Raw genomic sequence first — 72,089 nt, forward strand, 5'->3', positions numbered from 1 at the left:
TGGAATGTGTATCATTTCCTGTGTTCTGTTAACCCTGAGCCTAGAACTACAGGTTTGTGATTGGTGACATTTGGAACTGAGAATGACTAAGGGTTCTGCTCTTTGCCTCTGTTCCTTCCTCTGTAACAGCTACAAAGGACTGTGCAAGTAGGCAGTAGATGTGACAGAACATTTATTTTCTTGAAATATTTTCCATTTTCTGATCTTCCCTGTGAAAGTCAGATGGGCGTTCCACTCCAAGGCAAGTGATCTCAAAGAGATCTTCACTCTGTGCACCAGCAGTTCTATGGAATAAGAGATGATAATTGCTTAATAGAAAAAATTATGAAGATATAGTTGTATCTGACAACCAACAGATTAGCAAAAATGTCAAAATCAATAAAAGGTAACTGTTGGAAGTGTAAAACAACAGAAGGAACCTTCTACCACATGTGGTGGTCATGCAGCATAATTTAAAATTATTGGGAAATGATTTAAAAAAACATTTTGTTAAAAACCCAGAAGCACTACTGCTGGGGTTAATAACAACAGAAGTTTCCAATAAAGAAAGAAAGTTGTTTTTGTATGCCACAATGGCTGCCCGCATATTATTAGCACAAAAATGGAAAAATGATAAAGTGCCAATGAAAGAAGTCTGGCATATTAAACTGTTAGAATATGTGGAGTTAGCAGGGATGAGCACTGGAATAAAACCAAAATGATGAAAGATGTAAAGAAGACCAGATACTATTTACAGAATATATGGGAAAGTATAAGGCCACATGAACCAGAAATACTGTCTGCGGACAAACATCAGCTCCCTCAGCCAGTAAAGCGAGATGAGCGCCACAACCCCAGAGTCCTTCGCAGCTGGACTTAACTGTCAGGGGTCCTTTACCTTTTACATGTGGAAAATGCTGCCTAAATATGGACACATGAAATCCAGGTGTAAATGACCCCCGGTATGTAATGGAAATACTACCCTACTTTCTTCAACAGGCCACCATCCCAGAAATGGTGTATTTCAGCTCAGTTGTTGACCACTTGTTCATCTTTGGAGAAGGCTTAGGAACAGGTAAGTGCTCAGATGATGTGCTGTGCTCTTTAGATGATGCAAAAGATATGAATACAATAGATATTCCCCCCAAAAGGTGAAAAGATGGTATTCATTTCTCTGAATCATTTCTCTCTACTTAGGTCCTATTCCAACTGTAATTGTGATGGAGTTGTTTCTTCAGTCATCTCGGTCATCAGCCCTTGTGATTGCAGGAATAGTGCATTGGTTAACGAGCTATCTTGCAGACATGACAACCATTTATGTGGAGGTGAGTGATTTTGAATGTCAGTTTAATAAGGACGCATCGTTTCAGTCATGAAACTAAGCTCAACCCCTTCCCACACCATTATTGTCCCCCTCCAAACCCACAAGTGAAGCCATGTCCTTAGAGTGATTTTGATTTATCCACCATTATTCCTTCCCCTTCCCCAACCGTCAGTGTGTTTTGTAAAGCTGAATGTTAGATTGTTTCAGAAATATACAGCATACGTTTGTCACCTGGGTTCGGTGTAGTGATGGGAAAACTTTGCCCTTCCAGATGTTGCTGGGTTGTAAATTCTAACATCTCTCCATAATGGCCATCCTTGCTAGGGCTTATGGGAGTTGGAACCCTCTGGCTTCTAGGTGGCCATGGCTTCTACATTTAGTAGGTAGGCTTGGGGTTCAAATGCCCAGTTGGTCATGAAGCCCATGAACAACCCATGTCTTTGGGCAAATCACTCGTGCTCTCAGGTGATAACCCACATCTCACTGACAGAGCACATGGTTTGCATGCAGAAGGTCCCAGAATGAACGCCTGACACCTCCATGGAAGCCCTCAAAAGACCTCGAAAGACCTGCTGGGCAGCATAGACAATAGCAAGTTAGATGGACAAGTAGTCTGTCTCTGTAGAAGGCAGTGTTATGTGTTCTTAACTGTGATTGGTTTTGTCTCGCCACAAGGAAGAGAGACACCAGTCATTATTCCTTACAACAGAGGAATGGTGGCAGCAACAGCTGTAACATGCACATCCTGGAGACCAGATCTGCACACACACCCTGCACACCATGCCACCTCTACAATGACCTTTTGGTGAAAAGGAGGTGCTGCTGGTTTCCTGATGTAGATCTTTATTTCACCACCACCCTGTTCCTGATACAGATCTCACCCCTTCTTCCCCAGTGGGATGTGCATGCGGTTCTGTGGTTCGCCTCAGGTGCTGAAATGTCATGGGCCAGCCCTGGTAATAAGGGTAGCGGTCACTCAATAATTAGCAAGCAGCACAACAGTAGGGAGGACTCTGCATAGCCTCCTCCCCTACCTCCAAGACCAATAGTTCCTTCCAAGGCAAGAAAGACTTAGCTAGGTTTTTGGGTGGACTGGCAAGGTTCTGGGACAAGTGGTAGCAGCAGGAAGGTCCCAACACTCAATGTGCAAGACAACATGAAGCAAAACTGAGGCGGGCCAATATGGGGCAGAAATGCCGGGAGCTGGTTCACAATCTATCCCTCATCCTGAACTGCCATCTGGCACAAATATGGCAGCAAGGGTAAGAGGATGACTGGTCTTGATCTCCTTGTGGGGAAAAGTCAAGGAGAATATTTGTACAACAGACAAATAAAAAGATTCTGATTCTTTCCTCCCCTCTCCTTTTCTTTCATCTCTAGGCATATATTGGAGCCTTCATTTTCCTTCTTTTCTGGCCTATCTCTGTAGCCACAATTTTTTATATCTTCCGGTATGTCCCAGAAACGAAAAACAGGACCTTTGTGGGTATCAGGAGACGCACAGCATTGAAAAAGGCCGTGAAGATCCACATCCAGAAGCAGGCGGCAAAGTAGAAACTCAGGAAGCACCCCTTTGGGCAGATTGTTTGTTTGTCTATTAAATAGATTTTTAAGACTAATGGAAGGATTCCAAAAGAGTAGTTACTGATATCCTTCAACTCTTTATGCCCAGCTGGCTAAATTTCAATAGTAGCAACTTCCCTCCTGGGCTGAAGACAAGACCTTCTTTTCTCATCCCACTCCACCCCAGTTTCCTGGCTTTTCTGTGAAAGCGGGAATATTTCAAGAAAGCAACAGACCTACACCTCATCGGTTGCTACCCTTCTAGACCTCTGCAGTTGTTTGTGAATATTGCGTGGCTGATATTTGGGCTGGCATGAACTAGATGCACCTCTTGAACTGGCTGCAGCTCAGTGGTTTTATTTATTTGTTACTGATATGCAGCAATGACAGCTTGGGAAACAGAGGCCTGTTAAGTCTGAGTCGATTCCTGTAAGGAGAGATGGAGAAGTGTGTAACTCATGCTGGGGATAACTTCTCAGGAATGACCCTCCTGAAATTATTGGACTAATGCATATCTGCTGAACTCAGCATAGTCAAAATTCATGGGAGATGGGAGTTGGGGGTCCAACAGTATTTGAAGGACCAGTTCCCTCATGGAAGGCTTAACTCAGGCTTAACTCCCTATTTATGAAACCTCAGTACTAAGCTGACACTGCCTGCCTTTTGACCTAATTGGATTGCTGCTCATGTCCTAAGTAAAGGTAAAGGTAAAGGTACCCCTGCCCGTACGGGCCAGTCTTGACAGACTCTAGGGTTGTGCGCTCATCTCACTCTAGAGGCCGGGAGCCAGCACTGTCCGCAGACACTTCCGGGTCACGTGGCCAGCGTGACGAAGCTGCTCCGGCGAACTGGCACCAGAGCAGCACATGGAAACGCCGTTTACCTTCCCACTATAAAGCGGTACCTATTAATCTACTTGCACTTAAGAGTGCTTTCGAACTGCTAGGTGGGCAGGAGCTGGGACCGAATGACGGGAGCTCACCCCGCCGTGGGGATTCGAACCGCCGACCATGCGATCGGCAAGTCCTAGGCGCTGAGGTTTTACCCACAGCGCCACCCGCGTCTGAAGTAAATATCACAGTCTGAATATAAACCACTTACAAGGACTATCAGTCGTCTCATGAGTGTGGAGAACCAGCCCTTTGACTTCTGTCTGCAAGTGGTTTGCATTCAATCCACTTACACAGAGACTTCTGAAAGGATTGTTCTCTCCATCAATCGGCTGATGGGACCAGAAGCCATCTCCTGAGAGCCAGTGTGGTGTAGTGGTTAGAGTGTTGGACTACGACCTGGGAGACTGCAGGGTTCAAATCCCCACTCAGACGGGAAGCTCACTGGGTGACATTGGGCCAGTCACCATCTCTCAACCTAACCAACCTCAAAGGGTTGTAAGGATGACATGGTGAAGAACAGAACCATGTGCACCACCTTTAGCTCCTTGGAAGAAAAGGGTTGTATATAAAAGTAATAAACACAAATATAATGCTCAAAGTAGCAATTCATCCAGGAATACCAGGAAGGAAGGAAGGAAGGAGGGAGGGAGGGAGGGAGGGAGGGAGGGAAGGAAGCCCTCCCCTTTCAAAGCAAGCTGTTGGTGCCAATTTTCTGGTTGGTATTGGCAGCCCCACTGTCATAATGGTGCCAGGTGAGAAACAGATAGGGCACCCATACACCTGTCAATCTGGGCCCAGGACTAGTTCCCTATCCTTGAAGTACAGCTTCCAATCAGGAACTGATTTTACCAGGGCTATCCTTTTTCTCCAATCACAGTGCTGTGATTCCTATCTAATGCTTATACTAAAAGGGAGATATGGGCAGATGTCTTGGACCACAAGTGTCTGTGTCTATGTCAAGGCAACTGTAAACGGAAAGCTGTAGTTGTGTGTGTGTCAAACTCTCCATCTGCTTGGGACTGGAATGAGAACATTGCAGATCCTTCCTTGAATTCAGAGCAGCACGTGGCACTCATCAGTGTGCTCCTCCTGGCAAAAATTATTGGAAAGAGGTGCAAGTCTTGCAGATATATTTTCTGCCTGATCAAGGGTTCTTCAGAAACATTACATTTGCTAGTGCTTAATTGCCTTCAAGGGACGGAATGGTGCACTCTCCATATCTGAAGAAGAAAGCGTAGTTTCTTTTTCAGTGCAAGAAAAAGGGGCAGGTCATTCAGCCATGAAAGAAGGTAGGACGGAACCAAGATATTTTGAAATTGCAAAACAACAATTGTCTCAAATAAAGAGATACCGTACTCAAAGCTTGCCAAGTTGTTCTGTCCCTGGAGTCATAAAATACCCCATTTACTACTCTCCAGAAATAAAAACACAATAATCATGCATTAAACAACTAACAATGTTATGCCCTCTCAAGTCTTCAAATTCTTTCAATTTAAACTCTCCTCCCTCTTCTCTTAATAAATTTCTTAATAAAGTTGCTGTCTAATAAAGTTGCCTTGCCCCGTGATGGTTTTTATGATTAAGTGGTTTTACCTACCATTCATTTTGCAACTTTATTTCACATGGATTAGAAGCTATGGTGTTCAGGAGCACATAAACGGGTGGAAATACTTCATCAGTTAATTATTTAATATATGTATCATTTCATCCTGATACTTTATCAGTGCCCATGTTTCCTTCTGCAAATTGGCAAAACATGGCACAAAATAATATTGGTCCAACTGAATGTACAATACATTCAGTTTATACTTCTGCTTGTCTGCTGGGGCAACACAGAGCAGCCCCAGCAGCTGGATCTAGTCTTCAGGCAGCTCCTTCATCTCCTCTGCTTTTTCATATTCAGTATGCATCATTTTATGACTTTGAACCACAGCTGTGGAGCTTTTTACCATCTTCCCATTGTCCAAGATTACTTCAGTCTCACGCAGGCTGTTATTTCTGCAACACTTGCAGCCGGGGACAGAGTTCAAGGACAGTCAATATCATGCCTGGCTTGTTCCATGCCGCTAATCTCAAAAATAAAAGATGTCACCTTCTACCTTTTCAAGTAGAGATAGCACTGCCACTGGCCCTGGAAATCTGGTGAAAATCTGAATGGAGTCATCTGGCCAAGTCCTGCCCCCAAATGACTGCATTCAGCTGTGAAAGGAGAAAAATACAGTTCACATACATAAAGGTTAAAGCATGGCACCCAAGGTGCTACAAACTGAGTTTCTCCCTCAGAGAAGCATTATTGCTTATCAAGTATCTTTTTCTAGAGAGAGAAAAAGCACTGCAAAGGCCCATTTATACAGCTGGGGAAACCTGTTGGAACAAAACTGCCTTCAGTTGTTTTCCGAAAATGCAGATAGCAGGTGCCTGTTGTATCTCAACAGGGATGCTATTCCACAAAGTGGGGCTGCCATGCTTAAAGCCCTCATCCAAGTAAATGCAGAGCAGTAGATGACAATCTGGGACACGGGTGGCGCTGTGGGTTAAACCACAGAGCCTAGGACTTGCCGATCAGAAGGTCGGCGGTTTGAATCCCCGCGATGGGGTGAGCTCCCGTTGCTCCTATGTAGGGAAGTTGTTTTAAAAAAAGGTTTAATGTTTTATTATGTTTTTATGTATGTTGGAAGCTGCCCAAAGTACTTGGGCCAGCCCAGTAAGATGTGTGGGATATAAATAGTAAAATTATCATTATGGAATGGGGCGTCCCTATTTTCATCAGAGAAATGTTGGAGGATATGCTTTAATGCCTAAATATGCATCCATTATGGGACGTGGGTGGCACTGTGGATTAAAACACAGAGTCTAGGACTTGCCGATCAGGAGGTCAGCAGTTCAAATCCCAGTGACAGGGTGAGTTCCTGTTGCTTGGTCTCTGCTTCTGCCACCCTAGCAGTTCGAAAACACGTAAAAATGCAAGTAGATAAATAGATACCGCTCCGGCGGGAAGGTAAACAGCATTTCCATGCGCTGCTCTGGTTCTCCAGAAGCGGCTTAGTCATGCTGGTCACATGACCCGGAAGCTGTACACCGGCTCCCTTGGCCAATAAAGTGAGATGAGTGCTGCAACCTCAGAGTCAGTAACGACTGGACCTAATGGTCAGGGGTCCCTTTACCTTTACCTAGATGGAAATCTAATTGACCAGAATGGGCTCATATGCATCTCTGTACCCAGATCCAATGTGATTGTGGGTAGAAATGCTGATGAACTGCCCAAATAATTATTATTTTCAGATACAGTGGTACTTTGGTTCTCAAACTTAATCTTTTCCGGAAGTCCATTCCAAAACGAAAGCGTTCCAAAACCCAGGCACGCTTTCCCATAGAAAGTAATGCAGAATAGATTAATCTGTTCCAGACTTTTAAAAACAACCCCAAAAACAGCAATTTAAGATGAATTTTACAATCTAACAAGACCACTGATACATAAAATGAAAGCAATAATCAATGTACTGTACTATAAAATAAATATGACACTATTGTAGATGATAAAAAATTAAAATTATTATTATTTTCTTACCTGCACTGATGATAGTCATTGTTTGGATGGGGGGCTTTTATCCATTTCCGCAGTCACACAATCAATCAATCAATAGCTGAACTGGGTTCCACACAGTCACAAAAACAAATGAACCCAAAAAGCCTCAAAAACAAAAAAGCAAAATAAATAGCAAAAAGAAAAGCACCAAACTTAATCTGTACTGGAAGTCCATTTGACTTCCAAAATGTTTGAAAACCAAGGCATAGCTTCTGATTGGTGAAGATTCATTCTGGACTGGACTATTAAGCTGTCTCTAGGGGTCCATATGAAATCTGAACGGAATCTGAATTGGAACTTTTACATAAGTCTGGTGCATCCTTAATTCCATGGATGAGGCTCCACACTTGTCTTTGGTTGTTGTTGTTTTTAGCTCAGTGGAAGAACATGAGGTTTGCATGGACAAGGTCCTGGATTCATTCCCAGGCATTGTAAGTTATGAAAAGTTTGCCTCAGAGCCCTAAAACCTTGGGATACTGCCATTCCGCAACCTCCATCAGAGGACTGTCACTCCCCTGTTCAAAAAAAGAGGGCCCATTTGTGGGTGATGGAATATCTCAGAGTGTTTGGAACCATTTCTCAGACAAACCACCACTTCAGAAGAGCTTATAGAGGAAAGATCAGGCCTCAAGGAAGTGTTGAAATCAGTTACTGTTAACACCCTTCAGATTTGAATCCTTATGCAACACATGTGTGTGTGTTTTCTTTGCAAATGTCTCTGGGTTGTTTCTTCTAACGGCTGTCCTTGTGGGCGGTTTCCTTTGGGACAGTTTGTTCTCTCCCCCCGTCCCCTTCTCCCGAGCAAGCACCCTGCCAACCAAACAGGGAGCATTTGAATGACTTCATTGTGGCAGCGCTCCAGGAACAGAAGAAGCTACACATGTTTGCACTGCACACTTAATGATCCCATCCAATTTTTTTTGGATTACTATTTCTATTTAAGGGCTGGGACTGGATGAGATAAAATTGCCTCTTTTTCAATACCTTTGTGACCTCAGAAGGGAGTAGGTTAGGGACATGTGCATTGTAGCTCGTGCTAGTTCTACTCTGAGTAGCATTGAATGCAACACCATCCTAGTGTGTCTTTTCCCCTTTGATGGTTGCCTTGAAAGTACACGCAGGTCTCCATTACCTCTGTGCCCCGTTAGCCCCAAACTTAAGTCTCTGGCACTGGACCATAAAGAAGGCTGATCACAGAAGAATTGATGCTTTTGAATTATGGTGCTGGAGGAGACTCTTAAGAGACTGCAAGAAGATCCAACCTCTCCATTCTGAAGGAAATCAGCCCTGAGTGCTCACTGGAAGGACAGACCGTGAAGCTGAGGCTCCAATACTTTGGCCACCTCATGAGAAGAGAAGACTCCCTGGAAAAGACCCTGATGTTGGGAAAGATGGAGGGCACAAGGAGAAGGGGATGACAGAGGATGAGATGGTTGGACAGTGTTCTCGAAGCTAAGAGCATGAGTTTGACCAAACTGCGGGAGGCAGTGGAAGACAGGAGTGCCTCGCGTGCTTTGGTCCATGGGGTCACGAAGAGTTGGACACGACTAAACGACTAAACAAGAACAACAACAAAGTCTCTGGCATGTTAAACCAGGGACTTTACTGATCTTCTTTTCACCTAGCTAAGTGGCAATCTGGTTCAGAGGAGGTGCATGGGAACAGCCCAGGCAATTGCTATGTGGGATCCCAGAGTGATGCCTTAAGAGCTCTCCTCTTCATCCTCTGGGACTTCATCCATGTGGGCTCTTCTCTTCATCCTCTGGGGCTTTGTGAGGGCTGCAGCTGACTCCTGGTTCTCCTTGCTGACAGAGGGCAGACCACTGGACCCACTTCCCTTGGAAGTGGAAGAAAGCTCTTGCCACTGCTCTTGCTCCTCAGTGGTTTCTTCTCACCTTCTTCCTCCTCCTCATGTTGCTTCCTCCACCATCACCCCACCTGGAACCCTTTTCAGTGGGGCTCTCCATGTTGCTAAGAGGGGCCATGCCCTACCTCTAGTACTCCTCTCCTTCCACTCCACTCTTTCTGCTTCGGATGCAAGCAAGAGCTGGGAGGTGTCCCATGGTTGAAATTTGAGGCCCCCAAACACAGCAATATCTTGTTTAAATTGCAGGACTGGACTGAACACTCACTTGTTCTGGTGGGGAGTGAAGAAGAGGAGGAGGAGGAGGAGGAGGAGGAGGAGGAGGAGTTTGGATTTGATATCCCGCTTTATCACTACCCTAAGGAGTCTCAAAGCAGTTAACATTCTCCTTTCCCTTCCTCCCCTACAACAAACACTCTGTGAGGTGAGTGGGGCTGAGAGACTTCAAGGAAGTGTGACTAGCCCAAGGTCACCCAGCAGCTGCATGTGGAGGAGCGGGGAAGCAAACCCGGTTCACCAGATTACGAGTCTACCACTCTTAACCACTACACCACACTGGCTCTCAGTAAATTGTGATGTCAGAGCCCAACTTACTTTGTGAAAAAACTATTGCATGGAGAATGTGTTTCTTTCCCAGCACATGCCTGTAGCTGTTCCCCCATCTATTACAGATTTTTCCTCCTTCACTATGTGATCCCAGCCAGCATGCCCAACTGGGCGGATTTTTACATTTTCAAGGAAATGTCCAGGTTTGGGAGATTTTGGGGGGCTCGGACGGTTTGGGCTCAGACTTGGACTGCTCTGCACACCGCTGCTGCTGCCAGTCCTAGTTGGGGAAAGAGGCTCCTTGGCTTCCCTCGTTCGGGCTGGCAGCAGCTTGGGTTGTCCTCTTTTTTGCTCTTCAAGATATGGCAATCCTATTAATGCCATTCACAGCAGTTATGTAGGAGGCTTGTGATGCTTCTCATATATTAAAAATTCACAAAACATTTTGGCTGTTGCCTTTGAGATGCTGTTGCCAAAACAACTGTTATAGCTCTTTGAGGATAGACTACTCAGAAGCTACTATCCTCCAGGCTCAGCCTATGTGGTATTAATATGTCTAGTATGTCCCATTTTTTTTGAATTATGGTGCTGGAGGAGACTCTTGAGAGTCCCATGGACTGCAAGAAGATAAAATCTATCCATTCTGAAGGAAATCAGCCCTGAGTGCTCACTGGAAGGACAGATCCTGAAGCTGAGGCTCCAAATACTTTAGCCACCTCATGAGAAGAGAAGACTCCTTGGAAAAGACCCTGATGTTGGGAAAGATTGAAGGCACAAGGAGAAGGGGACAACAGGGGATGAGATGGTTGGACAGTGTTCTTGAAGCTACCAGCATGAGTTTGACCAAGCTGCGGGAGGCAGTGGAAGACAGGGGTGCCTGGCGTGCTCTGGTCCATGGGGTCATGAAGAGTTGGATACTAAACGACTAAACAACAACATGTCCCACGTTGCCCATCTAGCCCAGCTACATGTTCTTACAGAAGCAAACTGTGAAAACCTGGCAAGCAGGTCCTGAGTGCAAGAGCGCTCTGCCTTCCTGGTGTTTCCTGCAGCTGGTATTCAGCAGTGTACTGCTATCACCATCATCAACAACAACCACAACTCTCCATCCAAGACATATGGTAATCTGCCCCACAAGTAATGGACTTGTGTGTGCTTTTGCATGAACGTCAGATTTTGTGGGGACAGGGAACATGTGTAACTAGTGCAGTTCTGTTTGAGGAGCCAAAGTTTGGAGTTTGGAGTTGGGGTTTGAAGATGGAAAAGCATAAGGCCTGAGTTGGAGAAAGGTAAACGAGTAATGATTGTTCAGTGCTTTCCCCAGCTCTGAGAGTGCTGTTGAGCTCATGTCCTGATTGCAGCCTTCTCAAATGTTGGCCACTACAAAATCAATGTGCTGGACTAGATGGGCCCTTGATCCATCAGGGCTCTTTTAATGTGCCATAACCAGGCTGAATCCACCAACGAGCCCACTCCATGAAGGCTTTCAGTCTGGGCCCAAGTCTTCAGTTCTAGACCACGGACAGCACTAGTGGAAACATACTTTACGGTGAAGTATGCATGGAAAATTTGTACTTTAGGAAAGTTTGCACAATTTAAATGATTCCAAAGAAACTGCAGCAGAATATATTGCAATTGTTGATTGACTGATACTGCATTTTGATTGTATCCCATGCTGTCATGCTGGAGAAATAATCATGGAGAGAAATAGGAAGCGTAAGATTCTTCAGTGCAGTTGGGGAAAAACCTGTTATTTAGTCCTGATTATGTCTGTTTCCTTTCCTCACTAAAATCATCATTGTCTCTTAGCAATTCAGAACTGACCTGTAAGGTTGTCTCCTCAATATGGAATAGCTACGTATGTTGATGTTACTGTAAATCCTAATGCATCCCTTTTACATTAGACCATTCTCCCACTAGGTGAAAGAAGGCAGTTTCTTCCACATGTGGTGGACTTGTGACATAGGGGAAACGTATTGGGAAAACATATATAACGAATTAAAGAAGATTTTTAAGTATACGTTTTTGAAAAAACCAGAGTCATTCCTGTTGGGAATGGTGGGAGAAGACATTGGCAAGAATGACCAGAAACTGTTCTTATACACAACAACGGCAGTGAGGTTATTGCTGGCTCAGGTATGGAAACAGCAAAAATTGCCTATAATAGAAGAATGGCAGTACAAGGTTATGGAGTATGCAGAAATAGCCAAATTAACAGCAAAAATTTGACATCAGGGGGATGAAACATATCAAAAAGAATGGGGAAATTTATGTTATATATAGAGAAGATGATGTGAAATAGGGAAACCAGTAGAATTAAAATAATATCTCATAATGGGAAAATACAAGAAATTTACTTGATAATAATATCAAACTGAATTAAAAATGTATATTAGGATTATTATTGAACAATATTTGTAAATGAATATAGACAGACAGCAAGAATTTGTATATATAGAAAGATTTATTTGTTTACGGACATTTAATGGAAAAAATGAAGAAGAACAATCTTGTGGAAAATGGACAAAGACAATGCGAAAAGTCAAAGAGGACATAAAAAAGCCAGAAGAAGGGAGGAGGGAAGTCAGCTCGGGAGAGCAAGAACAAATGTGAAATATAATGTACGTGTATGTACAGTATGTAACTAAAAATTCAATAAAGATCATCTGGGGTGGGGGGAGACCATTCTCCCACTGGCTATCCATGCAATCATTTTATTAACAGAAATATTTGTCAGCTGCTCTCTTCCTTTTCTCCTCCCACAACCCCACTTTCTCAGAGATTTCACCTCAAATGGACTGTGAAGAATCCAGATATTTGCTTTACCAACTAAAAGAGAGAAACACACCTTTCCTTCTTTTATATTCTATGTTATACTAGCAGTCTCAAACTCAGTATTGCTCAGAAATTAAAAGGAGCAAAAAATAAATAAAAGGTCAGTGTAGTTTCAAAATCAGTGGTTAAAATCAGTGCAGTTTTTAAAGGTTCAGTCTGTCATCTTTATTCAAAAAGGTGCCCAATTGTATCCAAACACAGACAAAAGTCTCTTTCTGATCTCTGGAAATGTTATGCCCCACCCCATTCCGCCCCTATTCTGCCTTCTTCCGGGTCCAAAAGAAACCGTGCGTTGATGATCATGCATCAATTGGATGTACCTAAAATGATTGGTGCCTGTACAAACTAAAAATATGTGTCTTACATTACCAAGAGTTCATTTTTCCAGTTCAATACAGTGGTACCTTGAGTTACAGATGCTTCAGGTTACAGGCTCCGCTAACCCAGAAATAGTACCTCGGGTTAAGAACTTTGCTTCAGGATGAGAACAGAAATTGCGCGGCGGCAGCGGGAGGCCCCATTAGCTAAAGTGGTGCTTCAGGTTAAGAACAGTTTCAGGTTAAGAACGGACCTCCAGAATGATTTAAGTTCTTAACCCGAGGTACCACTGTAACTTACAAATGAAGAATACCACTCTACATACTGATTTGGAACGGAAAGGCATTCCCAGAGTTGTGCATATATGCTCAACCATAAGCTCAATCCATCTCATTTCTCTGGGTAAACATTGCATTTAAATTGTATACTATTTGCATGCACTTTCTCCTGTAACATATGTGGATGTGCACACAGTGGATACTTGCAGAGAAAGGTGTTTTGGAGATAAGAGGCTATCGGTGATAGCTTCTGAGAATGGAAAGAGCTAGCATGGACACAAAGAGGGGATGGCCATTTCCCATTGTCTCAGACTGGCAAAATCACAAGTTCTTCCAGTATTGTGTAAAGCCTAAAGGTAATTGCCCAACACTGCTTTTTTTTTAAAAAAAAAAAAAGCTCTCATTTGTATTTTTAAGCTCTCACAGCGGGCTACAGAGGAGGTGGTTAGGGTACAGGTATAAGCCAAAACACATACACACAAACATACAAACACACCACAATCCAGTGCATGAGCTCATACTTAATGAGGTACCTAATGGAGCTCCATGGACTATGGTCAATTTGCTCCAGATCAGGGTAATCAGTTACTTATTAAATGGATGTGCCCCAAAATAAATTGGTAATCTATTAAATGGATCATATAAATATTAAGAGTTCCACTTTCTTACAGATCTGGTTCATATTAAGTTTTCAATCATTCATGTCTTCCGTGGTGTCCATTTATTATAAAGTAGTCACACTAATCTTCTATGTAATTAATTTTCTAGTTCCTTTGCTAGATAAAATTAGGGTTGGTTTTTTTAAAAAGGAAATTTTGACTTTTGTGCCATTAGATATGAGAGAGAGACAAAGAGAGCGCACACACTTATGGTACATGAACCTGGATGTAGAATTTTGAACGCTGCATCCATTTCTCTAGTCATTTTCATAGGAAGAAAAAAAATTCTATGAGAGGTATGGGTAGAAAAGGTAACGTTACATACGCAGAATAGCTGGGAGACGGGGTGGTGGACAGATGGCATTTCAATGCCCAAAGAAATGGAAGTAAATGAGTAGTAGGTGAGATGGTGCCCTTCAGATGTCATTGACAAGATATGACTTGTATCTGTAGCTTTGGGAAGCACCAAACAGTTTGGGAGCCACTGTGTCTTTCCAGTTCAACTTGCTATTTGGGACCAAACTAAATCTGTTAAATGTATATTCCCCAGGGATGTTGCCCCTGGTGCAACCATTTAGGATATGAAGACTTAGCTGCCTAGAGAATTTGAGGAGGCAGGCTCCAGCAAAATTTGAATGTTGATCCTTTGACTGCCTTGGTAGTTGTAAAGCCTCTGGGCCAAAATCGTCAGGGTACCCTATTTTTTGCCTGTATTTGGTTTCTAAACTGGGGTCATCAGGGCCTAACCTTGCGTTTAGGTCGCCCACCAGCAGGACCTTTGCTTCCGGATATTCGGATCTGTTAAAAACAAAACTCTGTTCCCCCCATTCCCTATATACATAGCTATTCTTTCTTTCACAAAAGTGGATTAAATTTGCAGGCAAAGTTGCTCCACCAAATCGTAGACAGATACATCCAGGGGTTTTCGTGTAGGGAACTTTAAAGTTTGGTGTCTAAAAACACAAAAACAAAGGAAATGTCTGTACATATTTTATTTTTGCCCATAATTGGATGCAAGATGCCGGAATGGTCACCCCGATGAAGGGATGAAGCCTGCCAAACTTTGGAATGGTGGTGGTTTTGCTGCAATGGTAGATGCTATCTGCTTGGGGGTGATTACAATATGAATCAAAGAGGGATGGGGCATAGATCCCCAATAAATACTGGCGTAGGTGAAGGACAAGATGTACCTCGGGTCCATGTATAAATAGATTGGCAGTGGAATTTTAGTTCAACCGTTGCCATGGGTCAGAATCTTCCACTGTACCCAAGGGCAGCAGGCTAGCTTACGTGGTCCCAGGGTACGCAACATGGCACACACAGGCCTGTTCTCCAACACCTCCCTACCACCCATGAGTTTCCGAGTAGTTTTCAAAGCAGCCTCACATCCGTGTTGCACATTGCAACTTAAACCTTTTCTTTCCCATGAAGTTTTCCAGGATTGGCACAAAGTATGTAAGTTGTCATATATGTGTGATTGGTTTCTAGATTTGTCAATAGACTGTGTTGCTCATTTTCTCATTGGATGGATCTACAGGGTTCATTCATGTTCAACACCACTCAAAAGTTTGCACTGGGAAATACTGTGACAACCATTTTTTCTCATTCCAAGGATCAACGTGGGGCAACATTCTCATTACATATTGCTGAAGACTATTGTATTCTGTATGGCATCCTCTTTTAAAGCCCAATGTAGCAGTTACTCTTTAGGCTGAAAAGATTTGGAGTTGGGGTGGGAACAACAGTTGTCCAATGATCTATTATCATCTGTCCAAAACATATGTCATAAGCCTGTGAAATGGCAGTTTAGTATTTGTGTGTGTGCATTCTATATACATTATGCATTAAGAGACAAGATGTGTCTTAGAAATTTAGTTTCTAAAAATCCCAGGGATATAACTGAACCATTAAAAGAGACATTATAGGCAAACCAAGCTAGCGATATGTTAACAGCAGATAAGGCCTTCTCGGTAGCTGCTCTCAGATTGTGGAGCTGACTCTCTTCCATGGGAAGCTAGGGCCTCTCCCCCACCCATAGCTTTTCTTTCACTGGTAGACAAACACTTGTTGCTGTTGTTGTTAAGACAGGCCTTCAGGTGCTCAGTTACTGGTACGGCTGGGTTTTCTGAGGATGAGTGTTGTACATTGACTTGTGTGCTTAAAAGGTTTTCAGTGTTTTCCGTGTTGTTTCTAATAGTGTGTGGTTTTAGCTGTTTACATTCATGCTATGTGCCCCTTTGGGTGTTGACCAGGGAGAAAGGCAGGGTATTAAACAAACAAACAAACAAAGGCATCTTGAAAAGACAAAAAGGGGGGACAAAACAGAGCCATTTACCAGTCACAAAAAGCAGAGGTGGGTAAACACTTCTCTGACAAACTGATTTGTTATATATTTAAATATGAAACTCAGAAAATGAAATGTAGAAGTGTCCCTAGGGATGATGAATTTCAGTTTATACATATATTTCATTATTCCAGTCTTAGGTTCACTTCACCACATTCCCTTTGCCTAATGAAAATTTCCCAGCAATTTAGCATGTATTTCTCCTAAAATGCACATCATGTATGCAATTTTGCCTGAGATCACATTTTTGCAAGCACATTCCCCCCCCCCCCAATATATCCATTTCTGTACACAAGCAGCTCAAACAAAGCCATTGAGATAACAATCAATGAACAGAGGAAGCTGTTTTATGCTGAAGCTGGGCAACTGGTATGTCCAATACTGTCTGCAAGGACTGGCAGCAGTTCTCCAGGTCTTCAGGTTAAAATCCTTCCTAGCTCCACCTGGAAGTTCTCAGGGTTCAACCTAGGACCTCTTTCTTGTAAACCCACTGAGCTACTGCCCATCCCCAATCTCCATATATTTTGACTCAGCCAAAACATTGAAAAGATGGCAGCTAATAAGAGGTAGGTTGTCTGCTTTCTCAGTTTGTCCCTGTTTTCACAGGTAAGACTGAATGTAAAAAAGAAGAAGACTGGTTTTTAGATCAGCAGGGAATCTTATATTATTACTACATTAGCTGAACTAAGGCAATTGGAGGATATCAATAAGAGCTTTCTTAGAATCTTTTGTTTGGAAATTCAAAAACAAAAACAAAAAATCCCAACTAAATAACTGCATAGGGTGATTCTCGAGTTTCTAATCTACCACCGTGGCTGAGACCTTCTTGACTGACCGCAGCAACATGATTCTCTTGATATCCACAAAGGTCCTCTTCTTGGTTTCTGGGAGAAACTTCAAGATGAACAAAAAGGTGGCTAGGCAGATAGGGAAGTAAAGCAGAAAGCAGTAGGATCCAATCGACTTCTAGAGTTGGGAAGGAAATGGGGGAGGGAGGGTGGGGAGAGGGAGAGAGAGAGAGATGAGCATATCATGGAAGCTTATTTACTTATCTATCATGCACATGGTTGTATGTATTTCTGTGTTTAGATCCTCATTCACACTCTGGAAGAGGGGAATGACGGTCAGTCTGGGGAAGCTTTAGGTTAGGCTACAGAATCAGTGTGAATTCTTCAACCCAGTCAGTTTATGGACGTCATGTTTTGATATGGATACTGGAGTCTGGAGAAGTACAACATGTCAAAGAAGCAATCCAGAAGTTAGATATGGCCCACCAATCACACAGCCTGAATTTAGGTATTACTGTACCCTTCCATGACTGTGTTGCTGTTTAGTCATTTAGTCATGTCCGACTCTTTGTGACCCCATGGACCAGAGCACGCCAGGCACTCCTGTCTTCCACTGCCTCCTGCTGTTTGGTCAAACTCATGCTAGTAGCTTCGAGAACACTGTCTAACCATCTCGTCCTCTGTCGTCCCCTTCTCCTTGTGCCCTCCATCTTTCCCAACATCAGGGTCTTTTCCAGGGAGTCTTCTCTTCTCATGAGGTGGCCAAGGCATTGGAGCCTCAGCTTCAGGATCTGTCCTTCCAGTGAGCACTCAGGGCTGATTTCCTTCAGAATGGATAGGTTTGATCTTGTTGCAGTCCATGGGACTCTCAAGAGCCTCCTCCAGCACCATAATACAAAAGCATCAATTCTTTCGCGATCAGCCTTCTTTATGGTCCAGCTCTCACTTCCATACATCACTACTGCAGAAGGCACCAAAACATGGGCATCTACACAGTAGCTCTGAACCCCAGTCCACGATGCAATAGTTGGCATCCGTCTGTCTCAGGTGTGCCTTGGGGTGGGTAGGTGAGTGAAGCCAAACCGCTGGACAGTTACAGTGCCTGCTGTGGCTATAGAGACCGATATGGGAGAGGCATGTTTTGATGCAGTTGGGGCAGATGAAGGAATCTGGTTGCACACTGACTTGTTAGCTATGATGCTTTATATGGCATCAAATAACTTTTTAAAGAAAGCAAACAAGTAATTTATAAACTGCTTCACAGCTTAAAGCTTCTAGGGGCAAGCAAATGGGGGGGCAACCATATTACTTTATATTTGGGTGGATTTAATTAGAGGGGGAGGTAATGGTGCTACATGTGGCTGGGATTAATTTACCAGTGCAAACCACTGGCCATCTGTTTTATGGTTCCATTCCAGGGTCAACCTGGGGACCAACTCCTCACCCCAATCTGTTCCTGAATACATTTGTGGCCAGGGCTAATTTTTAATTAGGGTTTTTAAAGCTTTTCTAAACACGGTCAGGAGTTGGGTGCGGGAAGGAAACTTGTGTCTTCTTCCCCTCTCCCTACCGAGACTAGGGTGCCACCCCATCCCCGGTGTCATGGATTGGTTGGGCACAGAGGAATGGTGGGAGGAACCAGCTGAGGAAGCACCAAGGGAAGCTCAGTGCCCAGGGAGTGGTGGTGGGATGACAATGAGTAGTCACAGGGAGAAGGCTGGGAAGAGGAGATGCCAGAAGCTGAAGGGGTAGCAGGACTTGGTGAGCTGGGAGAGTCTGTGGCAGAGTGAAATCCAGAATCAAAGGCAGAAGCTGAAGCAGAGGAGGAGGGAGGTCAAGAGGCCAAGATGAGTTCGGCTGGTGAGGAGTCACAAGTGTCTCCTCCTTCTGCTGTGACAAGCTCCCCTCCCTCCTTTTCTCCCTGAACCAGAAGTGGCATGAAAAGGGCAGAGGAGAGATTGGCTGCATACAGGCACAGTCTCAGATTGCTTGGAAAAAGCCCTCAAGAGGAAGGGACTTAAGACTGTTGTGGGGAAGAGGGGACTTTCAGCCTCGACAACTGATTTTTGACAACAGTTGGTCCCTTACCTTTCCTACCCTGACCTGGCCACAGTGATCCATGCGACGGTCACCTCCAGGCTTGACTACTGTAATTCGCTCTACACAGGGCTGCCCTTGAAGCTGTCCCAGAAACTCCAGTGGGTGCAGAATGCTGCAGCGAGGCTCCTCACAGGGTGTCTGCCATGGGAGCATATTCACCCAGTGCTTTTCCAGCTGCACTGGCTCCCGGTGGAGTACAGGGTCAGATTTAAGGTGCTGGTTTGACCTTTAAAGCCCTTCACGGCCTAGAACCCTCGTACCTACGGGACCGCCTCTCCTGGTATGCCCCACGGAGGACCTTAAGGTCCATAAATAGCAACACCCCAGAGGTCCCGGGCCCTAAGGAAGTTAGATTATCCTCAACCAGAGCCAGGGCCTTCTCAACACTGGCTCTGGCCTGGTGGAACGCTCTGTCTCATGAAACCAGGGCCCGGCGGGATCTGATTTCTTTCCGCAGGGCCTGTAAGACAGAGTTGTTCCACCTGGCCTCTGGCTTAAAATCAGTTTGATTCCCTTCCCCTCTTTCTTTTTCCTTTCTCCTCCTGTGAAGAGGCTGCATCCTAATGTTTTAATGTTGTATTTTAATGTTGTATTTTGATCTTGTTTTTTAAATTGTATTTTAATCAACTTCTTCTTCTTCTTCTTCTTCTTCTTCTTCTTCTTCTTCTTCTTCTTCTTCTTCTTCTTTTCATGGAGTAAGACCACAGGGAATGAACTCTTCTGCTCATTAGGCCTGACATTCAACCAAGTCTGTAGTGTACCTGGTAATAATGAGTTAACTCCAACATGCACAGTGTGATTTACTGCTGGCTCACTCCTGACACCCAGATCCTAAAGGAAAGCTGCTTGCACAGTATCACCCATACCCAGCTGTTGAGCAGAAGGGGTCATGTGGGGAGGAGGAAGCATCCAGCAGTCATGCAGTTTTCCCCCACCCTGCCTGCCTCTCCTTCATGCCTAATTCCCCACCCCCAACAGCCATGGATTGTTCTGGGCCATGCAACGTGACTTGCAGTCAAATGTGGCTGTCTGAACCTGACTCATCCAAAAACTGAGTCCCTCCAAATAGGCCCGATTTGTTTCAGGCCTCAGCCAAATCTGCTGCACAGCCCTAAAGCAAACCATGAACTCCCCGTCAAAACTGACCATCAAAATCACTCACCTCTGTGTGATAAAAAAGCACTCCTGATACAAAGTTCATGAACCAGTGCACAAAGCCCGCAATCACAAAGCCTGAGGCCCGTGATGTCTGAAGGAACAGCTCCAATACAATTAGACACGGAGTTGAATCTTGGTGGAGAGAAAGGATTCAGAACATTGAATGCAACGTTTTCACTGACTCAGTAATTTATCTTTCCTATTCATATCCTTTACATCCTCCATGGAGCTTAGTACTTACTTGGGCCAATGCACTGCGCAAGGAGAAATAGGAGAATAAAAACTGTGCTGAAATACGCCATCTCACTTATGGTGTCCTGTTAGAGAAAGTTGGGTATATGTCAGTTATGTATTACTAAAGTTGCTAACTACCATTTACATAGAGTAAGGGTAGCCAACATGGTGCCCTCCACAAGTTGCGAAGCCACAACTCTGGTCATCCCTGTCCATTTCACCATGCTGATTGAGGATGATGGAGTTTGGGGTCTACCACACTGATTACCCCCTTGATCTTCAAGGATGTCCCTTCTTTACAATTTCCATGTCTTTTCCCACAGCACTGCTGGCCCATGGAATGCAACAGGTGCCACAGAAAATCAAGAGTGAAGCCCCTGTGAGATCCCTTGTAATGGGGAAATAAAAATGCATGATCCTGGGAGTCATTTTGGACTCACAGCTGTTCATGGAGGCACAGGTTAATTCTGTCTCCAGGGCGGCTGTCTACCAGCTCCACCTGCTACGTAGGCTGAGACCCTACCTGCCTGCAGACTGTCTTGCCAGAGTGGTGCAAGCTCTGGTTATCTCCCTCTTGGACTACTGCAATGCGCTCTACGTGGGACTACCTTTGAAGGTGACCCGGAAACTGCAATTAATCCAGAATGCGGCAGCTAGACTGGTGACTGGGAGTGGCTGCCAGGACCACATAACACCGGTCCTGAGAGATCTGCATTGGCTCCCAGTACGTTTCCGAGCACAATTCAAAGTGTTGCTGCTGACCTTTGAAGCCCTAAATGGCCTCGGTCCTGTATACCTGAAGGAGCGTCTCCACCCCCATTGTTCAGCCCGGACACTGAGGTCCAGCGCCGAGGGCCGTCTGGTGGTTCCCTCATTGCGAGAAGTGAGGTTACAGGGAACCAGACAGAGGGCCTTCTCAGTAGTGGCACCCGCCCTGTGGAATGCCCTCCCTTCAGATGTGAAGGAAATAAGTAGCTATCTTATCTTTAAAAGACATCTTAAGGCAGCCCTGTTTAGAGAAGTTTTTAATATTTAATGCTGTATTGTTTTTAACATTCGATTGGAAGCTGCCCAGAGTGGCTGGGGAAACTCATCCAGATGGCCGGGGTATAAATACATTATTATTATTATTATTATTATTATTATTATTATTATTATTATGACTTTTCCAGGAAAAATCTGCAATTCCTTATCACTCACGTCTTGAAGCTTTCACACACAAACCTACTGGATTTTAAATTTCAGAGTATGCATTGGACTTCCAATGAAGCTGAATATTGGAAGATTATTGCAAGAAGGACGGATAAAAGGAAGTCCTTCTTGCAGCACACAGTAGAACTATGGTACTCACTCCCCACAGTGATGGCCACAAGCTTGGATGGCTTTAAAAGGGGATTAGACTAGTTTGTGGAGGAGAAGGCTATCAATGGCTACCAGTTACTCTGCACATACTAAAGGGGAAGGGTGCCCAGGTTCAAAAGGCTATACAGATGCCCAAACTTTTTGAATTACCCACCTGCAATTCCACAGTAATTGCTAACACAACACAGAGGATGCCACAGATCCCAAAGCCAGAGAGAAGCAGAATCTTCCGCCCCACAGAATCAACTAAAAACATCTAGAGAGAGAAAGAGGCAAAGAAGCAGTTCAAACACTTGCCTGGCCAAGGTTCATAAATCAATGTTTGCTCACTGTCCCCTCAGTGGCCACGGCTGCTCCTCTCTTTCTCTCCAGAAGAGCCTGCTACTGATGCTTTACCACAGTCCACTCAGCACTTGGCCTCCTCCACCCCCTCAGTATTGGGGGGTGCTGAGCCCCCTGATCAACAATATTGAGGGGGCTGAAGACAAGTCAGCCCTAAGGAGTTGGTGCCTATGGGTACCAGGAACTGCAGCTCCAAGAAGGATAATCTACAGCACCAATGGTTCCTTGGGGAAAAGCCACGTGCGTTAAATCTATGGTGATGAAACCTTAGAATCCAATAATTGTACAGTTGTGAGGGACCACAGGGATCATCTAGTCCGACCCTCTGCAATGCAAGAATCTTTGTGTGGCTTAAATCCACAACCCTGAGATTTTAGAGTCTCATGCTCTACCGAATGAGCTAAGATGAGAGAGAGAGAGAGGAGTCGGGAGATGCTTACCGAAAATATGTTTGCCAGGCAGAAACTCACAGTGGTAGCTATACTCATGAAGCGGACATTGTCTTTTCCCATATGTGTATATATGTAGGTTCTCTCTGAATAATAGTAAGTCTGAAATTAGACCAGAACAATCAGAGGTTTTAGCTCAAAGTAATTTGTTTATTTGTTTATTACATTTCTGTCCCACCCTCCCTCCCAATGGAGTCCATGGCTGAGAACATCAAATGTTAAAAGAAGTACAATCAATTAAAACTGTAATGATTTACAAAGGAGTCTTTTTAAAGGCTCCGGAGCGGCATCGGGGAGCGCGGTACTGAGAGCCGCTACCCAGCCCGCGAAGTGAAGCCGTGCTGCCATTTGACGGAGAGCGTCGATTTCTTCCTGACATTCGGAACGTAATTGGATTATCCGTGAGTAAGAAGGAACAAAATTTTAAAAGGAAACATAGAAATTGGCTGAAAACGGAGAAGGCAAAAAATAAGGAAGTCTGCCTTCCTCGGACTGCATGTAATCAAAGCAACGAAACAGGAGGCTGCAATTTGACAGGAAGCAGCTTTAAAAATTGACGGACTCGAACATTGGACTTAATCCCCCCTTTTAGCAGGCAGGAGCAGGGGGGGAAGACTTTTGATTTATCTTTCCTGCATGGAGAAAGCATAGAAGGGGAAACTTCTGCCGTCTTGAGCCCTTGGGGAGGGCTGCCTGGAAAGTGAGTCACCGGGACTGAGAGCTGTCACTGGAGGATGCTACAAAGTTACAAAGTTGGTGCTTTGCCCATTTATAACAAGTAAAGACTTTACGGGTGGTAAGTCTGGTGCTCTGGAAAGTTACAATTTGCCATTATTTGGATACAATTAACAATTGGTTATTACTTTTGTTGCCTTTGAAAGGAGCTTCTGCCGTTTTGCAATAGGAACTTTGGACTGCTCCCTCTAGAGGCTGCAGGGAAATTGTTATTACATTTATTGCAAGGAATAGACTTGTGGAATTTTCCAACTGAAAGTAATTCCCGTGGGAACGACCTTGGGATGAGTGGCCCAACAGAAGAGAGAATAATAACAAGAGCTAAGAGTAAAGTTGAACTCAAAAGAAGGGGGTCAATTTCAAATCCAGCTGCAGCTGCTACAACTCCCTCTATGGATACAGTGACAGTGACAAGGGCATTAGTAAAAATAAATGAATCTTTGGAAGCGCTCACAAAGCAGAGCACTGAAAATTCCAAACAGCTGTCTGAGCTGTCAACAAAATTGGATTTAAATACAGAGACAATAAATAAATTAGTTAAAGAAAATGAAATAACTAGAAAAATTGCGGAGGAGGCTAAAACTTCTGCAGAAGAGGCAAAAAATTCTGTAGAAAATGTACAGGAAAAATTGGTACCGGTCAGTAAAAAGCTGGATGAACATGAGGCGGCCCTCTCTTTAATGGAACTACAGAGGAAAAATAGAAATTTGAGATTGAGATCAATTCCAGAAAATGAAAAAGACAATCTGATAGAATTTCTTACAAAAGAATTTCTGGAATTTTGGCAGGACGATTTGAAAGAAGAGGAATTTAAAATAATAACTGCTTTTAGACTGGGCAGGAGACAAAACAGAAAGAGTCCAAGAGACTGCTTGATAACCCTGAGATCTCAGGAAGAGAGAGATAAGATACTAAACTTACATTTTCAAAGACCCCTTGAGATTGAAGATTTTCGTGTGCAGATTTTTAAAGACATTCCTAAATACATCTTGGAAGTGAGGACCTACTACAAGGATTTGGTCACCTTATTAAGAAAGAACAACATACTATTCAGATGGGAGTTTCCACAAGGCCTGTCTTTCAACTATAAGGGAAAGAAAATCAAGATAAAATCAGTGCAAGACAAAGAACAATTTTTGGCAAGGAACCAGGAGGACCTTTTGAAGGGAACGGTGGAACCTACGGACTTAACAGAAGTACCAGACATTTCAAACCTATCCTTCGGGATCAAAACACCAACAGAAGAAGACTTGCTGGGAGCAGCTGGGGGAGTAACTAAATAAATAACAAGATGTCTCTGCAAATTTTAAGCTGGAATTGTAATGGACTGAACCTCCCTAGAAAAAGACGTGAGGTTTTTCATATTTTGAAAAAAGAACAATTGGACTTGATTTGTTTACAAGAAACTCATGTGACCAGAGTTCACCGAAAACTACTTATTAACAAAAGATTAGGACAAGAATTTGTTTCATCGGACAAAGTGAAGAAAAGAGGTGTGGTGATTTATGCAAAGGAAAAGTTGGTTCCTAAATTTGTATTTAAAGATGAACAAGGAAGATATTTGGCAATTGAAATTCAAGTTCAAGGAGAAAAACTATTGATTATAGGAGTTTATGCACCGAATGAAGGGAAGTCAGAATTTTTTAAGAAATTGCATGAGACATTAATGGACTATTTGGATTATAATGTAATTTTAATGGGAGACATGAATGGAGTGGTCTCTACAAATATGGACAAAGCACAAAGACAGGTGGTCTCCAAAGATGGGAGACTACCTAAGACCTTTTTTGAAATGACTGATAACATGAACCTGATTGACATTTGGAGAACAAGGAATCCTCTTGAGAGAGAGGGAACTTTCTTTTCTGAGGCAAAAATGACCTGGACTCGAATTGACCAAATTTGGGTAACTAGTGGAATGGCATCTAAGATAAAGAAAGTGGAAATCTGCCCAAAGACTTGCTACGACCATAACGCCGTAAAGATGGAAATGAACACAACAACAGCTGGATCCTTTAGATGGAGGATGAATGACTCCCTATTTAGAGATGAAGAGGTGTATAAAAAGGCCCAGAAGGCATTGAAGGACTACTTTGAGATAAATCTGAGAACACAAGTGGAAAAAAGAGTAATTTGGGACGCAAGTAAAGCTGTTATGCGAGGATTTTTAATACAACAGAACTCTATAAAAAGGAAGAGACATAATGAGAAGAAGGATAAGATCTTGGAAAAGATAAAAGAAGGGGAAAAGAAATTGAGATCTAAACCAAAGTCACATGAAATTTTGAGAGAAATTAAGTTTTACCAGAGACAATATATGGACTTGATGAACCAAGAGATAGAATGGAAAATAAAACAAATGAGACAAAGGTCATTTGAATCGGCTGATAAATGTGGGAAACTCCTGGCATGGCAATTGAAGAAGAGACAAAAACAGAATACAGTTACAAACCTAGAAGTGGAAGGAAAGAACATTTATAAACCAAATGAGATTAGAAACTGTTTTCAGAGTTATTTCAAGAGACTTTATGCACAAGGGCCGGTGAACGAAAAAGAAATAGAAGAATTTCTTTAAAAATATGGATTACAAAAAATTTCTGAACAAAGTAAAGCGAGTTTAAACCAGAAGATTACTGATCAAGAAATTGAGGGAGCCATTCAAAGTATGCAATTGGGAAAATCTCCAGGACCCGATGGACTAACCTCCAGATATTATAAAGCTTTGAAAGAATGGCTTATACAACCGTTGAAGGAGGTCTGTAATGAAATTTTAGAGGGGGAAAAGGCACCTGAATCGTGGAAAGAAGCTTATATCACACTTATACCAAAGTCAGAGACTGAGAAGAACCAGGTCAAGAACTACCGCCCTATATCATTACTCAATGTGGATTACAAAATTTTTGCAGACATTTTAGCAAAAAGATTGAAAAGAGTTTTGGTGGGGGAGATTCATAAAGACCAAGCGGGCTTTCTTCCAGGAAGACATTTATCAGAGAATGTGAGAAACATAATAGACATTATGGAGTTACTGGAAGTTAATATTAACACTAAGGCAGTACTAATATTTGTGGACGCGGAGAAAGCCTTTGACAATATTTCTTGGAGTTTTATGAAAAAGAATCTCCAAGGGATGGGGGTAGGCCAAGGTTTCGAGAACGGTATAAGTGCAATTTACTCTGAACAAAAAGCAAAATTGATTGTAAATAATGTGGTTACAGAAGAATTTGCTATTGAAAAAGGGACACGACAGGGATGCCCAATATCCCCATTGCTTTTTATATCAGTCCTGGAGGTTTTATTAAACATGATTAGAGGGGACCAGCTGGTTAAAGGGGTTCAGGTCGGAGCTAAACAGTACAAACTGAGAGCATTTGCAGATGATCTAGTTTTAACCTTACAAGAGCCAGACACTAGTACGAGAAGAGTTTTAGAGTTAATACAAGTATTTGGTCAAGTAGCAGGCTTTAAGCTGAATAAACAGAAAACGAAAGTATTGGATAAAAATTTAACAAGTGCAGAAAGAGAGAAATTCCAGAATGATACTGGTTTATTGATAGCAAAGAAGGTGAAATACCTGGGGATAAATCTGACATCTAAGAATGTGAACCTATTTAAAGATAACTATGAGAAATGTTGGGCAGAAGTGAAAAAAGATTTAGAAATATGGTCAAGTTTGAGACTTTCCTTGTTAGGCCGAATTGCTGTTATTAAGATGAATGTCTTGCCGAGAATGTTATTTTTGTTTCAAACATTGCAGATTCTGGACAAAATGGATTGTTTCAAGAGGTGGCAAAAAGATATATCTAGATTTGTCTGGCAGGGCAAAAAGCCCAGAATAAAATTTAAGATACTAACTGATGCAAAAGAAAGAGGGGGGTTTGCCCTGCCGGACTTAAAATTGTACTATGAATCAGCAGCTTTTTGCTGGCTGAAAAACTGGCTACTTCTTGAAAATACAGACATTTTGGACTTGGAAGGGTTTAATAATAGATTTGGCTGGCATGCATATATATGGTACGACAAGGTCAAGATCCACCAAGGTTTCAAAAATCATATTGTTAGAAAAGCCCTATATAATGTATGGATTAGATATAAAGACTTGTTGGAAAACAAAACACCCAGGTGGTTGTCACCGATGGAAGCTAAGGAAGTGAAAAAATTAAACATGGAATCTAAATGGCCGAAATATTGGGAAATTATAGAGTATGAGGAGGGAAGAGTTAAATTGCAAAGTTATGAGAAATTGAAGTCCAAAGTAAGAGATTGGCTCCATTATTACCAGATAAATGAAGTTTTTAAACAGGACAGGAAAATTGGCTTTCAGGTGGAAAGGTCGAAATTAGAAACAGAGCTTTTGGAACCCAGTACTAAGAATTTGTCAAGAATGTACAACTTGCTGTTGAAATGGAATACACAGGATGAGATGGTTAAATCAGCTATGATTAAATGGGCACAGGACATTGGACATGACATTATGTTTGCAGACTGGGAACAGTTATGGACCACCGGTATAAAGTTTACGGCATGTAATGCCTTAAGAGAGAATATTATGAAAATGATTTATAGGTGGTACATGACCCCAGTCAAGCTTGCAAAAATTTACCATTTGCCCAATAACAAATGCTGGAAATGTAATGAAACTGAAGGTACTTTTTATCACCTTTGGTGGACATGCCCAAAGATTAAGGCTTTCTGGGAAAGGATTTATAATGAAATGAAAAAGGTGCTTAAATGCACTTTTGTGAAGAAACCAGAAGCCTTTCTCTTGGGCATGGTAGGCCAATTGGTGTCAAAGAAAGATAGGACGTTTTTTATGTATGCGACAACAGCAGCAAGAGTACTTTTAGCAAAGTACTGGAAGACACAAGAACTACCCACACTGGAAGAATGGCAGACGAAGGTGATTGACTACATGGGATTGGCTGAGATGACTGGCAGAATCCGAGACCAAGGGAAAGAGACGGTGGAAGAAGATTGGAAGAAATTTAAAGTTTACCTTAAGAACTGTTGTAAAATTAAATATCCCAACAGAGAATTTGGGACAGTAAAGCCATTATTTTTGTTACTATTGAGTCCCCCCCCCCCGTCTCTTTGAAGCTATAAGCAAGGGATATAAAACGCCATTTTGTTGCCAAGAGAGAACACCCTGGTGGCTACTTAGTTACCAAAGGAAATAACTTCTTCTACTCCTCTACAACGGATTTTTGTGGATTTGCTCTTCTTCGTCTGTTTTCTCCCTATATAAGGAATATCAGTTTGTTTGCTCTCTGGGTTTTTTTTGGGTTTTTTTTGAGAATTACGTCACTCATCTTGTTTGGAACCTGGGTTATTGGGATTAAAGATTTTTGTAAGAGACTCTTGGGAATTGTTATTGTACTAAACTACGCAACCAACTCCTGGGATGTAGCCAAGCAAGTGGCAAGAAGTTATAGAAGGGTCTTCTGATTTATTCGACTGTTGCTTATACATTAACAAAGTGACTAACTCTTTCCCCTACCAGAACTAAATATATTTGGATTTGGTTTATGATATAGACGTATAAGATAGGGAAACTGTTTAACTGATATTGAGTTTAAGGATTTTATTCTGGTATTCTGGTTGTATATTGAACAAAAACAGTCTGCTGATATCTAATAAGGTTGGGTAAAACAAAATTATTGGTTTTGCTTTTTGTATTATTATTTATTTGTGTAAAAGACAAAAAGGGAAGGGGAAGGTAAAATGTCGCATACTCAGAAAAAGACAGAAGGAGCAACACCAGGAGAGAGAAAGGGTTCAAGACAAGAATCGGAATGGAAGGCAGATATTGTAAAGATGTTTTCAGAACTTAAAACAGACATAAAAAGTAGCGAGAAAAATCTTGAGAGTAAACTGGGCAATATGGAAACTAAATTAGAACAAATGGACAATAAAATTGACTTAACAGTGAATGAACTGAAAGACCAAATGAAGGAAATTGCAAAGAAAAACACTGAGATTGTTAAAAGAACACAAAACCTGGAAGAAGGAATGAAAAGGACAAAACTAGAAATGAGAGAGGTGCGAAAGGAAGAGGAAAAAATAAGAGTAGAAATGTCTGAAGTGAATAGGACGCAGGAAGAGCTCTGGGACGCGGTGGCGATGAATGAACTTCGGCAACGGGAGTCTAACTTGAGATTAAGATCGGTGCCAGAAACCCAGGGAGAAAAGATTAAAGAAAAATTGACGGCAGAAATTGCCCAATGGTTGGATATGAAAATTGAAGATGTGCAGAAAACGATACAAAACGCATTTAGGATTAAAATAAGAACGACCAAAGCTAAAAAATTCCCCGGTGACTGTTTGATCATCTTTAGGGACAAAGAAATGAGAGATTTGATTTTGCAAAGAAACAGAGAGAAGCGTCTAAACATCGATGGAAATTATATAATTATTTTTAAAGACGTGCCGGTGAGACTACTGAAAAAAAGGGACCGATACAGACAATTAGTACAAACATTGAAGAAAAATGGAATAGAATTTAAGTGGGAATTTCCAGAAGGAGTGACATTTGCATACAAAGGGAAGAGGCACAGACTGACTAAACCAGAAGATGTGGAAAAATTTTTCAGAAGATACAGAGAGTTGACCAGAGTTGGAGAAGAGGCAGAAGTGCTGGGAGCTAGAGGTGGTGAAGGAGATTCGGTGGAGCTGGAGGAGGAAGAGGAGCGAGACAGTAAGGAGAAAAGAAAAGGAAGAGGAGGAGGAAAGGACGAAGAAGAGGAAAGCGAAGAAGATAAGGAAGAGGAAGAGAAGTAAAAAGAGGAAAAAGAATTTATTTAATTGATAGACATCATGGCATTAAAATTATGGACATGGAATACAAATGGCTTGAATGAAAGAAAAAAAAGGAATAAAGTGATACAACATCTAAAACAGAAGAATTTGGACATTATTTGTTTACAAGAGACCCATGTTAAAAAAGCGCATAGGAAAATCTTGGTTAATAAAAAATTGGGAAATGAATTTGTTTCATCGGATAAAAGCAAGAAGAGAGGGGTGGTTTTGTATATAAAAAGCAAACTAGAGGCACAGCAACTATTCAAAGACGAGGAAGGGAGGATTATAGCAGTACAAGTCAACTGGCTAGGCGAAAAATTAATAATTATTGGAGTTTATGCACCAAATGGATGCAAAGCAGATTTTTTTAAAGGATTGGAGGAAAAACTATTTGAATATTTGGATCAGAAAATAATAATAATGGGAGATCTCAACGGGGTGGTCTCAATGGAAATGGACAGGCTTCGGGCCAAAGGTAAATCGAAAGAGGGGAAACTACCAAAAACCTTTTTTGATATGGCGGAAAACTGCAATTTGGTGGATATCTGGAGATTGAGACACCCGTTAGAAAAACAATTCACTTTCTATTCAGAAGTTAATCAAGCAATGTCTCAAATTGATCAGATCTGGGTTTCTGGTGAGTTAACTACAAGAATATTAAAGATTGAGATTCAACCCAAAGTATTATCAGACCATAATGCGGTGAAAGCCATTCTAAAAGGGAGTGAAGAAAAGTCCTTCAGGTGGAGGCTAAACGAAAACCTTCTAGATGACCAAAAAATTGTGGATATGGCGAAGAAATGTTTGACGGACTATTTTGTAAACAATTCTAATAAAGGAACGAAAACGAGTGTGGTCTGGGACGCCAGCAAAGCCGTAATGAGAGGATTCTTCATTCAACAAAATTCAATTAAAAATAGAATGAGAGAAAAAGGGAAGAAGGAAATTTTAAAACAAATAATGGAAAATGAAAAGAAACTAACGACAAGGCCAGGTGATGAGAAAGTAAAACAAAGTATAAAAATGCTACAGACACAATTTGCAATGATAATTAATAAAGAAGTGGAATGGAATATAAGAAGAATGAAGCAAAAGAATTTTGAATATGCAAACAAATCTGGAAAATGGCTTGCGTGGCAAATTAAAAAGAGGAAGGAACAAAGCATAATTAAGAAAATCAAAATAGAAGATCAAGAGATAGAGAACCCGAAGGGAATAAGGAAAGGCTTTGTGGACTTTTATAAAGACTTATATAAACGAAAAGAGAAACTTAACATTAATGCAATAGAAGAATATTTAAAGAAGAAAAAGGTGCAAAAAGTATCAGACAGTAATAAAATTAAATTGAATGAACCAATAGAATTGGAAGAGGTTTCAAGAGCAATAAAGGACTTAAAAAATGGGAAGGCGCCAGGGCCGGATGGATTCAGTGCAAGATACTACAAAGAAATGAAACACACTTTACTTGTACCACTGAAAGATGTAATGAATAAGATATTGGAAAAAGGAGAACTACCTGAAACTTGGAAGGAAGCATACATAACGTTAATTCCCAAACAAGATTCGGATTTAACGCAGGTTAAAAATTACAGGCCAATTTCGTTATTGAATAATGATTATAAAATGTTTGCAAATATTTTGGCAAATAGGATGAAAAAGGTTCTGAATGAAATGATACATAAGGATCAAGTGGGTTTCCTTCCCGGGAGACAAATGAAAGATAATATAAGAAATGTAATTAACATAATTGAATATTTGTCAAGCGGGAAGGATAAACAAGCGATGTTGATTTTTGTGGACGCTGAGAAGGCCTTTGATAACATTTATTGGGAATTTATGCTAAAGAATTTAGAATATATGGATGTGGGTCAATCTTTCTTAAGTGGTATAAAGGCAATATATTCAGAACAGAGAGCAAAATTAATTGTGAACAACGTTATAACAGAAGATATTGCCATAATGAAAGGTACAAGACAAGGGTGTCCGTTATCCCCGCTGTTATTCATCTCGGTCCTGGAGGTCTTCCTAAGAACTATAAGAAACAATGAAAATATAAAAGGAGTAACTGTGGGCGGCAATCAATATAAGGTTAAAGCCTTTGCCGATGACTTGGTCATAACTATTGAGGAACCTATACAGAGTGTTAAAGAAGTGATAGAAGAAATTGAATATTTTGGTCAGGTGTCAGGTTTTAAATTAAATAGGAAAAAAACCAAAATAATGGTTAAAAATTTGGATCAAGAAGTTATAGAAGAAATACAGCAGCAAACAGAAATGAATGTGGTAAAAAAAGTAAAGTACTTAGGAATCACGTTAACTCCTAGAAATATTGACTTGTTTCAAAACAATTATGTACCAGTTTGGAATAAGATTAAACGTGACTTAGACGTATGGGCAAGAATGAGATTATCGTTTGGGGGAAGAATTGCAACAATAAAAATGAGCGTGCTACCGAAAATGTTGTTTTTGTTTCAAACGATACCAATAATTAAAGGAGAGACTATATTTAAAGAATGGCAAAGAACAATGTCAAAATATATCTGGCAGGGCAAAAAGCCGAGAATTAAATTTAAGATATTAACAGATGCAAAAGAAAGAGGAGGCTTTGCCCTGCCAGACTTGAAGTTATATTATGAGGCTTCGTGTCTTTGCTGGTTGAAAGAATGGATAAAATTGGAGAATACGGAATTGTTGGATTTAGAGGGACATGACAACAGATTTGGGTGGCACGCTTATCTATGGTGTGATAAAAACAGAGTGCACAGAGGTTTTGAAAGTCATATTTTTAGAGGTACGTTAATTGAAGTATGGAATAGGTACAAAAACCTATTAGAGCCGAAAACACCAATGTGGTTATCCCCACTGGAGATAATGAGTACGAAAAAAGTCAATATGACAGGAGACTGGATTACATATGAAAATTTAATAATTAAAGAAGGTGATAAATGGAATCTGAAACCATATGAAGAGGTTAAAGAAAAGGTGTATGATTGGCTGCATTATTTTCAATTGAATGCAATGTTTAAAAAAGAGATGCGGGAGAAAGGTTACTCAGGAAAAAAATCAAAGTTTCAGCAAGAAATTTTGAATAGTGATGTAAAAGTATTGTCAAAAATGTATAAACTATTACTCGAATGGCATACAAAAGATGAGGAAGTTAAAACGGTAATGATTCAATGGGCTAAAGATTTTGGCTATAATATACAATTTGAGGACTGGATAAGGTTATGGAAAGAGGGAATGAAATTCACCGCATGTACTACGATAAAAGAAAATGTGATGAAAATGTTATATAGATGGTATATAACCCCAGTGAAACTAGGAAAGATGTTTAAAGTTAGTAATAAATGTTGGAAATGTCAAGAGAAAGAAGGAACATTTTATCACATGTGGTGGGAATGTAAGAAAGTGAAAAGCTTCTGGGAAATGATTTATAACGAGATGAAAAAAATGATGAGATATACATTTGTAAAGAAACCAGAAGCATTGTTATTAGGTATACTAGGTAATGATGTTGAAAAGAAAGATGTGAAGCTATTTAGATATGCAGTTACAGCTGCTAGAATTTTGATGGCCCAAAAATGGAAACAGGTAGAAATGCCAACGAGGGAGGAATGGAGAATGAAATTGATGGAATACGCAGAAATGGACAAATTAACATGTAAAATTCGAGACCAACGCGATCAGAGGTTCACCGAGGACTGGAACAAATTTACAGAGTATATCAAAACTGTGTGTGATCAGGAAATAACGCTTGTTGGATTTCAGGAAGCTTTGTGAAGAGAATAGTAAGGAATGTTGTTTAAACGAAAAGATAAAATAAGGATTGTTAAAGTGCAACACAAATTTAAGGAACGTGAAAAGTTGTGAAAAATATGGAAATTGTCAGATAGGCTGACGGAAGTCTATACGATGTATAAGTTAAATTGGATGTTAAATTGTAACTGGATTGGTTATTGTAAATTTGAATAAAAATTAATTACAAAAAAAAAAAGAACTGTTGTAAAATTAATGAGTGCTAAAATGTTTTGAGTAATGTAAAATAGAATTGCAGCGATAAACAATTGGACATGGGAAAAAGGATTTAAAGGAAGTGCCATAAGTAAATAAAATTAGAGGTTGCTGGAAAAATTTAAAACAAGGATGCAGAAAAAGGAGGTATGGGGAAGTCGCTGAAAGAAGGTTTAAGGAAAAGAAGGTTATGAAATTATACATGTTTATATGTGTGTTTGTTTTTGTATTGTTTTGTATTGTTATTTAATATGTGTTGGAAAATTAATAAAAATTTATTTTTAAAAAAAAACTGTAATGATTTACAATTATTAAAAGTGCTGGGGTGCTTGATAGTTGCAGACCTGGAGAACAGAATATCAACCGAGTGCAGAGAATATGACCATCTCCCTAGATACACAGCATGAATGACTGGTGTCATCGCCTGTGAACTTTGTGTTCAAAACAAGTCTTTGTTTCACCTGACTCAACCTCAGAACATCTTGGCCTGCATCTCTCTTACCGCAATGACTCCAGTGAGATGCTGGGAAGCCATCAAGGTAATTACAGTGATGACTTGCCATCGCAGGCTTCTCTTCCAGAGCAATTTGGGCGTGTTCAAGGGCTTTTCTGCCTTCGCAGCAAAGAACTCCTCGCGGAGCTCATCCATCTCGTCCTCCACGTCTTCCCGTCCTCTCAACATCTGCAAGGCTAGGTGGGAGTAGAGGCAGAAAGGAGGTGACTTCCAAAATAAGCAAAGGGGTCAGTGGAAATGAAGTTTTTTAAACACCTAATTAAAGGCAGTGCAAAGCCCCTGTGTTAATCACAACATCAGGATAAAAGGAATGATACAATAATGACGGAGTGCTGAGATCCCATGACAGGAGTAAGGAATCTCCAGTCTGTGGGTCACTCTTGCCCCATTGAGGTTCCCAGCTTAGCCAACAAAGTTATTTTGGGCAAGCTGTGCCCACCCACACCTACACCGAATGCCAAACAGGCAAGGGAGGGGCCTGACCAAAAGGGCAGGGCTTGACCAAAACTACTTTGTGCAGCTCACGAAGCGCCCAACAGCCAGCTGGTTGTTGAGAGCCATTGATATGCTGGGTGTGGCGTTTGCCTCCTAGGTGGGTCATAAGGAAAGGGTTAAAATGAGTGTGATGTGATTGGCCAGTGGAAACTGATAGGGGGAGTTAGAGTGGGTGCTGTGTGAAAGTCAGTTGAGGGTTGGGAGTTGGAGAAGGAAGAGGGAGGATATAAGTCTGTGGGTTGGTCGAGTGGTGTGGTGAGAGAGTGAGAGGAACTGTTAGGACTGTTAGGTGGAGTCAGATAGATAGATAGTTGGGATAATCAGTTTGAAGTTGTTAGGAACTAATAGGACAGTTAAGGAACTAAGATTAAGAAACTGCCAAGAAAAATTAACTGAAACCATAAGCTTGTTCATGCCTATAAAATAAACTTGATTATTTGTTAATGTTAACAACTGTCTGGACTCCGTGTGTACCTGTGAGAAACGGGTTGGTGGCAGCGAAGAAAGCAATTACAGTGGTGGCACAGGGTCAATAGACCGTCAAACGTCGGGGGACCCTGTGTGATCACCATACTGGGCAAAGCAGAGACCAAACGCTAAGCAGGATTGCTCCTCCTTTGTATCATCCGATGCAAAGGGGGAGTGATCTTGTTGAGTAGCAAACTCTCTGGTGCAGCTGCACTCAGCAGTAAGCAGGGTTTCCCTCTCCCCTGTTGAAAGTGAGCACCACTGTGCTCAGGAGAGTGATTGGGTCTTTCTGCTGCTCCACCTTTAAAAGATGGCTCCAGCAATCTTTAAAAGGGTAGGCGAAACACTTTCCCATGCTCAAATGGGAGATGTTGACCTGGGGGGGGGGGCAACCCACCCATCAACCATTCCACATGTCAACATTGGCCCACTGGCCCCTGGAGCTGAAAAAGTTCCCTACCCTTGTCTGATGGGATGGGCAAATGTTCTTCAGGCTGTGGGGTACCCTCTCTGTGTATGCTGCCCACACCCAGTGGTCCCAGTACACCTCAATGTATTGTAAAGCTATCCACCATTCCTAATGGGATCCTAAATATGAGTTGCCCGGGAATGATCAAAGGAGCTTTGCATGGTGTCCACTCCTAAAGGTCCCAGTACAAATGATAGTATTTTACCTTCTCTTGCACCATCTTCATCCTTCTTCTGAATGTATAAGTACCTAGGACTTTCAGGAATGAAGGGCAGTAGGAAGACCTGACACGCTGGCATGACCCCAGCAAAGCACATCAGAATCGGCCAACCTGTGCAAGAAGGGTAACTGATGATATTGCGAACAATAAACGAACGGGGATTGTGCTTCTGATACAGCAAAGGGTGCTCTTCTCTAAATTACCTCTTTCATTCCCCAGGACTTCCCGAAGAGCGAGGGTCTGAGCCAACAAGACACCAATGGAAAAAAAGAAGTTGGCCGTCATGGTTATGCATCCTCGCAGCTCTACAGGCGATATCTCGCCAATGTATATGGGAACAGCACTGTAGATTATTCCTGGTTAGATGATAAATCAAGGGATAATCATGATCTGCATGTGACATGATGTATATAAACATCTGAATATCTCCACGGTGTATAGGAGGCCCTAGTGGGAAGTAACAGGAATTGGTCAGCACCACAAAATGTTCCCCACGAAGGTATGCAAAATGGCAACCAGTTCTTTTTGATCTGCATGAGACATCACTGTGTTAAATGATGCGGAGACATGGCAGGTAACAGCATAAGTTATGGGAATGTGTTTAATGAAAATCATCATCATCAACAACATCACTCAATCCAGTACCCTGACTCACCTGAGCATATTCCAGTCACCAAGCGTGCAACCATTTTGAATTCATATGTAGTTACCTCATGTGTGCAACCCATGAGTACAGCAGAGAGAATGGACAAAACATTAGTAATAATCAAAGTACCTTTCCTGAAAAGACAAGGAAAGCAGAAAAGTTTGTGTGGGTTGGGAGTTGCTAGTGAAGATATGATACCACCAAAAGAGCAGCAGTAGGAGAGCCGCTATGGAATTGCAATAAGGCCTTCAGCTTTCTATGGATACTTGGTTCTGCGCTTTGCTAGTTATGGGTGGAGACCTGCAAGGCACTGACTGCCCTACTCTTAAGCACTTTAAAATTATCAAAGCCCTTTCTAGGATTTCAGCAGACATTGCTCACATGTTTCCATGAGGTCTAGTAAGTTGGCTTTTGCAACCCTGCTATGTTCCCGCGAGGGGTGCAGAGCTTTGGATCATTTACATGGAAGCTTGTGCTCTACCTCTGAGCTACCTTTCTAAAGGGTATATCATAAGGCCAGTTATTAGATGCTACCGCAGAGATGTAGGTCTGCAGCAACTGTATTTCCTCACTTCCCCTGAAGCAGGCATAGGCAAACTCAGCCCTCCAGATGTTTTGGGACTACAACTCCCATCATCCCTGACCACTGGTCCTGTTAGGATAATGGGTGTTGTAGTCCCAAAACATCTGGAGGGCTGAGTTTGCCTAAGCCTGCCCTGAAGCTTACTGCTTGGTCCCTCTCCAAGGTGCTGATTCTGTCTTATCTTCCTTTCTTGTCTGCCTAGAACTTTGAAACTTTACTTAGCCCTGGTGGCTATATCCTCAACTATCTGAGTCACTATGGGGATCGCAGACCAGTTGATGGTGGTTACAAGTGTGGGAGGCACCCAGAGCATGCTTTTAAAAGTGAGTAGAGAATGAGACTCTTAATCACAGGGTCGTGGGATTGAATTCCACATTGGGCCAAAGATTCCTGCAATGCAGGGGTTGGTCTAGATGGCCCTTGTGATCCCTTCCAACTCTACAATTCTATGATTCTATTTCCATTCATCTTGCAGATTTATAACCACGTTGTGGCCAAAAGCTATCAAAGCCGCAGACAATAAAACAAAATACAAAAGATGCTGCCTCAAGAATCTAAGAACAATAAGAAACATTTCAGGAGTTCTACAGGTAGTATTCCATTATAGAATTGGGTAACACTTCAGGGAAAGCTTTCTTAAGTTATTAGTAGCTGTCTTGTGGGCTTTCCATAGGCAGCTGCAGACATTCCATGGGCACCTGTAGGATATCGTGAGGACAAGATGCTGGAACTAGATGGGCCTTTGGCCTGATCCAGCAGGGCCCGTCTTATGTTCTTCTTGTGACCTCCTCCCCCTTCATGGGCCATTTGGTATCTGTAGTGGTGAGCAATGCGATAGATCACGGCATGTAGGTCAGAAGCAACTCATTTCCCCTCACTTCTCACCAGCCTAGGGCATGCAGTTCATCAGTCATGATTCTGTCTATACCTGCCACATCTATCCTCCAGGACGCCAATTAGAAGTGCCCCAAATGTACCTCCCAGTGGATATAAAGCGATGGAGGAGGACATCAAGAATAACTTGATGTTGGGGTTCATCTTCGGGGGGAAAGTGGTTACGTTATAAAAGTCTTTTATGAGCTAGGAGAGAAGCACAGAAAAGTTGATGTTAGGACAGCACTACACATCACATGACAGCAGAATCTCAACGGTTGTGACCAGGGATAGGAGAGTCTGTCAATCTCTCTCAATTTCTCATTTGTCCCTTCTTAAATTAAGTCCTCTTCTGGTCCATATCAGTTTGTGATGTTTTTGAAGTCCTCATGAAAATTCAACCACCTTTAAGTGTGGATTTCTCTAAATTTACAAATGTTTATGCTATTTTGTCTCCCCCTCCCTCCCTTATAACACCAGAAATTGAGGAAATCCAATGGATCTAAATGTTGGAAGATTGAGGAGAGTCAAAAGAAAGCACTCCTTCAAGCAGCACAGTCGCTGTTGATGGCACTGACAGTCACTAACTTGGACAAACTCATGTAGAATTAGACTGTCAGTGACTGCTAGCCACAATAGCTATGGCTTACCTCCACTTTCAGAGGCACAACAAATTACCCCTTAGGGAACACAGCCCACAAAATAAAAGAAGCCATTTGTACCACAGAAGGGGAGTAGATCAGCCAGATGTTGTAACCATAGGTTGCAGACAGGAGGCAGGCAGCAAACAACACCCAAAGAAGTGTCATTGACAAGTCCTACAGGAAGAAGTAGGAGATACTGTGATGAGACAGGGCAAAATACTTGCATTTCTTTCTTGTTAATTAGGTGTATTTACAACCAAGAAGCAGAAAGATAGAATAAAGACAGAGGTGCATTCAGTCCTCAAGGGAGGTACATTTGGTGGACATGCAGATATTCCTTGACAATTACAACTTTTGTAGAGATGTAACAATCCAAAATCATCATCATCATCATCATCATCCCAAGGGGTCTTTGATACTAAGAGGCCACTTGGAGTTCTGAAGATACCAGGGATTTAAAGAAGGAGAAATCTGATTATGATGGTTTACTTACTTCCCTGAACAGTTTTCAACATTAGTAAAACACCAAATGCAAGATTAAAAACAAATGAATAAACAGGAATAAACAAATATTGACTATAAGCAACACAAATGCCAATCAGTATATAAAACCCTCTCAAAGCCAGAACAAACTCAACAACAGAAAACCCATTTAAAATCTGCCTAAAACCAGACCTGGAAAAACAATTTAGTGAAGGAAATTAAATGTTAGAAAAATCACTTAAATAATGTAAACAAAACTTTTTTAAAAACTTGAAAAATAATACTGTAGTATAATGGGTTGGATTCAGACTTGTTGTTTAGTCATTTAGTCGTGTCCGACTCTCCGTGACCCCATGGACCAGAGCACGCCAGGCACTCCTGTCTTCCACTGCCTCCCGCAGTTTGGTCAGACTCATGTTTGTAGCTTCGAGAACACTGTCCAACCATCTCGTCCTCTGTCATCCCGTTCTCCTTGTGCCCTCCATCTTTCCCAGCATCAGGGTCTTTTCCAGGGAGTCTTCTCTTCTCATGAGGTGGCCAAAGTATTGGAGCCTCAGCTTCACGATCTGTCCTTCCAGTGAGCACTCAGGGCTGATTTCCTTAAGAATGGATACGTTTGATCTTCTTGCAGTCCATGGGACTCTCAAGAGTCTCCTCCAGCACCATAATTCAAAAGCATCAATTCTTCGGCGATCACCCTTCTTTATGGTCCAGCTCTCACTTCCATACATCACTCCTGGGAAAACCATAGCTTTTACTATACGGATCTTTGTTGGTAAGGTGATGTCTCTACTTTTTAAGATGTTGTCTAGATTTGCCATCGCCTTTCTCCCAAGGAGCAGGCGTCTTTTAATTTTGTGACTGCTGTCACCATCTGCAGTGATCAGATTCAGACTTAGAATGCTTAAAGAAGACCCATTGAAATGAGTCCAGTGGGACTACTTTCACCATGATTATTTCTGGACCCCACCCAATATATTATGAACCAAACTGTACTATTAGCTTATAAGTAATGCTGTATCTGAAACCTGGGAAACAATTACACAGAAACTTTGATTTTCAATGTGTTATAAACCCAGTACCTTGAATGCAGCCTCCAGCCTCACTCGTTTCTTGGGTTTTTTACTAGTTGGCGCCTCCTTTTTGTCCATGGTTTCCTGAGTAGAAGTCATAAAAAAGGCTCACCTGGGGGGAAATAAGATAGTGTTGTTGGTAGAAGGCAGCTGATCAGATGCATGCAGGAAGTCGCTAAGCAAGGTATGGAGGCAAGGCAGTTATTTGTCTCTGTGATGGCCACCTTACAGCCTCCCTAGGGTCTTCCCAGCTAAGACAGAATCCACTCCTCTGCTCAGCTGACTCCCCCCCTTTAAAGAGCTGCTGCCATGATACAGGAGTTAATTATTGCCATGAGGCTCTCCCTTATCATCCAATTTCCAAATCTCCCTGGAGTCTCCCTGGAGTCTAGTGTGGAATGAAATCTTCTAAGCATGAGGGCATCATGTTAGCTATTCAAATGGGGAGATTGGAAGGCAGGCAAAGACCACCACTGCAAGGCCTACTCAAACTGAATTTCCCCCTTTGGGGTGATCTACCATCAACTGCACTGTGTGAAGCATCCCGGTGTGTTTTCAGTACATAGATACCCTTTTCTGTGTCTTTACAATATGCAAATAAACATTACTTTTAAACTGCCCTTCTAGAACCTATATCCTGAATGCTGGGCTATAAATAACTGACCCAGAGTGATTCTGGGACTCTCTTGATGCAACCTGGCTGAAGCTTGAATCATCTCCCCTGAATCAACCCAGTTCATCTTGGGATTTGACTGAATCCAGTGCACAGGCCTAATTCGGGCAACAGGATCAGCCAGATAACTGGGAAGTAATGAGATCTGCCTGGAAAAATCCCTTCAACCATGCAGAGGGTAGATCCCACAGGATGGAAGACGAATAGGCCAAGAGCCCCCGGACTTACCATAGCTTTCTGCAACTTGTAAGTAGGGGGGAACTGAACCTAGCACAACTGTTCTGTAGAAATAAGGCATTTCAGAACCTCTAAGAGAATTCTGGGAGACAATCAAGGGAAGGGCATCAGAAGGTTCCAGGAAAAGCTGTTGACAGTTGGAAGGTGACACAATGCAATGATGGAATGTGGATTAGCTGCTGGTGTGGCAGAGCTGGAAGGTGACTGAGCTATGAATCAAGAAGTCCTCCTGCCATTATTGATTGAACTGCAGAGTGTTTGAGGACCGGGACATTCACAGGGAAACCAAAATGCTTGTTTATAAAGCTATTGTAATACCAACGTTTTGGTATGGACGAGATGGTTGGATAGTGTTTTCGAGGTTACCAGCATGAGTTTGACCAAACTGCGGGAGGTAGTGGAGGACAGAGGTGCCTGGCGTGCTCTGGTCCATGGGGTCACGAAGAGTCGGACACGACTAAACGACTAAACAACAACAACAATACCAACGTTACTGTATGCATGTGAAACATGGACCACTTACAAACGCCATCTCCAACTTCTTGAAAGATTCCATCAACAGTGTCTCCAAAAAATCTTACACATAACTTGGAAAGACAGGTGAACTAATAGTATACTGGATGAAGCAAAGATCACCAGTGTTGAAGCAATGATTCGTCAACATCAACTTCGTTGGACTGGTCATGTTGTGTGGATGCCTGATGATTGTTTTCCAAAGCAACTATTCCGAACTTAAAAATGGAAAGCGTAATGCTGGTGGTCAACAAAAGAGGTTTAAAGACTGTCTCAAGGCAAATCTAAAAAAATGTAATATAAATGCAGACAACTGGGAAACACTGGCCTGCGAGCACTCCAATTGGAGAACAGCCTTTACCAAAGGTGTCATGGACTTTGAAGACATTCGAACTCAGGACGCAAGGGAGAAATGTGCTAAGAGGAAGGCATGCTTGGCAAATCCACACTGTGATCAACTACCACCAGGAAACTAATGTCCCCACTGTGGAAGGACATGTGGATCCAGAATTGGCCTCCACAGTCACTTACGGACTCATTGTTAAAACCGTGTTTATGGAAGACAATCTTACTCAGCTACGAGTGATCGCCAGAGAAGAAGAAAACGACGACTTTATGGCCTTAGCCAAGCCACATAATCCCTTAACCTTCTTTTCCAACTGAAATTTTAAAGGTGTTTTAAATACTGATTTATTTTCATAGAAACATTGAATGGGAGAGTTGGAAGGGTCCCAAAGGAGTATCAAACCCAACCCCCTGCAATGCAGTTAAAGAACCCCTGACATATTTTAATATGGATGCTGTTTTAGGAAGAAGGGTGGGATATACATTTAACAGACAAGCAAACATGAGTTATAAACTCATACTGACCTACTTTTATAGGATCCTTATTAGGAGGCACAGATTGCAGCTATAACAAAGGCGGCATTTTTTCATCTCCACCAAGCTAAACAGTTGGCTCCTTACCTCTCTCGCCCTGACCTAGCCACTGTGATCCACACGGCGGTCACCTCGAGACTTGATTATTGTAACTCACTCTCCGTGGGGCTGCCCTTGAGACTGACCCAGAAACTCCAGCGGGTGCAAGACCCTGGTACCTACAGGGCTGCCTCTCCTGGTATGTCCCACGGAGGACCTTACGGTCTTCAAAAAAAAAACCTGGGAGGTCCCGGGCCACAGGGAGGTTAGGCTGGCCTCAACCAGAGCCAGGGCTTTTTTGGCTGTGACCCCGATCCAGTGGAATGCTCTGTCACAAGAGACTAGGGCCCTGCAGGACCTGACATATTTCTGCAGGGCCTGCAAGACGGAGCTGTTTCCACCAGACCTTTGGCCAAGGCACAGTCTGACCCCCTCCTTTGGTAATCCTCATAGAACTCTAGCCCAATGGTTGCCATTAATTTGATTTTGAACTGATTTTATAATGAATTGATTTTAGAATGTTGTGTTACTTTTATTGCTGTTAGCCGCTCTGAGCCCGGCTTCAGTTGGGGAGGGCGGGATATAAATAAAATTTTATTTTACTATTATTATTATTATTATTATTATTATTATTATTACTACTACTACTACAGTGTGATGTTAGGCATAGGAGCCAACTCCTAGGGGCCAAGGAGTCTTCTCCCCCCCCACATAAAATATTTGAGGGGGCCACCCCCCAAAAAGTTGGTGGGCGTTGCCATTCAAATGGTGTGTGTGCATCGTGACACGTGACATGTGTGGGGAGGCTTACCTGCCCCTCCCCCCAATATATTTTATTCAAGTTGGCACCCCTGATGTCAGGGAAGCTTTTGAAAGTGCTACCTTCAAATATGTAAACCCCAACATTTTCCCATTTGAAAACAGATACCTGCTTTGAGATTGCTCCAATTCTCAGTCCAAGCAGTCGTGTTCCAGCCACTTTACCTCTCAGTTGTTAGAAGCATATCATGAAATGGTTTACTCTGCTGAAGCCTCTCTATTGATTTAAAAGCTAGGGGGGGGTGGCCTACAGAATTGTCTTACAATGTGTTCTTTATAAATCTTTTATTCAAGTTTTAAACATGCAAAATCAGCCACCTGGTCATGGTCTTCACCAATATAATGAGATATATTGTACAGTGGTACCTTGGTTCTTGAACTTAATCCATTCCTGGAGTCCATTCGACTCCTGAAACCGTTCGAAAACCAAGGTGAGGCTTCCAATTGGCTGCAGGAGCTTCCTGCAGTCAAGTGGAAGCTGCATCAGACATTCGGCTTTGCAGGGTTTGCAGCATTCGGGAGCCAAAACGTATGAGTACCAAGGTGTTCGAGAACCAAGATAAGACTGTATTCCTATTTCAAACAGAGGAATTATTCTAAAAACATATCTGTACACAAGAATTGAGACTGACAAATTTTAGGCATTTCTGTATTCTTTTGCAACTCTTTTTGGGGGGGCAGGGGGAAGGATGCAGAAAGGACTGGCCTACCTGCAAGCTATGGTGTATGGTGCAAGCTATGGTATATAATGACAATAAAGTCATTGTAAGTATACCAGGATCTTTCATCTTGTGCCATGCATGCCCATTCAGGGAGCAGGGAAATTCCAGTGGCCAGACTATAGTTTGATTTCGGTAATTGTGGTTTATTGAGAGCCAGTGTGGTGTAGTGGTTAAGAGCGGTAGTCTCGTAATCTGGGGAACCGGGTTCGCGTCTCCGCTCCTCCACATGCAGCTGCTGGGTGACCTTGGGCCAGTCACACTTCTTTGAAGTCTCTCAGCCCCACTCACCTCACAGAGTGTTTGTTGTGGGGGAGGAAGGGAAAGGAGAATGTTAGCCGCTTTGAGACTCCTTAAAGGGAGTGAAAGGCGGGATATCAAATCCAAACTCTTCTTCTTCTTCTTATTGTTTCACTGTTTGCATATCTTCTCTGTTCTTATATTTGAATAAATATAACCCTTTTCACCACAGCTACAGTTTCTTGCGTCTTCTTTAAGAATTTGCTGGCAATGATTTACTAGGGATAAGTAACAAAATAACAGGACCTATCTTTGATAGATTGGGAGTGTTGGAATGTGTGGTTTCAGCCACCAGACACTTGTGAGAGATCAAAGGAAAATGAAGGAAGCTTGGAGCAACCAATCTCCTTAAACACACACATACCCTTTCCTATACTGTATCTTTTTTCTTTTTTTAAAAAAATGGCTAAAAGAAAGAAATCATCAAAAGGAAGAATTTTATAATGATTCTCTTCAATGGCCAGATTAAAATAAAAAATTACACGCTCCAAACTTCCTGTTATTCATGGCAATATTCAAAGAATTGCCTCAAGCCAGTCAGTGCTGATAGCCATCTGGGATGGAAGCATCGGGGAACAGATGGGATACACTGACAAATACAAGGGCCAGATGGAAGCAGATGACCACTGTTTTCTTGAAGAGCAAACCATGGTGGTGGTGTGTGAGTGAGGGCTTTGCAGCAGGCCAAGTCACTTGGAGGTGGTGGAACTGAGGAGACTGAGAGGAGATACACAGCCCTCTTCAAATATCTCAAGGGCTATCACAGGGGAGGTGGAGAAAGCTTGCTTTCTCCTCCTCCGTGGGGTAAGGACTCGAACCAATGGCTTCAAGTTACAAGAAAGGAGATTCTGACTGAACATCAGTAAGAGCTGTTTGACAGTGGAATGGTCTCCCTCAGGAGGTGGTGGGCTCTCCTTCCTAGGAGGTTTTCAAGCAGAGGTTGGATGTCCATCTGTCATGGATGCTTTAGCTGAGATTCCTGCATTACAGGGGGTTTGACTAGACAATCCTTTGGGTTACTTCCAACTCTACAGTTCTGTGGTTCTATTCTCTGGTGCCTTGGTTTTTGGAAAAGACAAAGGAAGTAGCATGGAAATATATGCTCTGGCAATGTGGGACGCAGGGTAGATGGGAGGTTTCCTGCTGGTATGGTGGTTATTATTATTATTATTATTATTATTATTATTATTAATGCCCTGCCTTTTCCCCTTACAGGGACTCAAGGCAGCTTACAGATAAAAATAAGAACAGCTAAAAAAATAAGGAAAAAATCATTAAAAAACAATTAAACATTGATAAACTATCTTTCTATATCTACCCATCATCTATCTATCTATTAAAAACATACAGAAGATTACAATAAAAACTGAACAGTGCTAGTCCTTTATTTAAAAGCAGCCAATTCCCAAAAACCTGTTGGGACAAGAAATAATTCACCTGCTGGAGGAAGGACAAGAAGGGAGCTAGTCTAAATTCTGTAGGGAGGGAGTTCCACAGTTGGGTAGCAACCTCTACCAAGAAGTCCCTCTCCCATGTCCCTACCGAGGAAGCCTGTGATGGTGGTAGGACCAACAGCAGGGCCTCCCCGAAAGATCTCAAAACCAAGGCTGGTTCATATGAGGGAATGCAGTCTTTCAGAGAGAATGGATACAAGCTATTTGGGCTTTATTATCACTATTATTTTATATCGGGTGGCAAGGGTAGGGACTGATGGTAAGAAATTGCAGCCTGCCTTAGTTCCCTCTCTCTGAAGTTTAATGGCTGACAGGGATTTTGATCCCCAAACATGTTCGCTCACAGTTCACACCCTTTGTTTGTGATACACCCCTACTTAAAAGAGGTGGGAGTTGAGGCCTTGTGAGCACCATCTATAATAAGATCCTAGTCCAAGCCTCAGCTGCCTTACCTTCAAGGTCGCTCTAGGTCTGGTGGTGGAAACATGCAGTGTTTTATAACAGAGAATAATAAACCCAAGAGTTCTGTTTTCTATAGCAAGGTCAATTAAAGCAAGAAGAAGAAGAAGAGAAGAAGAAGAAGAAGACATCTCTCTGTACTTTGTGTTAGCTCTAAGTGCAAATCACTGAACAGACTTAAAAGCCATTAGCTAAATTCTTCTCAGTCATTCCACAAAATATCACAATTCCTTTTGTTCAGAAGCCAGGAAGGGGGGAAAGCATTACTGCTAAGGAAAAAGTGTGTGTGTGTGTGTGTGTGTGTGAGAGAGAGAGAGAGAGAGAGAGAGAGAGAGAGAGAGAGAGAGAGAGAGAGAGAGAGAGAACTGTTCTTCTTTCACTAGCATCAAAAACGTTTCTTTACAATAAAAGACTTGGAGCCCTCAGGATTCAGAAGACAGGTGAAGTGACCCACAAGTCTTTTAATTATATTTGCTAAGCCTGAGGCATGTAGAAGCATCTTCTATCTTAAGAAGGGTAATTTATAATATCAATGCCTGCCTGTCCAAAATGAATGTGAAATTTTGGCAAGCAGAAATACTTGACAATGTTTCCTTGCTTAAGGAAAATGACAATGACAATGCTAATCCTACCAACTTTTGGGAGGCTACAAAAGCATTGACAAGAAGTATCTGCATCAAAGAAAAACCATAAATTAAAAAACAAACCTGTGCAATAATAACCAAACTAGAAATGGATTTACTAACTAATTATAAAAGTTTGGATTCAAAAGACCTTTGAAATAGATGCTTTGAAAATTTATAGCACACTAGTCAATTTCTTATAGGTGAATGTGGGGGTAAAACTCAGAAGTTTGGGAAACCCTTCTGCAGATATCACTTGATATGTGGTTAAGGAACTTGCTACATTTTGGGTGGGGTCTCCTGTTAATTCCGCTAAGCAGGACCCTGGATATCTGCTCTAAGCCACTGTTGCATTGCTCTGTATGTCTCTGAAATGTCAGTTCTCTTGGTAAGGTGCAAGGGAACATTTCAGTCCTCTTGTGAATAAGGACATTCCAAGCATCTTTATAAGCCTAATGAAAAGTGACTCAGTGAATCCCATCAGCTGCTCATAATCAAAGCATCTAGATGTGTTCTTGGCACCCTCCCCTTATTACAATGAGTAATAGAACAGACAGTGCAGATCATTTTTGCAACTCACGCAACCCGGCAAAAGTATTTATTGTGAATTATTATAACATTCTGAAAATGCATAATTACCTTTTAACCCAGGTTGGCAAACACAAATCAATACTTTACAGCTCTGGCAGGGCATTTTACTGGCCTTTAATGGCGAGATGTGAGGCACAGAGAATGAGAAACAGGCTGGTGTCCCATTAGAACTTGTGAAACTTTCAATGGAATAAATCAACTTTGGGGAAAAGCCAGTGCTGAAATGGGGAAAGGTGTTAGATAATGAGAACAAAAGTATGTAAGGACAAGCGATAAACCTAAAATACACACGTTATACTCTCAAGCTGTACACACAAGGCCATCCCAATACATTCTGGTACCTGAGGCAGACCCCAAAATGATGCCAGGAAAGAAAAGAAGGGGTGAGTGAAGATCTACATCAGGAACAAGGGGGGAAAGAAAGATAAACATTGAGATCATTGAGCTCTGCTACCTGAGGCAACTGCCTCAGCTTGCCTTACAGGTGGGCTCTCCCTGTGTACATATAACCTGTCATGTACTCAACCCATTGATCTATCTAACTCGCAATTGTCTACTCACTTTGGCAACAATCCCCAAGCACTCAGGAGCGGATGTCTTATACTAGAGATCCTTTCAAGTGGAGATGTCAGGAACTGAATCTGGAATCTTCTTTACAACTCAACTAAGGTGAAATGTGCAAGACAAGGAGAGATTCTCACTAAATATAGTTCAGAGGTCATAGACCACAGGCGGAAAGTGGAAAGCCATAAATCTCACCCCAGCAATTGAGAGGACCAGATGCTCAGCCAGTGTGACACAGAGGAGTTTAAGAAAAGATGCTCTGCAACGGGGTGAGCGGTGCGGTGCTGAGAGTCGACTGCTTCTCCTGCAGAGTGAAGCCGCATGCCATGGTCGGAGAGCACTGACTTCTTCTTGTGAACAATTGGACTCTAAAAGCAACAACCCGTGAGTAATACGGAAATTGGATTTGTAAAGGAAATTTTTTTTTTTAATTAGGCATGATCGGGGAAGGCGCAAACAGGAAGTCCGTCTCCCCGTCTTATAAATAATCTAAAGCAAGGACTAGCTAACTAAGGTCGAGAGAATTTCTTCTTCTTTATTGGGTAAAAGACATTAATTTCACGATTTGGCAGTATAAGTAATTTCACCGGAGGATAAGAGCTAATTTTGAGAGCTGAAGTGCCACCCCCCCGGACCCGGGAGTGATCCACGAGAGAGCCTGTTGAGGAGATATAGAAGAGTTTGACAGCTGTCAAATTAGCTGTCAAGAAGGAAAAAGAGAACTTTGTTTCTGCTATCTCTGCTGGATATATTTGCTACAATTTGGTTATATTTTGTTGAAAACAAGGAAGAACTGATACAAACTAACTTGATTTTTGGATTTGAACTGGAAGGAAGATTAAGTAACCAAAATCCCTCTAGAGGGGATTTTGGGACATTACAAGAATGGCTGAAGGAGGAAAAATTCAAGCTAAATTGGACAGAGTGTTTCTTCTCTTGGGAAAGTTACAAGGCCAAATTGATGTTTTGGCTACAAATGTTGCAACTCTGGACTTAACAGTAAACAAATCCATTGAATTTGATAAGGACTTGACTCATGAAGTCCATGCAGCTGGACAAGAAGAGAAACTTGAAAGATTTGAGAGTGTGGAGAAAGAGATATATGTTGTTTCTGAGGAAAAGGAAGGAGGAGATGTAATGTTGCAGATGACAAAGGAGAGCCAGAGGCCTGACATGATGGCTACAAAGGAAAATAAGTACTGGATGATGAAAATCTGTTTTGAATTGAAGATTGAAGAATGGAGAGATCTCCTTATGTGGAGATCTGAAGACCTATGGATTACAAATTTGATTAAGGTGAAAGTTGGAGTTTTTGGGACATTTGGACTTAAAAGGAGTAAGAAACAAGATTCAGGCTCCACTTTTAAGTATGGAGGTCTGGCTGGAAGAAATATGGACCCTATCGGGACAGAGCTTCTCCAAGATCTGGTGTTTAATATTAAGGACTACCAAAAAAACTGGCAGAGAGGAATTGAGAGAGAATTAAGAGCCTCGGACGTGAGGTCTCCAAGCTGATAGTAGACTAAGACTGATGGACATTTGTTGGGGATTGAAACCGGGAAAGGGGGGGTGGGGTTTGGGAATCCAAAGGGTGCAGAATAATAATCTGTTTTTTTTATTTTGTTTTGTTATTAGTATGAAAATTGGGGAATTCGTGGAAGGGAATTTGGGTCGACTTTAGAAAAAAGTTTTAAGAATGAGCACTGATGTTTAAATACTGATGTTTATAAGTTAAAAATGGTTTTTTTAAAAAAAATGAATTAAATATAAAAAGGTCAAAAATTGGGGACAATAACTTGTTGAATTAACAATTTGAATTGGAATATAAGAAGGGGAGGTGTGGGGAAGTCAGGGAAATATGTTATTGAAAATAAGGATTGTAAACTTTATGTGTTTTTAACTTTTTTGTTTTTTCTGTTTGATTTTTTAATGTATAAAGGTGGAAAAACTCAATAAATATCTTTTTTTAAAAAAAAGATGCTCTGCGATCCACAGTGTCAAATACAATGAAATGTGGAAAGGCTCCTTCTTAAATTTATCAGAAATGCTACTCAGCTTCTCTTAACATCGATGACAAAGATCAGGAAGTGCAGGCACCGTGCTACACAGCTCTCTGCCGAGAGATCAGAGCTGACAGTGATGAACAAGAGGCATAGTTTCTTCCCTGACCTCTGGGTGTGAGGTCAGGTGTCCAACAAGTAGGGAAGCAAGTCTTTCAACTGCTGACAATGGTGCCTGGGTACTTGGAGACTGCTTGGCTGATGCTCCTGAAGCAATCATCAATGACCAGAGGAGACGCCCACCCAACCCTTTCCCTGGGGCTATGTAAGCCACATTACTGACAGGGATGAGAAGGTCTGAAGATATTACAATGGCTGCGCTGGTTACCAAGTAGTTTCTGTGTTCAGTTCAAAGTGCTGGTTTTTAATCTACAAACCCCTATGAGGTTTAGGACCCCAATATCCCAAGGACCACCTCTCTTCACATGAAACAACCTGAACCTTGCAGTCCTCAACAAAGACCCTTCTCCATCTACCTCAAACCAAGATTGTGGAGGAAGGAAGCTACACAAGAATGAGTCCCCCACACCACCACGCAGTGGAATACTCTCCCCAAAGAAATATGCCTGGTGCCATCATTTGCATTTGATATTGTTGTTAAAAATAAAGTGAACATTTAATGCTAATAATTATTATTAATGAGGCCTGGTGGAAGGCATATGCAAGGCAGCCCAGTCTAGAGAATGAGTGTGATTGGCTCCTGCATGGACCATCGGTCATCCTGAGAGAAGTCCTCCATTTTTTAGGTTTTTAGAGTTGTAAACTACCTTGAGTGCCTTGGCAGAGGAATGATAAATAAACTCAATGCATAAATAAATGATCCATATTGTTTTATTGAATCTCAGAAGCGGACACGGAGCAATGGATCCAAACTACAAGAAAGAAGATTCCACCTAAACATTAGGAAGAACTTCCTGACAGTAAGAGCTGTTCGACAGTGGAATTTGCTGCCAAGGAGTGTGGTGGAGTCTCCTTCTTTGGAGGTCTTTAAGCAAAGGCTTGACAACCATATGTCAGGAGTGCTCTGATGGTGTTTCCTGCTTGGCAGGGGGTTGGACTCGATGGCCCTTGTGGTCTCTTCCAACTCTATGATTCTATGATTCTATGATTCTATGATTCCTTTCTATTTCACCTGGACAAATCAATTCAGGACACCACTGTTTGTGTGAAGGAATGCTTAAGCATAAGAAGCTAAAGCAACTTAACTAACTAACTTAATGAGAATTAACTTTGCAATCTGACATCAAAGTTGAAAAATGCTGATGTCAAAGTGGAAACATATTTTGACATTTTCTCATTAAGAAACCTACCATGGGGAAAACTTAACTGGGCTCATTTTACTTACATTGGTGCTGGAGCTGCATTGACAGAGAACTGATTCATAAATGATCCTATCAGCTATCATTAGCCATAACAGCTAAATGGAAAGTCTTTGCCAGCACACCACCAGGAGCCAGCAGCTGGTGGAAGGGGAATCAGGGAAGCCATCCAGTTGCTGGCTAGCTGCTACCAGCAACAGAAGGCCAATCTTTTACCCTTTGGGGAATTCATTCTATGGGTAATGGCCATACATAGAGTCTGCAACTGCTAGGAAGTAGTAGCTATCTGCTGAGGTGCCCTCTGCAGATGTTCTGATGAATGTGTCCAGGTTGGAGGCCCCAAGTCTACAGTGTTTATCATGAACATTCATAAGAACAATTGAAAGGGCGCCGGAACTCACCATTAAGTTGTTACAGTAAGTCATCAGGCAACATGGGGCAGCGCTGAACAGATGCTAGTTTGACAAAAGCCATGTTCACCTCCCACAGAGGTGCTAAAAACTATGGCGAGCTGTCTCCCTCACTGGTTTGGGGTCTCCCCTGGGTTCTGATGTGGGTCAAAGAAATGCACCCCCACTTTCATCGCAGATGGCTAGGGCAGCTTGTAGACACCCTGGAAGGAAAGCTTAAAGTCCACCACTGCGACACAGGAGATGGGTTGAAGAAAAGGAAATATGACTTGGCCTTGCCCCATAGCTTGACCAATCATGGGTAGGAGTGGCTAGGAGCTAAATGGGCTCATAGATCTTTTAAAAAGTGAAGACTCGCACAAGCTGGCCAGCATCTGTTTTGACTTGAAGTGGTCATTTTGGGCTTTTCAGAAGTACATACAGGCAAGAAGAAGGGGGAAGGACCTGCAGCCCACAATGGCACCCACCTGAGAGGTGCCCGAGGTGTACTCTGGCGCTTTCTGGCTAAAAAAGAGAGAGAGAGAGAGAGAGAGAGAGCACTGGGTGTAGTTCATAAGGCAAACATTGCAGGCTAAGGCACGTGCTTCATGAGAAACAATAATCAGCAGATTGTTGTGTCTCATGAAGTGCATGCATAGCACTGTACAGTGGTACCTTGGTTCTCAAACTTAACCTGTTCCGGAAGTCCATTCCAAAACCAAAGCGTTCCAAAACCAAGGCGTGCTTTCCCATAGAAAGTAATGCAAAACAGATTAATCCGTTCCAGACTTTTAAGAACAACCCCTAAAACAGCAATTTAACATGAATTTTACTCTCTAACGAGACCATTGATCCATAAAATGAAAGCAATAATCAGTGTACTGTACTATAAAATAAATAAGACAGTATTGTAGATGATGAAAATTAAAATTATTATTGTTTTCTTACTTGCTCTGATGATAGTCATTGTTTAGAGGGGGGGACTTTTATCCATTTCCACAGTCACAAAATCAATCAATCAGCTGAACTGGGTTCTACAAAGTCACAAAAACAAATGAACCGAAAAAGCCTCAAAAACAAAAATGCAAAATAAATAGCAAAACCAAAAGCGCTAAATACAGTGGTACTTTGGTTCTCGAACGTAATCCATTCTGGAAGTTGGTTTGACTTCCAAAATGTTCAAAAACCAAGGCACGGCTTCTGATTGGTGCAGGTGCCCAGAAACAATAGCCAACAGCCGCCTCGGACATTTGGCTTCCAAAAAACGTTTGAAAACCAGAACACTTACTTCTGGGTTTTTGGTGTTTGGGAGCCAAGGCGTTTGAGAACCAAGGTACTGCTGTACAGGCATCAGTCACATCAGGGTGGACAGATAGAAAACCCTAACTGGGGAAAGGGTGCCCAAAATGTATATCTTTACATTTGCTTTCACTGAAGCTCATTTGCTGACTGAAGGTAGCTCTGAACCACAACATCATCACCATAAAAATAAAAATATTTTTCCTCCATAGCTTGGAGGCAGCCTGCTTCTGAATACCAGTTGTTGGAAACCTCAGGCAGGGAGAGAGATGTTCCATTCAGGTCATGCTTGTGGGCTTCCTGGGGCATTTTGTTGGCCACTGTGAGAAGAGGATGCTGGTCCACAGGGGCTATGCAGTCAGAGGGTCTCTAAAATATAAAGGTAAAGGTAAAGGGACCCCTGACCATTAGGTCCAGTGATGACCGACTCTGGGGTTGCAGCGCTCATCTCGCTTTATTGGCTGAGGGAGCCGGCGTACAGCTTCCAGGTCATGTGGCCAGCATGACTAAGCTGTGCACGGAAACGCCGTTTACCTTCCCGCCGGAGTGGTACCTATTTATCTACTTGCACTTGATGTGCTTTCGAACTGCTAGGTGGGCAGGAGCTGGGACCGAGCAACAGGAGCTCACCCCATCGTGGGGATTCGAACCGCCGACCTTCTGATCGGCAAGTCCTAGGCTCTGTGGTTTAGACCACAGCGCCAACCGCGTCTCTAACCACCCGTGTCCCTAACCTCTAAAATATAGGTTGATGCTAAAGGTGGATCTGAAAAGGAAGACATAATATATTGGCTTAGAAGCATTTGTTGCTTAATTAATTCATATGTCCCACCACACTGAATCAAATTCTTGCTCCAGATCTGAAAAAGTTTTGAGTGTGAAATATACTCGGAGTCGAGTGTGGATTTCATGCTCTTTATTCAGCTCATAGTAGTGAGGAGGAATGGAAGTTTCCCCGAAATGTCCACTTTATATACATTATTTACACAATGGGCCCCACATGATTGGCTAATTCCGGGAGTCTCCTGTAGGCAAATCAGGTTGCGGATTCACTTCCACCTGGAGTTGGTTTGGGTGGCTCCTGCGGACCAATCAGACTGCTGCATTCTGGATCCTATTGTTCCAGGACCAATCAGACTGCTGCATTCTGAATCCTATTGTTCTAGGACCAATCAGACTGCTGCAATTTGGATCCTATTCAACTCAGTACATAACAGAGTGAATGTCAAAATTGTAATTCACTGCAAAGTGCACAACAGTTGTTGGCATTCCCTGCAACAAGCAAACCTGGTCAGATTTTTTTTAATTTTTATTTTTTGGTTGGCACTTTCTTCTTTCATATGGTAGGAATAATCATAAAATCAAATGGCATCTAGTTCTAATTTTTATGGTAATTGCTTTCTATAGCACTCGCCAGATTTCCCCCTTTTCATAATAACATCATACATAATTACTATATAATCTTCCAGCATAAATAACACTCCAATTAGTCTGTAATCTGTAATTATAATGTACTTACCAAATAGTTTTGTGCTTATTTGAACTCTGTGAAATAAAATACCTTGTTAATAAAAATGCTGCGAGAGAATTATGTAGATTTTTTCATGCCAAATCCAGTCTCTGCCAGTAGGATACAAACTATAATGAAGTCACAGAGAATTTTAAAAATATATTATATTTTCTTTGTACACTGGGAAAACAACCACCCTAGGCTCAGATGACGCCTTTTATTTTAGGAAGGGGAGCAAATTGGCTAGTGACCTGTGGCATTTCTGCGTAAAACAGACCAATTTAAGTATTTTAATAGCTCCTCATTCCCATGTTTATTAGTGTTGCCTGCAATATTCTCCCAAAACAGTCTTAGAAATAAACTTCAGAGTTTCTTAAAAGCCTGTGTCCGACAAGAGGTGAGCTTTCAAAGCCTGATAATTCTTCTCCTTTCTAGATTAAAAGTGGAGCAGAAAAGCAATTCACACCTCCCTGCTGGCCTCCATAATCTATAAAGGGTCTTCCGACCAGACTTAACACCCCTTCCAGCAGATACCAACCCCCTAAAATAGGTGTAGCCAACGTGGTGAACTCCACCTCCCCTGCCAGCATGGACAATATTATTATTATTATTATTATTATTATTATTATTACACCCATCTGGCAGGGTTTCCCCAGCCACTCTGGGTGGCTCCCAACAGAATAATATTATTATTATTAATAATAAAGAGATAATACATCAAACATTAAAAACTTCCCTAAACCGGGCTGCCTTCAGATTCTAAAAGTCAGATAGTTGTTTATTTCCTTGACATCTGGTGGGAGGGCATTCCACAGGGTGGGCACCACTACCAAGAAGGCCCTCTGCCTGGTTCCCTGTAACTTTGCTTCTCACAGTGAGGGAACCAGCAGAAGACCATTGGAGGAGGACCTCAGTGTCTGGGCTGAGCTATGAGGGTGGAGACGCTCCTTCAGGTACACTGGGCTGAGGCCGTTTAGGGCTTTAAAGGTCAGCACCAACACTTTGAATTGTGCTCGGAAACGTACTGGGAGCCAATGTAGGCCTTTCAGGACTGGTGTTTTATAGTCTAGCTGCGACATTTTGGATTACTTGTAGTTTCTGGGTCACCTTCAAAGGTAGCCCCACGTAGAGTGCATTGCAATAGTCCAAGTAGGAGATAACCAGAGCATGTACCACTTGGGCAAGACAGTCAGTGGGTAGGTAGGGTCTCAGCCTGCATACCTGACAATGGTCAGGGATGATGGGGGCTGTAGTCCTCTGACAACTGGAGGTCCACAGGGCTCCCACCCTTTAAATAGCAGATCTATTGATCCGCCTTCCATGCACCTTGGCCAGCAGCAAAGCCAGCTTCCACTTTTCATGAGGTACTGCCTTGATCAGTGGCTGTCTTTCAATTCACTATTGGAAGCTGTACAACAGCAGTACTCTGAGCAATGGTGGGCAGCAGGCAAAACACTGGCTCATTTAAATTTGATTGCCAGTGCCAATAAACCCCTGTGCAAAGCCCTCTGCAAAATAGTGTTTTCAAAGGCATGATGTGGACCCCCGGGAAAACTTTGATTCTGCTAGAAGTCTGTTTGTGATTTAAATGACCAAACAATCTCATGGTTGGCTCATTTAAACTAAATCTGAGCTCATTTGGCAGCATTTGAGAATATTTGGTTAAAAATATGATAAAAATAAGTGCAAGTAGGAGGCCCTATTGGCGAAAGCACACCTCAGGTTAAGAACCGTTTCAGGTTAAGAACAGACCTCTGGAACGAATTAAGTTCTTATCCTGAGGAACCACTGTACTTAGGCAAAATTTTCTACAGATGTATTGGGAGGAAATTGCACTAAAATGCTGAGAATATTTTTTAAAATAATAATAAGAATCGCAAACTGATGTAGACAGGTGCAGAACAGAGCCTAATGTCAGAAAAATTAGAAATTGGTGGAAACTGAAATTGAGAGATTCACCATCCCTATTCCCAACCACCAAGTGTGAAGCATGGGGTCTCCATCACAGCAGAGCACCCCTTCCCCAGCAGTGCTCCTCTCTACTGGCAGAGGTTAGCAGAGAGAAACTGCACACAGCCATATGAGAAATATGTAAAATAACTGAGCAAGTATTAGACATCACCCCAGAATTGGCCCTACTAAGCATCTTCCAAGACAACAATGCCCATTTACACCACAAAGAACTCATAACCCACCTACTTTCAGCAGCCAGACGCACCATAACCAGACACTGGAGAGACCTGTCAGGAGTAAGCATGGACCAATGGTACCAAATAGTATGGGAAACAGCCCTACTAGAAAAATTAACCAATAAACTGAAACTGACATGGGGACAAACAGAAGAAGACGCCTTTACCCCGGTATGGCTCCCCTTTATCACAGACACAGCCCAACAAGACAATGAAAATAATCCACCAACAGCGTACAAATCAATATGGCTAACCTGATCCAAAACACCCACCCACCCCACTCACACATGAAAACAAAGATCACCACAGCCAATCACAAATGAACAACCACACCCTAGGCCAACCCCAACCTCTCTCACCACCAAAGGAACACAAATGAACAGCACGAGCAACGCTGACACCAAACCCTACATACATTAAGCAAAATAGAAACATTGCCACCCAACCCCAACCCCACCCATCTTCCCCCTCCACCCCTTTTTTTCCTCCCTAATGTCTCAACAAATGAAACTGATTTGTAAAAATGTTGCATGGAAAAAATACGAGAGACATTACACATACTTCTGTAAAACAAGAAAATATTTAATAATAATAATAAAAGAAACTGCACACAATCCTAAACCCCCCCCCATCAAACTCTGCAACATCATCATTACAGTTAGTTTTGTGCTATAACTTAACATTAACCCCCCACACACCAATTTGACACCAGTCATCAATGCAACAAAGCAGCCACCAAACACTAAGACTGTAGAGAAATATATATATACATTTCTCTATAAAGTACAACAGTCATTCTAAGTAATTTAATCTCAGCAATTGCACCGCTTCAAAAAGGAAGCCATTTCTTGGAAAACCACTTCAAATGCTCTATGCTTCCCACTTCAAGTTGAAAGTCCCACAATCGCTTTGCCTTGCAGGCTTACCCAAAAGTAAAGTTCCTTGCCAAGGAACCCTCTTGCCAATTTCTTGATTTTCTTGTTTGCAAAGAAGCAGCCGACGTCAAGGTGGGGGAGAGGAAATGCAAGCCATGAATCATCACGTTATAGAGGAATAACACACTTCTCGTCAGCATGACAGGAAACTATCAATAAAAAGCAAGCAATTTGGGAGGAGGGGGGAAGCACATGAAATTGTACATATGCATGGCATTGTGGAATGGGTGCAATTATGTTCACAGTTGCGACACCTACATTTTGCAGCAGAAAGGCAAACTGTAGAAGAGGGAAGGAGAAAACAACAAATTGTGAGCAGCACATGGACGAAATAAAGAAAGGAGACGAGTTTTTGCAGCCATATTAATGTATTTCTTACATGTTTTCCCTGCTAAAGAGCTTCACGTAGGACTAAGAGAGACTCCTGCCTGGAGCTTTGGAAAGTGCTTGCCAATCACTGTAGACAATATTACACTGGCTGGCAGAAACTAGCCACTAGCCACAATGTCTATGACCTGTCTCAGCATTTGAAGGGTGCAATGCTTCTGAATGCCATTGGCTAGAAGCCACGGAAGGGGAGAATGCTCTTGTACAGTGGTACCTTGGGTTAAGTACTTAATTCATTCTGGAGATCCGTTCTTAACCTGAAACTGTTCTTAACCTGAAGCACCACTTTAGCTAATGGGGCCTCCTGCTGCCGCTGCGCTGCTGGAGCACAATTTTTTTTCTCATCCTGAAGCAAAGTTCTTAACCCGAGGTACGATTTCTGGGTTAGCGGAGTCTGTGACCTGAAGCGTATGTAACCTGAAGTGTATGTAATCCGAGGTACCACTGTACTCAGATTCTGCTTGTGGGTTTCCGACAGAAACCTGGTTGGCCCCTGTGAGAACAGAATGCTGGTCTAGGTGGGCACCTGGCTTGATTCAGCAGGCTAGTTTTATGTTCTTAATCTATGTCCACATTGAAACAGCCACAGCAAAACAACAACAACAAAACCACCAATATTATTATGTTGAAAAATTTTTGGATTTTACAGTCTGAAAGGGGGAAGAGAAATGCTCATCTGGGGATGAGCTGTGGTATCTTTCCTAAATTGAAACGTCTTGCTGGGTGTTCTTAGGTTCCTAAACTGAGAAATGGTATGACAGCTACAGTATGTTCCTATTCTAACAGGCAGAGGCTACTCCCAGTCTCAGGAAATTGGAGTGGCTTTAAAAACGTTATCCTTTTTCAGAAGAACACCATGCATATTATCCCACTGTGTGGTGTATACTGGCTACAAACTGCAGACCACTGCAGAAATAAGATGGACTGAATTTAAGGTTGGGGGGAGGAATGGAGAGGGGAAAATAACAGAAACTAAAACTGATCATTTCATCCATTCCTATGCTTTTTGCAAGACCGTGTTTTAAGCAAGAAAAATATGGATTTCATGACATGGAAAAGGCAGTAAACACAACTCTGGAGTATTGTTGAACAAGCTGTCAAGTTCATGGTAGATATCCAGGAGAGAACAAAACCAGCTTAGTAGCTAACCAGTCCTCATCCCGTCCCTTCTCTTCCATTTTGATTTGCTACAGCTGTATGCCTAGAAATGTTTATTATTAATTAGTTAATTAATTAGTTAGCTTTCTATGCCAACCTTCATCCATAGATCACAGGACAGTTTACAATATCAAAATACAAAACACATACCATAATAACAAACAAAAACAATAACCCCTCCTCCCAGTTTAAAAGGCCATAGACCGTTTCATTAGCCAAAGACCTGGGAGAAGAGGAACGTTTTTGCCTGGCACCTAAAGATTGTTGAATTCAAGCCAAAAGCCAGCGAAGTTCAGAGGAATTGGCCACCCTCCAGGTGCCCGGCTTGAATTCTTGTTGACCTCCCTGTCAGCGACTCCCGGCAAGACCAGGGGAGGTCTTCAATTGGCGATCCTCCTCTAACGTGAGAAAAACACACCACTCCTCCCCCTCCCATTGCCAGGGAGGGGAAAGAGACAGACAGAAATATATCTACATGCTTTTATTCCTGTCTTTCCAGCAGTACAGAGAAATCATGTCTGTACACTCTCATCACCAGCTGCAGAGAGAGAATAACTCCACCCATGTACTTCCAGTACAGGGTCATGTGCCACTCTGAGCTAACATCCGGTGCTCAGTGCACTGAATAGACCGTCCCTCGTTCCCACGGTACAGTCCCATAACATCAACATCCTGTTTTGCATCCCAGCCACCTGGAGCTCGCTTCTGCATTGCTCCTTTTTCGTAACAAAGATATGTAAAGAAGGTGTCAGACAAACCTCCCTGGGGATAGCATTCCACAAGTGGGTAGCCACCACAGAAAAGGCCCTGTTGTTGTGTTGCCACCCTGTGGGTGTGTCATGGAGGAAGCTCATGAAGAAGGGCTTCAGATGATGATTGCAGGATCTAGGTTGGTTCATTAGGGGTAAGGTGATCCTTGAGAAATTGTGTTCTGAGCCATGCTGAGCTGGTCCAAGAAAACTAGTGATCTTATGCAGTTCTTTTTTTCTTTAAAAAAATATGTTTAGGGCTATACTCTCATTTTCCTACTCACATTGAAATACTGCCCCTCAATGAGGCCAAACTTAGATTCACAAAATGTTTAGGGGTATGCGTACCTCTGCGTACCCCCAGAAAAAAAGCACTTATGTCTTGTTGTGTTTAGCTACTGCTGTGCCCAATATAAACAAGAAACTGGAGATTATGCCAAGGGTGGCCAAATTCTGTGCAACTGCCATCAAACTTAGGTAGCAAGCTGTACTACCAAAATGATTAAGGTTTTAAATGATAATTATAGGTTATATTTTAGTGATCAAGATTTAATATATATATATATATTTTTTTCTGAGACGTATTCTTGGACTCCCAGCTGTGATCAAATATGAAACAATGTGTGCAGAAATAGGCATACACACAATGGAATATTGGGCCTGGTCCACCTCAATAAAGTACTGGTTACGCTGCCATTTTCGCTGCCCTCCATCAAGTCTGCTCGCTGATTTGCTCAAAGACTCCTACAAATCAAGATGGTATCAGTACCTCGAAAAAAAGATTGAATCTTTAGGCATCGAGCTGGAGCCCCTGTACAATTCTAATGAGCAATACATTTTCCATAATATCCTAACTAGACTAAAGGATGTCGAGAGGCAAAATATTATGGCAGCTGTAAACAAAATTTGTTCGCCCATATTCTATGATTTAAATATCTTAGATAGCAGAGCCAATTACGTCACCAAATTAATAATTCCAGCCCAACGTAGGGCTTTTATGCTGGCCCGTTTGAATGTTTTTCCCTCAGCATTTGTCAGGGGAAGATATCAAAACATCCCTAGAAATAAGAGATTCTGCAGATGTTCTATGAATGTCCCGGACACGGTAGAGCACATTCTCTTTCAGTGCCCATTGTACAGTACGCTCCGTCAACGCGTGCTGTCCCCTCTTCTGGGTGGTCTGGAGCCCCAACAAGGTGAATGTGTGGGATTCTGCCTATCCGACGTTGACCAAAGGGTAACGGCGGGGGTAGCCGAGTTTTTGGTAGCAGTCCTCCAAGGAGCAGGTTAACAAGGAAAACCACTGATTTTATATGTATATATATATATATGTATGTAGCCAACTGCTGCCTTTCTGTTTATATCTCAAGGCTTTTATATGTTTCTTTCTCTTTTATCGTTTTATTTGTATAATGCCTAATAAAGGTTTGAATAAGTAAGTATATATATTTAACTGCTGCTATATCTGAATTGTCTCTGTTGTAGCCAATTGCAATTCAATGTATCCCTGTTGTGTTTTATGATTTTTCTGATATTGTTAGTGACCCGGAACTGGTCTGTGACCGTAATAATAAAATTCATTCATACTGCTGTGCCCAGCACACCTATGATCCTCAGAAATCATAGGATTATAGGATGGAATCCCACACAGATAGATGATGCTATTGCCAACGCTTCAACAAACTAGATTTGAGCATTATGATAGCAATCTTTGACAGCTAGAATCTAGTTCATGCAGTTGGAAATGTTACTCAAATTAACAGATTTTCTTTTTTTTAAGGGAAAAATAGAATATCAAGTCCCAAAGTGGTAACTAAAATTAAGCAATAAGGGGTGGGTTGGTTATCAAATATATTTTTTATAGATTCGCCTTTACCTCAAATGATTGGTGCTTCTACAGACACATAACAGAGCAATTATGAAGCACAGAAAGGAATGATAATTTTTGCATGAGTGTTTTAGAACAATGATAGGCCATTTAATTGAAACACTAATTATCTTTCTTAAGTGTTTTATGAGGTTGATGGTCTCTAGCAACAGAACCCAAAGCATGATTGCTATTCAAGCTTTTAGGCTGAATTCTAGTGTTGAGGGAGTTAGTCTGTTCAACACTGGCTGTCTAGGGCTGATGGGGACTGCAGTCCAACAAGATCTGAAGAGCATTGTGTTGGCTGCACCTGGATTATATGAAGAGGAGGGCAGCTGGTCTTTCTTATTGCAGTCAATCCACTGGACTTGTGCTATTTAACTGTCATGGGGCCTCATCTTTTGCTAAAACCAAGCTCCCAGGTCTCTGCAATATGGGCATCTCTGCTAATTACATTGAGCCAGGATCATCTGTCTTCAGGATATTACAGCCCCTCAGCCTACCAGACATGGGGGAGAGGGTGAAATCCCCATAGACTTCTTTCCACAGAAAAACAGATTGCAGTCAAAGACCCAATAACCCTATTGCAGACATTTGAGGGTAGGAGTCTGAATCAATTCAAGATGAGTTTTCAAGACGAGCCAGTCATTTCTATGATTCTTTTGATTTGCACCTCCTTCTAGGAATGAAGGGAAATTAGATTCAGTTCAGATTTAAAGGCAAATCTACCTGATTTACACTCCCCCGGAACAACATGCAAATCAAAACACAGTCATATTTTGAAATTCGCACTTCTTTGAATTTTGCAATGCAGTTCTCCAGTCAAGTAATGTGTGCAAAAATGCATATGCTAGGGTGAAGTGTGCATTAAAAAATGTGTATATTGGTGAAACAGTGTGCAACAAAAGAATTGCATCAGGGGAAATTGCTTTGCAGAAATCTGTATATTAGGCAAAACTGAACACAAATGTGTGTATGTCAGGAGAAAATCACAACGGAGAGAAATGGAAATGGGTAGGTTAGCTGCTGCTACCTTTTACTGACCACACTTGAAGCAAGTTCCAAATAGCCAAGCTGAAAATAAACAAGATAAAACAATATCAAGAAAGCTCTCAAAGCTGTGAGATTGGACTTTTTGCCTACATAACTTGGAAATCTCTGATAGTGCATTTTGGATCCCCTTTATACTGTTTCCTTTGTGTTTACGTTCCCCATTATGGTGGGCATACCTCTGATTGAACTTTGCTACAAAAGAAGACGCCACCTTACGCCCGCCGTTTCCTTTTGGATTTAACATGGCAGTAAACAGTTCCTCCCAATGCAACTGGTGCAGTGTTAAGATTAAAGAGGAGCCCAGATGGGTGTTTGGTTAAATGGCATAGCTTGCAAAAAAAGGGGGGGAGTATCTAATGTTTCTCATCTCCGTTCCTGCTGTAATCCCCTTCAGAAGGCACTGGCATACAAAATGAACATCAAAAGCAATGCAGCCAATTGATTGCAAGGGAAAGGCCTCTTAATCAAAGAGGAGGGGGAGAGAGAAAAAGAATTGGCAACCCTAAAGGAATGGCCCAGCAAGCCAGCTGCTCCTTACAACAGCCCCGAACGAAGTACTAACTCGTTAACCGCCATCAGCCATGTGCGAAGCTTGCCAACTGAGCTGCCTCTGCAAAGACAAGCAGAAATCGGGAAAAGCACTCTGCAGATGCTTCATCTCCACTGTTAAAAGTCCTGATCTCAGCAACTGAGCGTTGTCTTTGCCAAGGAAACATTCCAAATGGCTGAAGGCACTGCTGAGCCAGACGTCGAGCAACAAGAGCCCAGAGAGGGGTTAGGAAACAGCTCAGAGAAGGAAAGGCATAGACCAGCAAGTCAGAGGCGATCGACAGGAGGACGGATATACCGCCTGCTCCTGATTAGGGTGCAGATTTGGCTTCCGATGTAGAATGCCATGCATGGGGGTGACTGATCAGAAGTTCCTTTTGTACCTGCATTTGAAGTTACTAGCACACATGGGGCACATTCAAAACTGACATAAAGGCTGCAGTCTATTCCCCAATGTGCTGGTGATGGGTAATGCACTATGTAATGACTAGAATGGGCAATTTTAATTGCAGCGATAATTCCTAGGAAAGTGTCCAGATCGGATTAATGAATGTGTTTGTTGCTTCTGTCAACGGTCACAAATGTTTCAATGGGGTTGCAGAAGTATAATCGAGCTTCAACTGTTACATGACTAAGCCAACCTCAGATAGTGCTGTTTCCTGAGTTGAGGCACCGAAGATCACTAGAAACAGCCTTGCACTAAGTCAGATCAAGCTCATTATTGCCAACACTTAGTGGCAGTAGCCCTCCGGGGTTTAGACTGCCCTACCTAGAGGGACGCAGGTGGCGCTGTGGGTTAAACCACAGAGCCTAGGACTTGCCGATCAGAAGGTCGGCGGTTCGAATCCCCACGACGGGGTGAGCTCCCGTTGCTCGGTCCCTGCTCCTGCCAACCTAGCAGTTTGAAAGCACTTCAAAGTGCAAGTAGATAAATAGGTACCTCTCCGGCAGGAAGGTAAACGGCATTTCCGTACGCTGCTCTGGTTTGCCAGAAGCGGCTTAGTCATGCTGGCTACATGATCCAGAAGTTGTACGCTGGCTCCCTTGGCCAGTAAAGCGAGATGAGCGCCGCAACCCCAGAGTTGGCCACGATTGGACTTAATGGTCAGGGGTCCTTTTACCTTTACCTTTTTACCTGGAGATACTGAGAATTGAACCTGGGACTGTCTGCATGCAGGTTTTGACCTTTAAAGCCCTTCATGGCCTAGGACCCTTGTACTTATGGGACCGCCTCTCCCAGTATGCCCCACGGAGGACCTTAAGGTCCATAAATAGCAACACCCTAGAGGTCCCAGGCCCTAAGGAAGTTAGATTAGCCTCAACCAGAGCCAGGGCCTTTTCAACACTGGCTCCCGCCTGGTGAAACGATCTGTTTCATGAGACCAGGGCCCTGCAGGATCTGATTTCTTTCTGCAGGGCCTGTAAGACAGAGTTGTTCCACCTGGCCTTTGGCTTGGAATCAACTTGATCCTCTTCCCCTCTTTCCCTTTCCCTTTCCCCTTCTGTGATGGGATTCCTATTTGGGGACTTCCCTGGCTTTTTTCTGGCCCACGTAGGACCGGTCTGGATAGTTGGCCTTGGTGAAGATTTGACATTTTCATCCCCAAAGAGTTTCTACTGAAATGAAATGAGGCTGCATCTTAATGTTGTATTTTATTCTTGTTTTTAAGTTGTATTTTAATTAATTGTTTTTATATCTGGTGTTAGTCACCTTGAGCCCGGTCTTGGCTGACGAGGGCTAGGTATAAATAAAAATTATTATTATTATTATTATTATTATTATTATTATTATTATTATTATTATGCAAGGCAGATGCTTCACCACTGAGCTATGGCTCTTCTCTATGCTCCATTTTCAGACTGATCTTAATAAATTTGTTTTGTTCAGCAACCAGTTTGGCCTGGTTTCTGCTTTAAAATAGCCTGACTCTAACTGAATAGCTCAGCTGGTTAGAGCATGGTGCTGATGACACCAAGGTTGCGGTTTTGATCCCCATAAGGGACAGCTGCATATTTCTGCATGGGAGGGAGCTGGATTACACCAATCTTTCCCAAACTTGGGTCTCCAGCTGTTTTTGGACTACAATTCCCATTGGTCCTGCTAGCTAGGGATGATGGGAGCTGTAGTCCAAAAACAGCTGGAGACCCAAGTTTGGGAAACTGGACTACATGATCCTCGGGGTCCCTTTCAACTCTATGATCCTAACTATCACTCCCTATAATAACAAGCTCAGGGGGGTGAGTGCCAATGGATTTAGGGCCCAAATGGGGCTGCTGAGAATCAAAAGGAAGGTTTCTCAATATGTTGGGGGATGGAAGTAGACTAAAGTAGAATGACTGGACTGGATTTTTCTGTTCCACATGGGCACTACATGGGCCACCCCTAGTCTACACCAACTGGTTGAGGTTCACCAGGAGTTCCTGTCCAGGGTCTTTCCCATCCCTGCCTTAAGATGGAATTCAACCTGGAGCTGTATTCAAGGCAGCTATTCTACTACTGAGCCATGATCCTTTACTGCCCGAGTCTGCTGATTGCATAAATTTGCCACTAGAATCCAGTGGGTCGAAGTGATTAACTCGAAAAGCCTCCCACCAACATTTCACATACGTAGGAGGCGAGGCAAGTTTGCGTGGTGATGGTATAAACTGACATCTGTCAGACAAGCAGAACTGAAATCCTCTTGACATCGTCACTGCAAAGCCAGCTAAGCCTCCATAAAGCTTACACATGATCAAGTCGGATGATATTCTAATAACAAGTGTCAAAAGGCAAAGCCTCATAAAGACACAGATACGGATGTGTGTGCACACATACCAAGAGAGTCAAAGTACATGAAGAAATCATTAAAATATTCAGGCTAGATCAATTCTGTACAGATGATAGGATGAGAAAGTTTCCCAGGGGTGTCAAATTGTTACCCCAAAGACAGCATCTTTGGTGGGGTCAAACACACCCAGATTGCCATAGGTGGGAGAGGGTGCCCAACATAAATTCCTGATTGTGGATTGGCAGCTAGACTACATGCTATTCTAATAGCCTTCCTTTTGCAATCTGATACTGTCTAAATTTGCAGCTGTAGTTTTATTATATTTCATTTTAAAGGGGACCTCATGAGAATCCTTCAGAATTTTAGTGCAAATTTCTCTTAAGGTACACATATCTGTGTGCAATTTTGCCTAGTATATACACTTTTGCAAAGCAATGTTCCCTAATATACCTTTGTATGTTATGTTCACTAACATATGTGGACAATTTATGTACATGTATCTCTCTATACACATTTTTTGTACAAACTGACTTGGCTGGAGAACTACATTGAAAAGATTTTGAGACATGCAAATCTGTGTTTTCAGTTCATGTTTCAAAAACTGAAAATTAGGTAGATTCACCATTAAATATGAATTAAATGAAATTTCTTCCCCAGCCCCAGTGCTGATGACCACTATAAAAGATTCCCTATATTAGGGGTTTGGCCCTCCAGATGCTACTGAATTACAACTCCCATCATCTTCAGCTATTGGCCATGCCTGCTGTAGCTGAGGATAAATACATTAATGGTGGTGTCAATATCCTACATCCACTATCACAGGTAGTGTGCCAGCTATTATTATTATTATCACCATCATTAATATTTGCTTTATCTTGTCCAAGGAAACCCAAAATAACTTACAACCAAATGCCTGCCAGTTGCTGGGATTCCCAAAGAAGGAGAAAACTGCTGTGTTCAATCTTGAGGCTTCTCAGAGATGTCTGGTGGGCCATTAAGAAAAACCACTAGATCAGGCCAATGGTCCATCTAGTCTAACACCCTCCTTTCACGGCAGCTAAGCAGATGCATATCAGAAGAAGAAGAAGAAGAAGAAGAAGAAGAAGAAGAAGAAGAAGAAGAAGAAGGGGGGGAGGAGGAGGAGGAGGAGGAGTTTGGATTTCATATCCCGCCTTTCACTCCCCTTAAGGAGTCTCAAAGCGGTTAACATTCTCCTTTCCCTTCCTCCCCCACAACAAACACTCTGTGAGGTGAATGGGGCTGAGAGACTTCAGAGAAGTGTGACTGGCCCAATGTCACCCAGCAGCTGCATGTGGAGGAGCGGGGACGCGAACCTGGTTCACCAGATTTCGAGTCTACCACTCTTAACCACTACACCACACTGGCTCTCATGAGGAGGACTTGAGCACAAGAGCATTCTCTCTCCCCCCCTGTAGCTTCCAGAAAATAGCAGTGCTTTTTTCTGGGGGGACGCAGGGGGTAAGCATACCCCTAAACATTTTGTGAATCTAAGTTTGGTCTCATTGAGGGGCAGTATTTCAATGAATAGGAAAATGAGAGTACCCCTAAACATTTTTTTAATAGAAAGAAAGCACTGAAAATAGTATGCAGAACCATACTGCCTCCCACCATGGCATGCCCTCCAACATATCTCCAATGAAAACAGGGATGTCCTATTCAATAATAGTATCAAATAATTTTATTAGTTATACCTCACACATCTGACTGGGTTGCCCCAACCACTCTGGTGGGCAGCTTCCAACGTAGAAATTAAACACTAAATATTACAAAAACTTCCCTACTCAGGGCTGCCTTCAGATGTCTTCTACAGGTTGCATAGTTACCTATCTCCTTGGCTCAGGGGTCACATAACTCCAACATTTCCCTGATGACAATAGGGGCGTCCTAAGGAAAAGCAGGGCATTCTGGGGTCAAATCAGAAACAGGGACAGCTTCTGTAAATCCGGGGATGTTCCTGGAAAATAGGGACACAGAAGGGCTTCCATGGCATTGCCATTGTGGTTAGTAGCCATAGATGGCCTTTACCTCCACTGTGAAAACAGGATGCTGGACAAGATGGGCCTTTGGCCTGATCCAGCAATGCTCTTCTCGCAGTCTGATGGGTACCAAAGCTTCCCAGAAAACACCAGTCTTTCTTCCCGCCGTTTCCACAAGGTGGCCGCCATGCTAAGTCTCCAGAGAAATAGATGGTTGTCTTGTTCTTTGCTTGGACTCATCACTTTCTTTCCACCAGAAAAAATGTTCAGGCCCCAATAACAACTTTAAATTCAAAGTGGAACAGATAAATCTCCCCTTCCTGCCTAAAGCACACTGGGGGAATTATTTCTTCATTTAGCAGGATATCTCCTCTTAAGCTTCCTCGGCTGCTCTGAACAACTTGTATCAGCTGGGCCTGGAGGATGCTGGAGGAATTATCCTCTATTTCCTCCCCTAGCTCACCTGTGCTAATCTGATCCTATGCTTTGCTAGGGGTGCTCAGCAAGACCTGGAAAGGAAATCTTATTTTCCTAGTCTGCCAGTCACAGGTGATATAAGCTGAATGTTTTTTTTTTCCATTGGTTTGGACTCACTGGCTGGCTATTTGAGGCAAAATCTCAGTGTCATTTCGCTAGTGAAGCCACCGTAGACAGACTTAAAGCTTTCTTTAGGTGCTGTTATCAGTCATTAATGTTCTTGCTGTCTGCTTTGTGGGTGCTGTAAAAGAGGTATTTTGGGGGAGAGGGGTGCATCCAGCTAGAGTTTTCAATTTAGTCAGGGTATCATAGCTCACCCCCAGAATATTTTTCATTTTTTTTTCATTTTTCACTTTTCAGAGCTTTCAATCCAACGAAATTTGCAAACGTATTTTTCTCCCACCTTGATAATATGGTCTGTTTTGCACTGTGGCTGTGTTGAACAGGTGCGGACATTGATTGTAAGTGCTGCTTGCAGACTTGACCCATATAATTGTTGTTATTTATTTCTGGGGGGGTGTGTGTGTGTTAAAAATCAATATGAAATGATTTTAAAACAGAAAATGGAATTTTCTATGAGGACTGTTGCCTTCTCTGCCCCCAAACATAAATCCAAACTCAGTGAGTTGCATTAAAAACATGCAAACTATTACATTTAATCACAGTCATAATCATTATTTTAGGGATGTAAACCAATGGAAGAAATTTTCATTGCTAAAGCTATGTGCATAGATAACAGAAAAAGGGGATTACATTTCCAATGAACTCTGGGTGGTATAATAAAACACTTGGGAGGGTTGTTCAAGAAAAGCTAAACATAATAACTTTGATAACACACAGTTTCCATTCATATGTTTCAATAAATGAACCACCAACAACAAAAACCCTTGCCCTCTTTTGAATCATACAGCGAAGATACCTTCAGGTGCCTTTGTGATGCAGATAACAACAACCTCTTATCTTGACGTACTCCATTGTTATCAGGCAGACCAGCATTGTTTGCTAATGGTTCTGTTTTGTGTCATGGGGTCAAGAATTGTAGAGTTGGGAGGGATCTGGAGGATCATCTAGTCCAATCTCCTGCAATGCAGGAATAATAATAATAATAATAATAATAATAATAATAATTAAGAATTAAGAATTTATTTGTACCCTGCCCATCTGGCTGGGTTTTCCCAGCTACTCTGGGTGGCTCCCAACAAAGATTAAAAATACAACAAAATGTCACACATTAAAAACTTCCCTGAACAGGGCTGCCTTCAGACGTTTTCTAAATGTCAGGTAGTTGTTTCTCTCTTTGACATCTGATGGGAGGGTGTTCCACAGGGCAGGCACCACTACCAAGAAGGTCCTCTGCCTGGTTCCCTGTAGCTTTGCTTCTTGCAGTGAGGGAGCCGCCAGAAGGCCCTCGGAGCTGGACCTCAGTGTCCAGGCAGAATGATGGGGGTGGAGACGCTCCTTCAGGTATACTGGGCCAAGGCCTTTTAGGGCTTTAAAGGTCAACACCAACACTTTGAACTGTGCTCGGAAACGTACTATCACAGCTATCCATGTATATTGTGAAAACTCTCTCTCTCTCTCTCTCTCTCTCTCTCTCTCTCTCTCTCTCTCATGGTTGCTGACCTGCTATTTACAATGGGAATAAAGCTCTCCTTGGTGGGAACTTATCTTCCACTGCAGTCACCAGTTGTAGTAGGAGTAAGTTCTGATCAAGACTGTTGACGCTCCCCTCCCCCTATTCCATGGTCTTGATCCTGGCTTGGACCACTCTGTGCCTGCTACTGAAGCTCACTGCTTGACTTTGGGTCAGTCATGTCAGTTTGCATTTCTTAGCGGATAAAGTATTGATCTGATGCATAGAGGTTTTTCCTATTCTAATTAATTCAAGAGGGTTCTGGAAGATTCTCTGTGTGAAAGAAACAAGCAGGAGGTTCATGATATTTGGGTTATTCCTTCAGAGAAGCTGAGTACAGCTGACTTAAACTGCTTTTCTGATCTCGTCTGTCAAGATTATGCTGACTATAAAAATAGGCGAGAAGGAGCCTGGGTTTCTCTTTCTCTTTCTATCTCTATTCCTTCTGGTGTGGTGTTCTTTACATAGTACAGTGGTACCTTGGGTTAACTTAATTCGTTCCAGAGGTCCGTTCTTAACCTGAAACTGTTCTTAACCTGAAGCACCACTTTAGCTAATGGGGCCTCCCACTGCCGCCACACCCAGAGCACAATTTCTGTTCTCACCCTGAAGCAAAGCTCTTAACCTGAGGAACTATTTCTGGGTTAGCGGAGTCTGTAACCTGAAGCGTCTGTAACCTGAAGCATATGTAACCCGAGGTACCACTGTATGCTTAGTTTTAAGGTTTTATAAGTTACTGTAAGTTTAAGTTAAGTCTGGATTTCTTATGGACAGTGCCAATCCTGATTGTATTGGATTTGTGACCATTATGCTCATTTGCCTTCAAGTAGCAGTAAAGCACAATTTATACCGCACAATTGCACTCATTTCACACGCTAGCAAGGTTATACTTAAAATTCTACAAGGAAGGCTCAAGCAGTATGTGGATCGAGAACTCCCAGAAGTGCAAGCTGGATTTAGAAGAGGCAGAGGAACCAGAGACCAAATTGCAAACATGCGCTGGATTATGGAGAAAGCTAGAGAGTTCCAGAAAGACATCTACTTCTGCTTCATTGACTATGCAAAAGCCTTTGACTGTGTCGACCACAGCAAACTATGGCAAGTTCTTAAAGAAATGGGAGTGCCTGATCACCTCATCTGTCTCCTGAGAAATCTCTATGTGGGACAAGAAGCTACAATTAGAACTGGATATGGAACAACTGATTGGTTCAAAATTGGGAAAGGAGTACAACAAGGCTGTATTTTA

At 42.3% G+C, this 72,089-nt stretch overlaps 2 protein-coding genes across 3 annotated transcripts in view; one reads left to right on the forward strand and one right to left on the reverse strand.

Annotated features, from left to right (window-relative positions):
- The window catches only part of LOC128417056 (solute carrier family 2, facilitated glucose transporter member 5-like), an 11,356-nt gene extending 8,434 nt beyond the window's left edge, over positions 1-2,922 (forward strand). The window contains exons 7-10 of one of the 2 annotated variants that reach the window (XM_053395250.1): positions 1-52; positions 979-1,054; positions 1,177-1,304; positions 2,684-2,922. The exon at positions 1-52 is cut by the window's left edge and continues 50 nt beyond it. In XM_053395250.1, coding sequence (XP_053251225.1) covers positions 1-52; positions 979-1,054; positions 1,177-1,304; positions 2,684-2,857 — 430 coding nt within the window. In that variant the 3' untranslated portion in view covers positions 2,858-2,922. The remainder of the gene's footprint in view (positions 53-978; positions 1,055-1,176; positions 1,305-2,683) is intronic. The other variant, XM_053395251.1, reaches the window with a different exon arrangement.
- Positions 2,923-14,822: 11,900 nt separating this feature from the next.
- On the reverse strand, positions 14,823-41,620 carry LOC128417055 (solute carrier family 2, facilitated glucose transporter member 5-like). The gene is made up of 13 exons (XM_053395248.1): positions 41,536-41,620; positions 40,644-40,746; positions 39,157-39,252; positions 38,490-38,641; positions 36,988-37,112; positions 36,536-36,688; positions 36,318-36,443; positions 34,669-34,856; positions 22,614-22,724; positions 21,986-22,087; positions 20,477-20,552; positions 20,240-20,367; positions 14,823-17,155 (listed from the first exon to the last, which is right to left on the reverse strand). The coding sequence occupies exons 2-13, from the start codon at positions 40,731-40,733 to the stop codon at positions 16,988-16,990; spliced, it is 1,515 nt and encodes a 504-aa protein (XP_053251223.1). The 5' UTR covers positions 40,734-40,746; positions 41,536-41,620; the 3' UTR covers positions 14,823-16,987.
- Between the last annotated feature and the right edge of the window lie 30,469 nt (positions 41,621-72,089).

The sequence above is a fragment of the Podarcis raffonei genome, chromosome 7 (assembly GCF_027172205.1).
Source record: "Podarcis raffonei isolate rPodRaf1 chromosome 7, rPodRaf1.pri, whole genome shotgun sequence".
Classification (NCBI taxonomy): Eukaryota; Metazoa; Chordata; class Lepidosauria; order Squamata; family Lacertidae; genus Podarcis; species Podarcis raffonei.

Excerpts from the sequence above, each read along its gene's own strand:
- LOC128417055 (XM_053395248.1), bottom strand. The coding sequence starts at position 40,733 with ATGACTTCTACTCAGGAAACCATGGACAAAAAGGAGGCGCCAACTAGT. Across the intron at positions 36,689-36,987 it reads GGTGACTGGAATATGCTCAG|GAATAATCTACAGTGCTGTT; the intron begins GTGAGTCAGGGT and ends TCATCTAACCAG. Across the intron at positions 20,368-20,476 it reads TGCGCAGTGCATTGGCCCAA|ATTCAACTCCGTGTCTAATT; the intron begins GTAAGTACTAAG and ends CTCTCCACCAAG.